The sequence below is a fragment of the Coenobita brevimanus genome, chromosome 55, assembly GCF_032717465.1.
Source record: "Coenobita brevimanus isolate Jiangsu-jjx chromosome 55, ASM3271746v2, whole genome shotgun sequence".
Taxonomy (NCBI): domain Eukaryota; kingdom Metazoa; phylum Arthropoda; class Malacostraca; order Decapoda; family Coenobitidae; genus Coenobita; species Coenobita brevimanus.
Window position 1 is genome coordinate 35,598,478 of NC_137008.1, and position 72,089 is coordinate 35,670,566.

The window sequence follows — 72,089 nt, forward strand, 5'->3', positions numbered from 1 at the left end:
GCATAGATGCGTGGAGAGATGAAGGCAAATTGTCCCAGAATCCACTGGTCCCTCAAGCTGAATTCCTTACACCCGTCCCCAAACTAGAGCTTGTTCGGTTTACCAAATCTTGTCCTCACTGACTTGTACCACACATGGAGCAGCCCTCCTGACTCCACACCAAGCTCGGCTGTCTTCTCCCAAAGCTTGTTTTTCAATTCAGTGCCTTTATACTTCTTTTTGCCCTTATCAGACAATTCTGGATGGGTCTGAAGCCAGTCCACAAGCTCCTCCTCCTGTTCATCACTCAGATTCAGAGTAGCAGTCTTCTTCCTTCTCTTCTTCAAGATAGAAAAGTCATCACATGTTTCAGTTCCCTTCCATGGGGACATATATGTGTCAGAAAGCATTTCCTCTTCCTCAGGACCACTGCCTTCAAGACTGGGATCACCAAGCTCACTTCCAGAAAGAGTAGCAGGAGTTGGGGCGGGAGGAGGGGTGGGTGTCTTCTTACCCCTGGCAGTCTTCTTCAAAGCTTTACCTCAGCAGCCTCCCTTGGATCCTCCTTTTGGCATTGTGGGAGAAGAAACTGGAAGATGAGGCAAGGAAACTCGAAGCAGACAGGAGAGACGGAGATGTGACACGAAGGAAATGTTCTCAGTGACTGGCGACGCGCCACGTTCGTTCGTTCGTTGAAAGATTTCCTGCACCTATAATGCAGGCCGGGCCATACATTGGTCCGGTCAGTGGGGTGTGGGCTGACTTAAAAACAGTAAAGGGGGAAGACAGGGCCTGGGGACTCCCCAGCACACACGCCTTGTCTTCTGGCTGGCTTTGTTGTGTGTGTGACGCGCCACGGAAATGCGCGGTAATTATAACCTCCGAACAGTTCGTACTGCATCGTTCTGACACATTCCAATTCTTTCCAGTTCGTTCTAGTTCGTTGCGCTTCCGTTCTCCGTCTACCTGTTCCGCTGCGTTTCGTAACAGTTCGTTGTACGTCTTCGCCTATATCGTTTTATTCCTGCTCACACGTCGCACTACAGCATTTTGGTTCTTTCTACGTCGACTTTACTCTTGCTGAGTCGAGTTTATTCTACTACATTCGTTGTTAAATAGAGTTGATTCGCAAATATTGTCCTGTTGATTCGTTCCTCAATCAGATTTGGCAATCCCGGTGGCATTTTTTATATTATTCGCTAAGGAAAAAAAAAAAAAAAAAAAAAGCCACAGTGGGACTGGTGTCTAACTTGGTTAACTCCAGCAGCAGGAAATCTAGGACTAGTTTTGACAATGCCTTGATCTGCCCTTGGATCTTATGTTCGAGGGATTTTTGTTTTTGCACCATTTTCTTTTAAATGAACAATTTTGTAGGCTGCGATCTCTCTCTCTCTCTCTCTCTCTCTCTCTCTCTCTCTCTCTCTCTCTCTCTGTTGCATAAGAATATTACAATTATTTCATCAAAAGGTTTACCTTGTGTCCAGTCAATACACATATCATTAACATCCATCCATCATCTATATAGGCTAGGCAAGTTGGTCCTGACATTTAAGATGAGAGTGACATCTCTTATAACTTTCGCATATTTTCTGGTTATGTCCATTAATACTTAATATCGACATGGTTTTAATCAGTAACATACAACTGGACGATTAAGTACATATTGCTAAAAAAAAAAAAAGTTACAAAATCTTCAGCCAGTAAGAGTACGATGCAAAATTCGAGGGTATGGGAGATCCGCAAAACGAAGATTGGGAATGTTTTTACTAAATCAAATTATTTCCTTAATTTGATCTAAGAACCAGCTTTATATCAGCCATTCATTTACAGCTGCTAGAAAGGCTGGACTATGCCTACAGGACTAACGCTGCCTTACGTGATCTTCCAGTATGAGTCACACCCCTCCAAATTGTAGAGAAATCGCGTTGTTGTACGTCCATTACTATTAAAAAGTGAAAACTGTATTGAACTGTAAATACAAGAAGCCAGCTCCGGCATGTTCACTTAAGATAGTGTCATAGTTGGCCATACTGCTATTTCTGTTAAACCAACAGCTACTGTCAAGCCCTTTACTCATAAGAAATAATGATTCGCAAGGAATGTCAGAAGTCGTGGACAAAGCCTTCTCTATGAGCGAGACCAAACGAAAAAATATCTTCGTTCGCCAAAAGAACCGCGGCCAATTTAGCGTTGCCGACAATACCAGGCGCTAATGTTGTGATAAAGGAGAGAGTGACAGCACCGACCGACCTCTGGGCTACGGTAATCCTGTCGGGATTGTAGTTGTCTCGTTTGCTCCGGCCTGCTTTGTGTGGTTGTCGGGGACGGGTGGGAGGAGTCTGGTAGGGTAGCTTCCGTGTTCATAAGCTAAGTTCGGCCATCCTTCTCTTTCGACCCCACTGGAACCAATTTGTGAGCGGCACGCAGGAAGGGATTACGATAATGTCAGATGGTGTTAACGGGCTGCCAGGGACCCCGCCAATCACGACCCAAGACACCTCCTGACATCAGCCTCGGCAAGTGGCCTGAGCAAACGAAGGTGAACAGGCTCTGGGGGGAGGTGGCATATCCAGCTGGGCCTAAGAGAGTAGGGAGGGTGACACTTGTACAGCTGAATTCACTAGTCCGTGGTACAGTGGATGGCACAGCCAGTAGGATAGGTCAGCAACTGCGAGCTTCTGTAAATCATAGTGTATTTCCTTAAACGGTCCCAAATAGCCTGTTAAGAGAAGTCAGACTCTGTTTACAATTGGATGACAACTTAAACCTCTGTACTAAACACTTTTGTTCTCAACTGAATCAGTCATCACACAAGAACCTCCAGTATTTATCTGGACGCCACAACTCCCTATTTTGTTTCTGATATTGTAAAGCATCCCATACTTACTTTTACAATCAACAGTGAATCTGATTAGAGCCACTTGGTAAGTAAACCACTTCATTCCGATAACGTTTTCTTTATTACTACCATCTCCAGGAGACTGTTAAAGTTAGGAAAGACTCTTCAGGCTGAAGGGGTTTGATATAGGCTTCCCCATTCACTGCAAGGTGTCGTCCCTAAGCTGATGTCATATATCGGTAACATGAATAATGAAAAAGTCGCCACATTCAGGGGGGTTAGGAAACTAACCTAAAATCACAAACTTGTGGTCATCCAGGCACTGGTCGCAGGTTCCCAAGAGTGACTGCCTTCGACCCAAAATGGCGGAACTGTCCCTCGTCGTATCGGTCTACAGACAACACTGACGGCTGCTACAATTATATTATGAGGGGTCTTTTTGCCGTAACGCTGACAGCCGGAACGTAGCCCACTGGCTCGCCCTGTCCGGACCTCTGCACCTCACATCAACACCGACTTAGGTCCAGTCTTATAAGTATTTTCCAGGACACCATAATAATAATAAAAAAAAATATTGATTATTACACACACACACACACACACACACACACACACACACAAACACACACACACACACACACACACACACACACACACACACACACACACACACACACACACACACACACACACACACACACACACACACACACACACACACACACACACACACACACCAAAGGAACTTAAAATAATACAGTTCTTTTTTTTAGTACATGTCAGTGCATTTAGTCTGTATTTTTAAAAAATCAAACTATTCTAACCGTAAATTTGGTACCACTCCATGTTACTATTTTTTTTTATCGTATATATAGACAATTTTCAATATAAAACTAATTACGCTACATACGATCATCACAAAACATGACCAGTAGAATAAAATGACACCTCGTAACAAGACGCAGGTGGTGGTGGGCATGGCTCTTAAGCTGACTATAAAAAAAAAAGAAAAAAAAAAAAAGATACACAGCGTGTTTACAATGAGTCTGTTACCTTTGCCTTATTAAGTTATTTATAATGACCCAGAAAAAAGTCCCCTGCATGTGATCCATCGAAGTCTTTAGCATTTTTTAAAATGAGGCATTGAAAAAATATATGTCTTTTAAACTGATGTCACAGTATCTGTCAGAGTTGTTGTACTTCTAAAACACACCTCATCTCTGGCCAGTACATGACTGCAATCTCCTAGGATATTCAGTAATGCGTCGCTAGCCCAGAAAAGAAATATGTTAGAAGGCTGTATTTGGTATGGTAAATGAAGTGCATTGAGATAGTTACGTGTAATTTTCATTTCTATATTCTAACGAGGTTTCTTATACAGTATGTATGATTCATAAATGTAAAAAAGTCGTTATATGCATAATATATTCATATGCAAGTTGTTGTATGAATGTTTGTTATGGAATACTCACACTAAGACATAACACGCGTTCACGATAACTAGTACATTGAGTCTCTCTCTCTCTCTCTCTCTCTCTCTCTCATATATATATATATATGTGTGTGTGTGTGTGTGTGTGTGTGTGTGTGTGTGTGTGTGTGTGTGTGTGTGTGTGTACTATAAACAGGCAAACAGGTAAATGAATAAATCGGTATCTTCTGATAAATTAATTTTCATTAGGTACAAAAAGTTATGACGTTTTCGCTTGAGTGTTATAACCTTACTGAACTAAACCTGTTTACTAGCGCTCTCACACACACACACACACACACACACACACACACACACACACACACACACAAACCTAGCCAGCGACAGTTTAATCGGATCCAGCAACATGAACACTAAGACCTCTGACATGTTATTTGTCCGTGTCCACTGGTGCGGCCACGACTTGACAACTCAGCTGGGGCCGCGGCGAAGGCTGTGGGGGTTGAGGGGGTTGAGTTAGGTTGAGGGATTAGGTTGGGCTGAATGGTGGAACTGGGTTGAGGGGTTAGGTTGGGTTGAATGGTGGAACTGGGTTGAGGGGTTAGATTGGGTTGAATGGTGGAACTGAGTTGAGGGGCTGAGCTGGAATCATGTGTTTACATGAGCTCAGATGAGATGAGAGGATGAACTGTGTTGACGAGGTTAGAATGCACTGAAATGGGCTTGTGTGAGCTGAAGATGGAGAACTGGGATGAAAATGTGTCTCCGCTTTACTGAGGAATGCTTGTTTGCCTCAGAAATTTGCATTGGGTAAAAAAGGGTCGGCTAAGGTTAGGGAGGTGTGTTGATTCTGTTGGGAGTTTAGGGAGATATGTTGGAGTGGGAGAGGTTGGTTTGGGGTTTTGTTGGGTTGACAGGGTTGGCACAGTAAGGGAGATATTTTGGGTTGAGATGAGATGGGTAAGGTAGGTTGATTTACAGTTGATGTGGGTTGAGTGTTAGGTTGAAAGGAGATGGTTGAAGGAATAGTGTTGAACAAGCGCTTTATGGCCTTATCGGACCGCTGAACATTTGCACAAATTAAAGCCATTTCTGGACCGTGCTTCAATTTTCTAGTAACCATCGATTTATGCGTCGACGCAGGAAACTCCAGAGAAAATCCGCGACATAATCCGCATAGCGTAAAACCGATGGGAGCAATTAGGGGTCAAAATACCCCTTTAGAAATATTCAATCGCCATGAAACTGAAGCCGATCCATCTTTGACCTAACTGCGACCATCCTGCCAAATTTCATCGAAATTCTTCTTCCAGTTTCGCCTGTGCAACACACACACACACACACACACACACACACACACACACACACACACACACACACACACACGAATGCCCAGAATCTATATATACGAGAAGCGGTGCCAAGGAAGAGCCAACACGTCCCCGGCAGTCATTTTAGTGCTGACGTATAAACACAACAGGATATCTAGTCAAATATGTCAGATATCTAATTTAGGTAAACCGGGCGAAAATTGAAGAATTTATGCCCATTTGAAATTTTAGGCCCGACCCACCTGACACTGACTCCCCTACCACTAACTGGGGGGTGACCCCCCTAATGTAATGAGGCATGTTATAGGATGCAGGTTTGAAAGATGCACCTTTAGGTTTTGGTTTCATGTCGATATGACGAATTTGAAAGGAATTATGGCAAGAAAACTATTTTTTATATATTTTGGGGGCCTACAGCCTGGGCCTTGGCCCAATTTGGCCTAGAATTTAATTAGGTGATCAGGTCATAGCCCATCATCCCTGTAATTTTTGTCAAAATCGCACGAGTGGTTTTCGAGTCAAGTTGTTAACGGACAGACAAACCGAGTTAAAATATATACCCGTCCCCGAGGCCCTCCACCCCTGGGGCAGGGACGGGTAATAACAAAGCCACGTTGTTTGTTTGTTTGTCCTTCAGTCACGCCCAAACAAAGGGCCAGAGACCCTCAGACCCATATATATTCTGAATCAGGGCGACCCAAGGTTACCCAGGGTTTTAGGGGGGTCAAAATTCAGATCCGGGTCATTTGAGGTCACCGGCAGAGTGTTCGCTTTTTTGGATCGGGCAACGCCGGGAACCCCTGAAGTCCAGTTTTTTTAATGGTGGCGCACTTGACCTCCAGTTCGAACATCAGCTATGTGAGGTTGACCTCCAAGGTCATTTGAGGTCACCGGTAATAGTAAGCAAGTGCGCACAAATACTGCGCGTTAGTCTGCGAAAGCTGAAATGGAAAGTTCCTGGACATCTTATAATCCCTCTTCAAAGGCATAAGAGGTACATGGTCATTCTGGAGTTGAAGGAAAAATTGAACTAGAACAATTAGGAGTAGGATGTTCGCCTTTTTGGCCCAGGCAACGCCGGATACCCCTGCTAGTAATATATGTTAGTTGAGAGCGAATGGTTGAGGAAGTTGTGCTGGCCGGATTGAAAGGCTGTACGGAGGGGAGAGGTGCCTTTGCTTGGGAGTAGTGTGTTTGAGCTGAAGGAGGTGTGGTGCTGAGGGTGATAAGCTAGACTGAGGGCGCTACATTGAACTGAAGGAGTGTGCTAAATTTTGTGGATGCATTAAGTAAATGAAAATGCCGTAAATGAAAGATAGTCACTCATTTTTAATGTCCCGATTCTGGGCATCGACTAGGCAGTCCCTGTCCTAAGGCTGCCTACGTGTCGCACATCTTTACATACCATCACCTCAGCTCTAATCTATGCTGGATAGTGGAATCATACCAGAGCTGTCTCATCCAGGGGTAGTTTGATGGCATTAGTGTGTGTGTGTGTGTGTGTGTGTGTGTGTGTGTGTGTGTGTGTGTGTGTGTGTGTGTGTGTGTGTGTGTGTGTGTGTGTGTGTTTGAGTGTGATCTGTTGGGATGAAAAAATGGTTGTGCTGAGGTTGGTGCTGGGTTGGAGGAGCTGGTTGAGGTAGAAGGGAAAGATTGGGGCGAGGTTGTGCACTGGGATAAGAGCACTGAAATAACTGAACTAATCTATTCAAATGGCGTTTTTTGTATTTTGTTCTGGGTATCGTCAAACGAGTTTTATCAGCCTGAGAGAAACTCTCTGACAGAAGAGGTTAAGGAAGATGCGTTGAATGAACCGAGTTGAGTTGAGCTGAGTGGAATGCTTTGATCTAAGCTGTGGAGTATGCTGAAGGTAGTTTTAGTCTGGAGGCTCAGAGAGGGTCAAAAAAAAGATTTGCGGATTGAGGGAGTGCGAGGGGTGAAGATGGTTGAGACTTCAACCCTTTTAAAAGGTAGGGCTTCACATAGGTATATTATTCTGTCTACCGCCTGTCGATTCCTTTCAAATGAGAGAAACCACTGCCCTTCAAAATGTAGAAAATAAAAGGTGTGGTGAGCTGAAAGTGTTGTACTGTGTTGAGTGCCATACGTTCGGTTGACTGGGCAGTGTGGGGCTGAAAGGGTGCGCGGTGGTGAAAGAGAAGGCTTGGATTGAGGGGTAAGTTTCATAGAAGCGGTTCCCGTAGATTAACGAGGATGCATTAGTTTGAGACTGGTGTGCTTTAGACTGAAGATTAAGTGTTGCATTAGACTGATGATTGGTTTGGTTTAAAGCATATTTGAGGATTTAAAAGGATAACGTTGGTTGAGAGAGGAAACTTGGGTTGACGGATAGCAGCAAGTGTAGAGGAGTGAGTTTAATTAAGAAGGGTGTTGAGAGTGATGTGTTAGGCTGAGAAATGGTGCGTTGGACTGATAAGTAGATGGAACTGAGAAGAGAGCTTCACTGAACTGTTGCATTGTGTAGACAAAGTTGGTTGAATTAAAATCTTGAATCTAGTGTCATCCTTTTTATCATGTTGCTGCTATCTTCAGGCAATTTTGTCTAGCTTAGACGAGACTCTTCTTACTGTAGGGGTTAGATATATCTCTCATTTACCCCTTCACTACTAGAGTTCCTTCATAAATGAGTAAAAATTCATCTAGTAGTAGCAGCAGCTTAAAAAATGTATCGTAAACTGTAGGGTTAAGGAGTATGCGATGAGCTGTGGGTGGTACGTTAGTTTTAGGTAAAATACTGGACGGAAATAGTGGATTACGTTTAAAATTATCAGCTGGGATGAGTGGATCGGAGGGTTATGGACAGTAAAAAGACTCTAGAAATGTGTGTTGAACAGACAGGATGTTTTGAGTTAAGAAGAGTATGCCGGTTTGGGAGAACTGTGTTTGGATAAGGCTAGTGGACTAAAAAATGCGCTACGGGGATGTATTGGGTTGAAGAGGATGCGAGGGCTTATTCTGGATGAGGGATTAGTTGAATTAACGATGCTTTTGAGTAGGCGAGGTGGGCGGGTTATCTGAGGTGTGCTGTAGGCTAAAGAGACTGGTGATTGGGTTGAGAGTGTGGGTTTGGATACTGTTGGATACCTTTGGTTGAACGTGATGGGCTAGGCTGATAGGGATGTGCTGTAGATTAGAACGGGGATAGATTGATTTGATGAGGTAAAGGTAGTTGAAGATGCGTTTGGCTGAAGGGATGGATTGGGATGAAAGAGGTGCATTAGTGAGAATGAGTTGGACTGTTTTGATAAAGAAACCGGTATGTGAAGTTTGAGAGTGAATGAGGTGGGGTTGGTGTGTTGGATTTAGCTGGTAGACCGAGTTATCTATAAGCATAAAACTGGATAACACAGGTCACTGCAGTAAGTGGTGCTTGAAGATGTAATTGTGGGGGGAGGGAGCAGGAAAAGTTGTTCTTTCCACAACAAACAAACAAACAAACAAACAGCCTAGTAACTTCAATTCAGTCGGTAGAGAGGTGGCTTGCGGTCCTACCGGACCCAGGTTCAAATCCCAGCTGGTGCAGGGAACAGTTTAAGGATTTGAATTACATTACGGCAAACTTTACCGATCTACCAGAAGACCCGCCGACATGTCGTAAAAATACCCTCGCTAATACCAATACACCGGTCCTGTATGAGACAGCCCTAGCATGTATTCAATATGGACGGTGGGTGTTAGCGCCGAAGTGATGACATGTAGAGGTATATGGTATGTAGGAGGACTGCTGGGCCTTGGGAGCTGGCTGAGAAGCCTATGCCCTGAGTCGAGCACATAAAATATATATATATATATATATATATATATATATATATATATATATATATATATATATATATATATATATATATATATATATATATATATATATATTCCTGGACACATTGCTGATAGAATGAAGTGTTGGAAAGTGCTTAATTAAGAAAATTTATCAGGATTTCAAAGAAGGGTATGTGTTGGCAGACGACAGATTGAAATTTGACCTTGTTGAAAGTGTGATATTGGGGAAGGCGGTGGCTGAATCGTGGAGAGGCGGCCTGCAGTCCTAATGGACCCAGGATCGAATCCCAGCTGGGGCAGGGAACAGTTTAAGGATTTGAATTTAATAAAAGCAGAACTGATCTGCCAGAATACCCGCCGACATGTCGTAAACACACCCCACTAATGCCAGTAAACCAGTCCTGTATGAGACAGCCCTAGCGTGCATTCAGTGTGGACGGCGAGTGTTAACGCCGAAGTGGTGACATGTGGAGGTGTGTAGGACTACTGTGCCTTTGCCCAGAGTTGGACACATTAAAAAAAAAAAATACTTTGGCTTTTTTTTTCTCGAGGGATAAGTGAAAACGGGCCTAATAATGAAAAAATCTTATTGTAGGTTATTATTGGCAGAGATGTGTTATCGGGCATTAGCAGCAGCGAGTGGTCGAGGAGTGAAGGGTGCAGGTGGTGGGCAGCCGGGGAGTCCTTTCATTACCAGCCTAACTTATGGCGTGAGTCATTGCCTCTTTCTCGAAGCGACTCGTTCCTGCCGACTTAGCTCCCCGCACACGCACGGCGGCAGTAAAGTTTTGTGGTGATGGAGGCGGCTGCAAGGACCGGAGGGCGCCAGAGGTACAAAGAGCCATGGGCGGCGGACTGACGAAGACAGACAGCGCCGGCACCACGCCGCCTCGCCCTGCCCTCCGCTACACAGATCACCCAGACAAGTTTCAGGTGCAAATTGTCGCACTTGTCTGGGAAGGAGTTCTGTGACACGTGCAGTAAGTGCGGCTGTCACAGTGAGGGTCGGGACAGAGTTCGGCTTAACTACTTAATTGGTAAAACACCGTCTTTCTCCAAGTACCCAATTGCTGGGAGCGAGGCCAGGAAGCGAAGATGACATTTGTGAATGAATCTCCTTGTAAAAAACGGTGCGGTGGCCATTGAAGTGAAGGGAGGTGAGAAAGGCATGATCGATGCAATTCAGCTGTTAAACTTGAGAGTGAACACGACAGGAACATGACACCGACGCCTGTTAGTCTGTAATGAGGGAGGGTCGGTGGCGGCGGGGAAGAGTGAGGCCGAACCAGCGTACTACACATACATCTTGGCTATAGACATTATTATTATCACTGTACAGCATTCTTTCTTTTTGTTTCCATAACCGTTCTTCCTTACAATATCTAGTTTAAACAGTAGCAAGGTTAATGTTTATGGCAGAGTAATATTTTTCTCAGTCATGAAACAAAAGCAGGACTGGAAGCGACCAAGTGAAGACAGAACCATCATCATATTCACCCTTAAACAAAGCAAGCTGGGTGTTGAGGGCGGCAGCCATACCCAGCTGGCAACCATGCCTAAAATTATGCCATCATTCACTCCTCGTCCCGTTTTTACGCAGCCCGCACTTCATGACATGTGTGAGTGCCGCCTCTCCTTTCCCCGCTGCCTCCCCTCGCCGCATATTATCCTTCTCCCTATTCTCCCCTTCCTGTTCCCTGGCTTTACTCTCGTTTATCCCCGATTACATCCCATTAAACTGCCTCCTAGAACTACCGTGGTCCTGAGGGTTGCAGGAATACGGGAGTGGCGAGAGAGCATGAGTTGGGGAGAGGAAGTGCCGTGTGTGCGCCTCTCCGCCTCGCCGCCTCTGACACATGCCGACAAATTAACGCGCGAAACAGACGACGTACGAGGAGCGCATCTGGTCTCTCTCTCTCTTTCTTTTTTTTTTTTTTCCTTCCTTCCCTCCTCTCCCACTAGTGTCAAGCTGCAGTTAAATCTACATGTGGTTAACAGGACGGTGAAGGAGTTACAGCCATAAATTTGGGAGTTAGTCACTGAGTCGCCTGAGAACATTAGCCTCTCTTTATACGAAATAAATAAATAAAAAAAAAGTGAGTAATTGACTCACACATGTCCAAGTCATGGCTGCTGCTTAGAGTTAGGTAATTTATCCTCATTGCCATTAACTGTGGCTTATATATATTAATGATGTCTCCAAAGAGGCAGAAATGTGCTGACGTTTAGTATCTCTTACTATAAGGATGTGGAATATTAGTGTGGTAGTGAGGGTGAGGATGATGGTGATTATCATGACTGAGAGATCTGTGGTAGTATTTGTTATTATTTCTTTTCATATATTAAGAGGAAACATGAAGTAAAGGAAGTACAGCACTCCCATTCCTAATCCGAAACTTAGAGTGTAAATAAAAAGCTCTGTGCAGTTTGATACAAAACAAATTGAAGCATCATCACTTAGATGAGCTGCAGTTTTTTTTTTCTTTTTATTTTATAAATTCTTTTAAAACTGAGTCACAGTTACGCTTTCAAAGAATACGTATTTCATTTTCTGTACAGAAATTATTTACATAATATATATGAATAATTTTAGCTTCTATATATCTTTGAGGTGATGATATCCCTTCCCCCGCCTGATTCACCAAACTGATATATCTCCTTCTATAGCCAGCCGTCAGGGCAAAACTGAGACGAAAAAAAAAAAAAAAAATCTTCAGTTTCATAGAATTTCAAAACGTCCATCTTGTATGACAGGCTAGCCTCTCAACCAGAGAAGGAGGATAACACCATGAATGAGTAAATCATTAGCTCCCGACCAAACTCCTCAACACCAGGGAATGATTCATCGGCACCACTTCCTTCACTGCCGAATCCAGCAACCTGTCACTGGTTATCACAAGCATCCTTATATCCCCCCTCCTCCCCCCTCCAAAAAAGTCCATTGAATTTAACTAAGAAAATTAATTACATCTATTTTTTATGCAAAAACCAAAATAGCCAAAGGCTGCAAGTCTTCAGAAAGTTGTATGTTCTTTCCAGGAAAAACTGAACTGGTGGTACAGACTGTGGACATTTCCATACTAGGCTGTGAGTAACTGTTGATAGTATTACACTTGCGCTCGCGAAACAAGAACTTGTGTTATATTTTGCTTGGTGTGTGTGTGTGTGTGTGTGTGTGTGTGTGAACCAAATATATTATAATCAAACTTGTGGAAAGGTCGAGGGACAGTCAATACACCCACCGTCTCTGAGAATAATAGGTCAGAGGATAAGGTCGCAGGACTATGTAAAAGTTTGTCCTAACAAGGTTAACTGAAAAATTCTGTCCAATATGACCAAACTTGGTGGGAGTGATGAGGGTAAGGCAATAACTTAGTGGTTGAATTTTAAGAATAATCAGTCCAAGATTGTCACAGGGCAAGGTCATCTTACATAGTTTTGATCTAGCTTGGACCAATCTTAGTGAATGGCTTAAACTAACCGCAGCCACATCAGCCTAACCTTACTTTACTCATGATACTACTTTAAACTCATTTCACGAATTCCCTAGGGATTTCATGAAATAACTGCTTACACAAACTTCCTCTTATATATATATATATATATATATATATATATATATATATATATATATATATATATATATATATATATATATATATATATATATATATACAACGGCTGTTTCCCGAAGAAAGGGAGGTATCCAAGACAGGAACACACACTCCAAATTTATTCATCCACTCAAATACATTCAATTGCATCCTAGCCCCAAGGGGAGAAGGGACAGATCCTCACCGCACCACACCGCACGAGGGTCAACTGTGCAATGCAGTCAGTGACATCCGCAACAGTGCCTGACAGCAGAGCTAGTTTACCCCTGCCACATCAATTATAAATATATATATATATATATATATATATATATATATATATATATATATATATATATATATATATATATATATATATATATATACTGTGTGTGTGTGTGTGTGTGTGTGTGTGTGTGTGTGTGTGTTTATGTGTGTATACGTATGTATAAGTAGGTACATATATATATAGTTATGTAGTTGGTATTCATGTTGTGCCTGGAAAAATGAAAATGGGGAACGAATGATAAGGATGTGCGTTGAGCGAAAGATAGTGATTGGAAATACCCTTTTTGAGAAGAAAGATATTCATAAGTATACATGGGTGAGACAGGAGGGTGGAAGGGTTGTTGATAGAGCATTGATGGACTATGTGACTGTGTCCAGGAATGTAATAGGAAGATTGTTGGATGTGAGATTTTGAGAGGGGAGGGTGGAGGTATGTCTGACCACTACCTGGTGCAGGGAAAGTTGAGAGTAGGTAAGAGATGGGTGAAAGCTAGGAGAGTTAGGTGTGGCAGGGAGGTTTTGAAAGTCAGTGAGTTGGATAAAAGAGAGAAAATTATAGAGTATCGGGAGAAATTGAAAGATGAGTGGTACGCAGTGAAAGATCAGGAAAATTGCAGTGTGGAGGAGGAATGGCAGTTGTTTAAGAGTGCTGTGGTGGGGCATGCAGAAGAAGTGTGTGGTGTGAGACAGGTGGGTGGTGGTGTAAGAAAAGGAAGTGAATGGTGGTGTGAGGAAGTAAGTATGGCTGTGGCTGAGAAGAGACGTGCATATAAAGTGTGGCTGCAGAGGATGGATGAGGTGTCATATAAGAGGTAAGAGACAGAAAAGAGGACTAGGGCGAGGACTGTCCGTGATGCTAAAGTGGCAGCAGATGAGAGGTGGGGTAGGCGGTTGACTGAGAATTTTCAACAGAATAAGAAAATGTTTTGGAAGGAGGAGAAAAGGGTGCAAAAGGGAGAGTCTGAGAAGGAAAAGCGAGTAAAAGCAGAAGATGGAAGGATGTTAACTAAGATTAATGCAGTAAGGAAGAGATGGGCAGAATATTTTGAAAGGTTGTTAAATGTAGAGGAGGAAAGGGAGGCTGAGATTGTGGCAGAAGGAAGGGTGAAAGGAATCAATGTGTTGGGAGCGTTGAAAGATTCTTTGATCACGATCGAGGAGGTGCAGGCGGCAGTAAAGGAGATGAAAGCAGGGAAAGCTGCAGGTATAGATCTGTGTGCTGTGGAATGCCTGAAAGGTGGCGGAGCGACTATCAGTGGTTAGTAAGATTGATGAATATGTGTTTTGTGAGAGGTATGGTGCCAGATGACTGGGCAAGTGCTTGTGTGGTTCCACTGTATAAAGGTAAGGGTGATAAGTATGAATGTACTATAAGCTTTAAGGGTATAAGTCTGTTGACTGTCGTAGGTAAGGTGTATGGCTGAGTGTTAATTAAGAGAGTTAGAGAGGGTATAGAAGGAGTGATTGGTGATGAGCAGTGTGGCTTTAGGAGAAGGAGGGGATGCGTGGATCAGGTGTTTGCTGTGAGACAGATGTGTGAAAAGTATTTGGCGAAAGGTAAGGATGTGTTTTGGGCGTTCATGGATTTAGAGAAAGTGTATGATAGAATGGATAGGAATGCTTCGTGGACTGTTTTGAGATTGTATGGATTTGATGGTAGGTTGCTAAAAAGAATATGTTTTTTATGTAAAAAGTACAGCGTGTGTAAGAGTGGAAGATACAGTGAGTGATTGGTTTCCCATGAGAGTGGGGCTGCGACAGGGATGTGTGATGTCGCCTTGGTTGTTTAAAATTTATGTGGATAGTGTTGTAAGGGAGGTAAATGCAAGAATGTTAGGTGGAGGTTTGAGTCTGGTGAATGGTGATGGTAGGCTGTGGAATCGGAATCAGCTTCTGTTTGTGGATGATACTATAGTGGTGGCTGATTCGAAGGAGAGATTGAAACAGTTGATAGAGGAGCTTGGAAGGGTGCGTGAAAGGAGGATATTGGTAGTAAAAGAGAAAAAAAGTAAAGTGATGAAGTGTATGATGTTGGTAGACGGTAGGAGGATGAATATAGTTTTGAATGTTGAGTTGTTTGATGAGGAATGAAAAAAGTGTTTAGATGTCGTTCGCTTAGTATGGATGTATAGAGAAGGCTGTATGAGGGCGTAGTGGTGCCGACTGCGTTATATAGGGCTGAAACATGGACTATGGGTGTAGCAGAGAGGAAAAGTTTGAATGTAATGGAGAGGAGGTGTCTGAGAAGTATGTGTGGAGTGACACATAAGGATCGAGTGAGAAATGATGAAGTGCAAAGAAGAACTGGAGTTATGTGGGAGATGGCTGATCCAGTTGACCAGAGAGTGTTGTTATGGTTTGGGCATATGGAGAGAATGGATGATGAGCAACTGGTGAAGAAGTTAATTGGATCGGAAGTGAGAGGTGTAAGCTGAGAGGAAGACCACAAATAGGATGAAGACAGTGTGAAGAGAGCGTTGGATGTGAGAGAAATGTCTACTGAGCAGGGAAGAGTAGCAGGGCGTGATAGGAATGACTGGAGAGAAATTGTGAATAAATAAATGGTGACGTGGCTCCGACGGGACATTCTCCCACATTTTGTCTCATCAGCTAATCGGGTCAGGTATGGTTAAGGGGATGGGCCCATTATGATGTGACAGGGGTAAACCAGCTCTGCTGTCAGGCCCTGCTGCGGATGTCTCTGATTGCACTGAGCAGTTGAACCTCGTGTAATGTGGTGCGGCGAGGAGCTATCCCTTCTCCCCTTGGAGCTAGGACACAAATGAATGTGTACGTGTGGATGAGTAACTTGGGAGTGTCTCGTCCTATCTCCGCTACCTCCCTTTCTTTGGGGGAAGCAGCCTAGGTATATAGATAGATGTGTATGCATATGTATATATGTATGTAAATATATGCATATATATATATATATATATATATATATATATATATATATATATATATATATATATATATATATATATATATATATATCTATATATATTGCCAGACGCCTCAATCCCGTTTGGGGTGGCCACAAACAAATCGCCTCCAAGTCGCCCTGTCCCCCGCCATTTCACTCCCCTGCTCCCAACTCACCCCCCCTTCTCTCATATACCTCTCCACCCCATCCCTCCATCTCATCCTCGGCCTCCCCCTCCCTCTTTCCCCTTCCACCTCACTCACATACACTCTCTTCGTCAGTCTTTCACTCTCCATCCTCTCCACATGGCCAAACCACCTCAGTGTGTTCCTCATAACGCTTCCTATCACATACACATCAACACCACAACGCTCCTTTATATCCTCATTCGTCAGCCTGTCTCTCCATGTGACTCCACAGGCTCCTCTTAAATAACTCATTTTCACTGCTCTCACTCTTGACTTGTGTCCTTCCAACAACGTCCAAGCTTCACTTCCGTACGTTAGAGTTGGTATCACAATACTGTCATGTAGTAACTTTTTCACTTCCATGCTCACTTCCCTGTTTCTTATCACTGCTTTCAAAGAACCAGCAACCTTTCTTCCCTGCCGTACCCTTTCAAGCACTTCACCCTCCAAACCTCCATCCTTACTCATCACACTACCCAAGTACTTAAACGTACTCACATTTTCCAATTCCTCACCATCCAACATCGCTGTACATTCACTGACTTCACCTCTCTCAAAGACCATCACTTTACTCTTCCCTACATTCACCTTTAGATTCCGTTTCTTACACACTCTCTCAAACTCATCCACCAAGCCTTGCAGCTCCCCTTCGTCTTCACTCAACAACACAGTATCATCTGCAAACAACAGTACAAGGAGTTCCCAAACACTATCCTCTCTCACCAGGGCCACTCTAACATCCACTACCCTACCTTGTACCTCTTTTATTACCCCATCCATGTACAGATTGAACAACCATGGAGACATGACACATCCCTGTTTCAACCCAACTTTCAAAGAGAAAAATTCACTTAGTTCACCATCCACACGCACTGCAGCCTTCACACCATCGTACATACTCTTCACAGCATTCAACAACTTCCCATCTACTCCATATATTCTTAACACTTTCCACAATCCTAGTCTATCCACCCTGTCATATGCTTTCTCCAAATCCATGAAAGCCGCATACAATTTCTTTCCCTTCTCTAGAAACTTTTCCACTAAAGATCTGAGAATGAATATCTGATCTACACAACCTCTTCCCTTCCTAAAGCCTCCCTGTTCTTCTCCAACTAATTTCTCTGTTCTTTCTCTAACTCTGTCAATAAGTATCCTACCATACACTTTTCCTATTATACTAAGACAAATGCCCCTATGATTACCACACACTTCTTTTTCCCATTTTCCTTTGTACAAGGGAATAATTATACCTGACTTCCAATCCTCCGGGACTCTACCTTCCTCCCAGGCCAATCTGCACATCTTCCACATCCATTCTACTACTATCTCTCCCCCATGCTTCAGCATTTCACCACACACTCCATCAATTCCTGGGGCTTTCCCTGATTTAACTTTCTTCATTGCTTCCACAACTTCTATCCTATTGATTTCTTCCTGTCTTCTCACCTCCCTCCTTCTCCCAGCCATTCCCCAGCCACTTATACTTGCATTACTTCCATCCTCTATGTTCAACAATTCCTTAAAGTGTTCTTTCCATCTGCTCACTTTTTCTCCCTTCTCCACTAGTAATCTACCATTTTTATCTTTCACTCCCCTGCTAACTTCACTTCCACCCTGTCTTACTCTTTTCACCTCTCTCCAGAACATTTTCTTACAGTCCCTCCACTTTACACTCAAATTCCTTCCAAATTCCTCATCCACTCTCTTCTTACTAATCTTTTCACCTCTCTCTTTCTTTCTACATATAACTCTCTCTTCCGCCTCTCAACCTCTTCCACGCCCCTGTTTCTCATCCATTCATTGTATGCTTTCTTCTTTTGTGTCACAGCCTGTTTCACCTCTTCAGTCCACCACGCTGTTCCTTGCACCCCCCTCCGTCTTCTCTTCCTTCCACACACCACATCACATGCTGCACATATTTCTTCTGTAAATATTCTACACACACCTTCCACGTCCCTCATCTGCTCCAATTCATATTTGCCCAATCGTTCCTCCACTTCTCTCTTATACTCTGCCTTTTTCTCATCCTCTTGTAACCTTTCCACTCTCCTTGCAACTACTCCTTCCTCTCGTCTTTCCCTTCTTCTATTCCTCCATCTTACTTGAACTTTAATTCTGGCCACCACCAAGTAGTGGTCAGAAAGTCCACTCCCCCAACCTCTATAAACTCTTGCATCCAATATACATCTTCGCATCCTTTCATCCACACACACATAACCAATCATTGCCTTCCTTTCATTCAGTTCACCACCCACCCTTCTCATCACTCGCCATGTATACCTGTGGATCATTTTATGTCTGAAGACGGTATTGGCTATCACCAACCCCCTCCCAGCACAAATGTCCACTAACGCACTCCCATTCTCATCTATCTCAGCAGGCACACCCCACTCACCAACTATTCCATCCACCTTCGCATTCCCAACTTTACCATTCATATCACCAATCAAAAACACTCTCTCATTCCTTCCAAACTTTTCCATGCACACTTCTACATTTGTCCAGAACTCTTCTCTCACTCTTCTAGCACGATCTTGCGTTGGCGCATACACACACACAATCGCCCATATTTGTATTCCAACTTTCAACTTTACCCATACAATCCTTGATCCAACTGATCCATACTGTCCTATGCTCCTCTTCCATCTTTTACTCACAACTATACATACTCCTTCCTTTGCCCTCTCATTCTCACCTACTCCTGCTCATATACCCCAACCATACTCCCATTCTCTCACACTTTCTCCTCTCCATTTTGTTTCAGTTATTCCACATACATCCACTTTCGCATCCTCAAGCACCTGGACAATCTCTCTCTCTTTCACCTCATCATTCGCTCCCCTTACATTCCACGTTCCTATAACCATGTCCTTTGTCCGGTCCTTGGTCGTCATCGTTTGGTCAGTCCTTGTCCGAGGCTTATTGTTTGTTTTTTTAGTTGTTTTCCGGGGAGGGGCACTAACCCTCCGCCAACCCTTTTAGTCGCCTTTTACGACAAGCAGGGATACTGGGGGAGTATTCTTGAAAAAAAACCCTACCCCCAGGGGGAATATATATATATATATATATATATATATATATATATATATATATATATATATATATATATATCATAATCATCATCATCGGCTGTTGAATGTCGCTGCGGGACTAGCCTATCCCGACCGAAGTGGGGACGATACAGCCTATGCATCTCTACCAAGTGGCTTGGTCTGTCTTGTAGAGATTGTATGTAGGGTGAGAAGTGCTTGTACGTGTGACTATAATGATGGAATGGCTTTGGATATTTGTGTAGTCTGTGTACCAAGTGTAATCATCCCGTGCAAGCCAACTGGGTGCAAGCACACTTCACAGTATGCGGCACTGGTTCAACCACAGCACCCTTTATGTCTACCAAAGCAGTATGTGGCTGAGAGAACACTGACAAGTTTTCGTATCCTAATGAGGAACGAACCCTGGTTCTCACATGTACGAAAAAGCACACTTTACCACTGTACCACAGAGGCTCATATATATATATATATATATATATATATATATATATATATATATATATATATATATATATATATATATATATATATATATATATATATATATATAATTTCCTGTGACACCCCACGGGATGCATGGGGCCTCAATGAACTCTTTCCACCAATATTTGTCTCTTGCCATCTCCTTCAGGTCCCACCAACACTCCTCTCATGCTTCTCTTTTCATTGTCCTCAACCAGGTTTCCCTCGGCCTACCTCTACCTCTTCTCCCTCTAGCAGTCCACTCTGGCACATCCTGTATTAAACTACTTTCTTTTCTGTATATGTGCCCCAGCCACTTCCAGCAAGACAGTCTCACATATTCATTAACTGGTTCCACTCTCGTAATATCCCTTACTCTTGCAATTGTAACTCTGTCTTGCCACTTTACCCCAAGAATCCTTCTCAGTATTTTATTCTCAAATCCTAATACTTTCTGAACTGTTGCAATTGTACTGTACCATGACTCATGTCCATAAATTTGGTATAACCATGGACTTGTAAATTTTCACCTTAGTATGTACCGAAAGCGTATTATTATTCGAAACAGATTTCAACATTCCAACTGCTCGCCAAGCCTGTCTAATCCTGTCCTCAATTTCATTTTTAATGATCCATTAGATGATACAATCGTTCCCAGATATTTAAAGTTTTCTACATTCTTCACCACATTATTCCCAATTACACAATCGATTTGGTTCTCCACGTTCATATTAATAATTTCAATCTTTCCACAATTTATTACCAATCCCACTTTTTCTCCTTCCTCCATCAGACAATCAAGCACCCTCTGCATCCCGTAAATACTTTCACAAATCAGTACAATATCATCAGCATAGTCCAAATCCATCAGCTTCTTATTTTCTTTCCAGTTTATATATATATATATATATATATATATATATATATATATATATATATATATATATATATATATATATATATATATGTGTGTGTGTGTGTGTGTGTGTGTGTGTGTTTAGATAGATGGATAGATAGATATAGATATGTTTATAAGTACAAATACCGGTATATATATATATATATATATATATATATATATATATATATATATATATATATATATATATATATATATACACATAAGTATATAAATACTCGTTTATATACAAATATACATTTACATATTTATGCGCATGTTTATGTGTATATGTACTGTATGTATAAGTATATATTTATGTATATATATATATGTATATGTGTATGCAGATGTATATACATGGATTTGTATGTATGTATGTAACACACACACACACACACACACACACACACACACACACACACACATACATACGGTATATTATATATATATATATATATATATATATATATATATATATATATATATATATATATATATATATATATATATATATATATATAGTAGGCAAAAATATTTATGTATATGTGTAAGCAGATGTATATACATGGATTTGAATGTATGTGTGTAACACACACACACATACCTACATACGGTGTATATATATATATATATATATATATATATATATATATATATATATATATATATATATATTTATATATATATATATATATATATATGGAGCCTCTGCTGTACAGTGGTAGAGTGTGCGTTTCGTACACGAGTGAACCAGGGTTCGTGCCCCGCCAGGGTAATAAACTTTGGGAGTGTTCACCCGGCCACGTACTACATTGGCGGACACAAGGGGTGCTGTGGTTGAACCAGTGTTGCATACTATAAAGTATGTTTGCACCCAGTCGGCTTGCGCGGGCCGATTACACTTGGATCACAGACTACACACACATCCAAAACCACTACAATTACACTTACAAAAACTTCTCACCCTACATACAATCTCTACCAGACAGCCTAAGCCACTTGGTAGAGGTACATTGGCTGTATCGTCTCGATTTCGGTCGGGATAGGCCGGTCCTGCAGTGGATACTCAAAAGGCTGATGATGATATATATATATATATATATATATATATATATATATATATATGTTCATTTTTCTTAAGGAATTTAGTAAGGGGGCAGCGATCTGTGAATACTCTTGTAATAATCGCCGACAGTAGCCACCCATTCCAAGGAGACTCTCTACATCATCAGTACTGGTAGATTATGGTAAATTACAAACTGCCTTACCTTTCTCATCTGAGGTATGAATTTCCTCAGTGTCAACCACATGTCCAAAAAATTTAATTATCTTATGCAGAAAGTTACATTTACTGAGCTTAACCTTTAGCCCTGCTATTTGTCAGCTTTATCATATTTGTTTTTCCCATAGGTTCACCACAACATCTCTGTAGGTCTGCAAAAGATTATTATTAATTTTTTTTTTAATACTGAGGAAAGTCGCCTGCTTTTACCTGAAAGGGAAGACCAGCTGAAGAAGTCGTAGCAGAATCCGTGGAGTTGTCAATAGTATATACACCAGGTAAATCATCATCATTATCCTTAGAACTTACAAAGAATGGTATGTCCTGGCACCCTTTACGACCGATGGGTACACCAGGAAATCTTCAATCTTTGAACTACTTTTGAGCTTTAGTGGGGCATTGGTGACATTTAGTAGGTAAAGATAACACAAATTATCCTCCAGCACGGAACACAGTACTGACGCATGTTAAACCATTCACACATCTCAGGTAAAGTTAATACGTAACTCCTTTTGCACCTACAACACGGACAATGACTCTCGCGAATTCATGCGGCAACAAAACTTTGCACCATTCTGTCACTGCTCGTTTCATCTCCGCGTGTTGCAAAATGTCATTCAGGCTCTTTGAGGTAGTTAAACAAGATGAAGATAAGTCAACCATTGTGTCGCTGTTAGAGGGAGTGTCATGAGATACTGGTGCTAAATTATCCTCATTCCTCTCTACTGGTGGCTGTAAAGTAAGAGTTACTATATACTGTACTGTGCCACCGAATTTACCTGTGAAAGGACAGGGTATAGGCAATTCATACCTGATACATAGTCCCTTTACTGTAATACTAACACAAACAGGTATCAGTTCAATAGAATTTTGAGCAATGATTTCAGTACCAGCTAAATCACCTGCAGGATACCTGACTTTGTAACATAAACCTCAACTGTGAAAGATTATATCAATTCATCAAGTTCCATTTCAGAAGTTATGTTCCCTTCACATAAAATTCTGAGCCGTCAACACAACAGAGAAAATGTCAGGCAGTTCAAGGATCCAGCCCGGTTTGATCTTTCTTTTAATACTCTCTAGGGAGGATTCAGATATTAAGTTTTCCAAAGACCCAGAGTTTATAAAAAATGATGTAGGGACTCCTTCACAATGACCTATGATAACTGCACCAAATTGAGTCAGAGGACCATTCTGGCATACGGGGAGCTCAGAATTTTGTGTCGTTATGGAGGATTCTGTTGATTTTGGCGTGGGGTTTCCCCCGATTGTATATTGGCAAGGGCACGACATTCGCTGGTGGAATGATGATGACTTTTGTGATAAGTACAATACTTATTTCTGAATGATCTTAAAGGAGATCTACTATCATGCTTGTGTCCTCATTCATCTCCTAGTCTCTTGTAGCAATGAGCTATGCGATGACATGATCGTTTGCTGTACCAACAAACCGTCTTAGTTCTGTTTTTAGATCTGGCACGGTCATGAGAGAAGCTGCTTTGCGACGAAGTCTTGCATGTGACATGGCTGTTGAACGTGGTGTGACGTTTTGTCTGTTGAGTGAACGTGAAACATATCCTTAACCTCAAGAGTGAAACGGTGGTGTTGGGCTAGTAACTGGTTGAACTGTACGAACTGTATGAGTAGGTATGATACCAAGTTTCTCCTCTATCTGCACAGCTTCATGGTTATGTCATCCGTAGGAGAAAACTGAATATCTAATGTAGCATCTAATTCATCCTTGCTAACACGATGTCAGTGGTTTTTCTCATATCATCAGTTTCTGGCCACGGACTGTTTCGCAATACCTCCAAAATTCCCGTTCCTGTAGCGGCTGATACCGCAGCAACAGCGTATATTGTTCGGGATGAACGAACTTATCCTGTCTCATATCTTCCAGTAGTCTGCAGATGCTCATCAAACATCTTGCTTTCGTGCAGTTACAAAAAAGAAAAATCTGCGAATTTGTTACAGCATTCATCAAAGAATGTAAACTTTTCCAAGAATGTAGGCTACTTCTTTTGAGGGATCCCACTCTGGAGCAACCATCATCTAATCTGCTCCTAAGATGGGCGATTGTAGCCCTCTCTGTTGAAAGTCCTTTGCTTGTAACTGGAGACTGGACATCATTATTGAAATTATACACTTCAACAACAGGATTCATACCCGTAAATTTAGGACGAAATGCATCTTCTAAGATGATCGCTTGGGGGACAGGAGAGGTTGCAGATTGCGGTCTTATTTTAAAAAGTAGATGTAGGAAAAGGTTGCTGAGAAATGTGTGATGTATTGGGGATGGAATATGAATGGAACTTAGCTGCCTGAACTATTTCTCGTGAATAAGTCTTTCCGCTTCCCAAACGAGAAAGATTGTCGTGTGAACTTTCAATCTGAGTCGGTTATATTTCATCTCCGGTAGTATGTGTATCATCTTCAGATAAATTAATCTTCTTAAATGAAGGAAGTGTCACTGGGAAATGAACTGGAGTAAAAAAAAAAAGTAAGTACAGAGAAAATATTCAGTTCGCGAATACAACTGAAGAGATATTTTTATTAAAATAAATTATTATGTACAACAACGGTTAACTATGGAGGGTTTTTATATATAATATTTGCAAATGAGGTGTTCATGTGGATGAACATAGAAAAGAAAATCGTAAGTATGAAAAATAATCTGGGGAAGTTGTTTTAAGACCAGTAATTTAATCGTATAGGAAAGGAAAAGAAATAATATATAAAGATTACTGGTCCGGAGATATTAGAAGAAACTTTTCGCTGAATGTTTAACTCACCACCTATTTATACAGCATATGGTGTCAAATATAGATGTGAGGCGTTGGGTATGGCATGAGGTAATACTGATAGCTGGTACGAGACGAAGAGGGCGAGTTGCAAGTCACCGGATCAATGTGGGTTTAAAAAAAAAACAGAATCGTGGTCATTATGAAGACCCAGGCAGGCTTGGTGACAGGCAGGCAGGCTTGGTGACAGGCAGGCCTGGTGACAGGCAGGCCTGGTGACAGGCAGGCCTGGTGACAGGCAAGCCTGGTGACAGACAGGCAAGCTTGGTGATAGACAGGCTCGATGACTGACAGGCTTGATAGCTGACGGCTCGATGACAGTCAGGTTCACTGACAGCCAGGTTTGGCGACAGACGGGAGACAGTCAACATACAGGCTATTAGATTACTGGCGTTGACGGTAGACAGATTTGAGAGAAGGTATGTTCTTGACCTTGCTGCCACCAAAATGTGAGATGAAAGTCCGTAGATGTACCAGGATTTCAGGTTATTCTTAAAGATTCCGTATTACTACTGGATGCTTTTCTGGGAGAGGGTTGTGTTGCACTCCCGGAGTCTAGCAGATCTCTGTTTCTCTTAAAATCATTTGTGGGTAAGGTAAGAATATGTCCTTTGTATGTTACCCAATGCCATGACTACGCTAAGTTAAGAAGTTGTCAGCTGTGAACACATCAAACAGCAGATTTGGCTAGAGGCAGCGGCCATCATCAATTCATGACATTCTGGCTGCGTCTGAGTCATGACGAATAAAGGGGCTATCACACGGCACTTCATACGAGGTTTGCCGAGGATACGATGGTAAATCGGAACGGTAACGTGGTAAAATTGCCGACGATACCACGGGCATTTGGAATTCATCTGGATGGATTCCTGCCGAGGATACGACGGGCAAAACAGTGTGACCAAAACCCAGGCGACTCGACAGAGAATATATCATACTACAGCATTGAACATTTAGCCTAACCCTGAATACTTATTAATATTTTAGAATAAATATCAATCTTTTTGAAACCCTTATAAAGAGTTAATATTTCCTATACCGAGGAAACTGTGATGTCGGTAAAATAATCACGTGTTTACAACTGAGGACACCACTGCAGCTAGATGTACTGCTACGAGGCGTACGGCTACCAGTCATTTTAACCAAAAGCCATTTTAACCGATTGGACTCCAGGATAATGTGATGTGATGTATACTTCTCATCGGCGTGTGTACCTATTTGTAAACAAAGTTGCTTCTACTTATTCTCTACCGAGTCAGCAACAGCGATCACTTTCCACAGTCGCAAGATGGGGCTCTGGCAACAGTGTGAGAAGCATGTCCTTTGCCGAGGATACGAAGAACGTGTGTGATAGAGTCCAAGTTTTGTTCCACTTAAATCTTCCTCGGCCGTTCCTGATAGGAGGTAACGTGTGATACCCCCTTAAGCGACAAACATCCGCTTACAAACAGGTAATTATCTTGTTCAAAGTTGCTGTAAAGTAGATTTAACTCACACACACACACACACACACACATATATATATATATATATATATATATATATATATATATATATATATATATATATATATATATATATATATATATATATATATATATATATATATACATACACACATACAAACATATATATATATATATATATATATATATATATATATATATATATATATATATATAATAAAGCTCTGTATGTGTGTCTGTTTAAGCGTTTGTTCGTTTCTTTAATGGGGACAGTAGTAGATATCAACCTAACTGTTTTTAAATTAGGTCAGGGTAAGATCAGGGATTGTCAGAATAATATCAAGAAAATATTTTGGCAATCGCGTACGACGCAACAGAACAAAATTGTCAGAAATCATGACACACGCTAATGTCTGTCTGCACTTTTGTCCCTTCCTTTCTCGAGAACAGTAATAGATATCGACTTTTTTTTTGGGGGGGGGGCGGGATAAATATAAGGAGTGTCTGAAAAATAACAAAAATGGCGATCGTGCTGGAAATTGTTGGAAATTGTACCACGTGAAAATAGGCAAAAACCATATTTTCTACTTATTGGACGAAATTGGTCGTTGTGGGTTCAATAATGGAAGGGAAACAATGGTATTTGAAAAAAAAAAAAAAAAAATGGGTGGAAAGGCTATTAGTTAGTTCCGCAGAATTTTGCAGGCAAGCACTAGTATAAATAATAATGTCAAGTTGTGTATGTGTCTGTCTGTCTGTGCGTTTGTTCGTTTCTTTCACAAGAACGGTAATAGATATCGACCTAATTCTTTTTGCATAAGGTTGGGGTAAATCCAGAGAGTCATAAAAATTCCAAAAAAAATAAAAAGGCGATCGCACGCGACGCGACGGCGCGAAATTTCGGAAATCGCTACATGAAAAAATGTGAAAATATTTTTTTTCGACTTTTTGGTCAGAATTGGTCATTGTGGGCTCGATAACGATATAGAAACAATGATAATGGTATTTGCATCATTTTCTGAAGGAAGGGCTATTAATCATACAAATTTTTGAAGGACAAGCATCTATACGAATATATTAGGTTGGTCCAAAAATACAAATGACAGAATAGCATGACAAACACAAGTTACTTCTGCTCCCTTTTATTAATCAAACGAACCTGCAAAATTTCAGTTCTCTAGCTTAACACTTAGAGGTCACTACAGTTTTCACTTTTTGTTACTATCACATTATTGCACTGCACCATAGACGACGTGAACACTGAACATAAAAACAGAAACTTTTCTTTCACTAATGTTAAAATAAACAGGAAGCACATACTCAGAAAAGTCATTTCAGCACAGTAAACCCTGATATTTTTAAGTGAAAGTGCAACTCAGTGAAAGTCTTCTTTGAACAGCATGGAATGTCATGCTGATGCTGCCTCACGACGGTCAGGATGTACAATCTCATGAACATGATGCCGACATGCTGGCCAGAGCAGCTCTCGATTCAGACCTTGCTGTATCTTCATATATGCTCCCTCAGACAGGTCAGTGTTTGATGCAGCAGTGTCAAACACTGTTCTCCTGATGTTCTCTTCAAAGCCGTGCTCTTGAAGAAGGCTCAGACAGGCATCTGCTTGAGCAGTCACAGTGCTACTGGTAACGTTTAGGACACCAAGCAGGATTTCTTGATCTTCGCCAGTCACCAGGACAGTGGCATGGTCAACTCTCTCAGTTCAGGTTAGGCTAAGCAGCAGCTTCGTGTCCCAGTATGAGTCAGTGGACCGTTGGCAGTACGTCATGTTTTTTGGCTTCAGCTGCTGTCATTTCAAGGTGGCGACGGTTAGAGCTTCTGGAGAACTTCAGTTCCTTCAAGTTTTGATCCGTTGCTTTTGCTAAGGCTTCCATTGCAAACATTGCTGTCCTGTCTTGATAAGTTTACTTTATTCAATGTCGGAGTCACCACAGGAGAAAGAAAAGCCTGGGCAGTCTCCTTGACCCTCTTTGGTGTACTTGCTGTTCGACAGAGGTTGAGGGAAAACTCCAGGTCTCTAACATCTGCATCTGATGATGAAGAAGAATGGGAATCAGTCTTCGTCGAATCAACTGTCTGAACCACAGCTTCCTTGTCTCTATCAGATTTTTCCTTTCTCTTTTGCTCTGTCTCCATTAGCCTGTGTTTCACCAAACATTATTTCTGAAGCGGCTGGTAGACTCCTGCCATTGTCGATTGCATGCGATCTTCCTGCTGACTGATTAGGAAAGCCCGGTCTTCCTCGTTGGTGATCTGCATCTGAGCATCTTGCTTGGAAATGTCAAATAGTTTTTCAAGGTCTCCAAAAAAGAGGTCTTCCTTCATTCGACATGGCTCCGAGTCCTTCAGTCAATTTTTCTTCAGTTTTGCATACTCCTCGTCTACTCCCAGAGGCTTTTTCTTGCAGTTGCAGACGGTCAAAGTCGGAACATTGGCTGAACTCCAGAAACAAAGAACTATGTCATTCACTGAAGACAAACTGAGCGCTTGAGCCTTAGGGAACGTCCACACGTGTGCTTAAACAAGTGTTGGCAACATGTAAGCAACACAGTAACGAACACGCTGCAAACATGTTGGAAGCAGCAGCGTTTAGATAAGGTTGACAACATCATGATGAAGTCTCAGCTGCCTCGCAAGGACACACTTATCGTATCACCTCTGCTGCCAGTGTTCGAAACTGCACTGAAACATGCTTGCATACATCAGTCCAAATGCTGCTGCAAACATGTTCCCGAACATGTTGCAAGCTGTGTTGCCAACGTATGTTTGTGCACACGTGTGGACGCGCACTTAGATGGTAGTCGACAACAAGTGATCGTCTCTTCAGGATGACCGATCAACCAGACAGAATCACTGCTTCGTGTAGTGGCTGTAGCCATATTACCTGCAAACAGTAACTCAACTTGAAAAAGGGGAAAGCATGCAAAGTAAGCTGTACAAAACTCTACACACACACACACACACACACACACACACACACACACACACACACGCACACACATTTTGTCCTCATGAGTGAGCAGTGAAATATGCACACTGCACAACAAGCCGACTGAGGGCGAGGCCGCCTGCAGGTATTTATAGACTCATGGCCAACCTTTGTAGAACATTCCATAATTTTGTCGAATCGTCTAGAACCCTCTAAAGCATTCATTTATATCCTAGAACCGTTTCTAATCGTCTAGACCCTTCCAGAACATTTTACAATCTACATTTCTCTCGAACTGCCCATACCCTCGTTTCACGTTTTGAGTGACCTCTAAACGTTGTCAGGTCGGCCTCATTTTTTTTCCATATTTCTAAGGCAGTGAACTGGATCAAGGGTATCTTGTGTCTGAATCAATATACGCTATGTGAAATTTCATTGTATGACTATGAACCACCCTAATACATATATATACTGTATATATATGTAGTGCTGCCTACTTCTTCCTTAGCCTTTATCATTCTTTTTCTGTGCCTGTCCTCCTTTCTTCCTGTTTCTCCCATCTTTCATGTCATTTCTTATTGCTTTTCTTTCCTTTACAGGTGGCTTTACATTGAGTGACAAGCCAAATGGTTTCCTGTAAGCCAAGAAACCATTTACAACGCTGGGTGCTAACCATATAACCAAATCATACGTACCCCCTACGTGTCAGCAAGTGGGTTGGTGGAGGGTTAGTGCCCCTCCCCGTAAAACAAATAACTCAAAGTCAAATGGCCACCCCTTACGGGATTATGACGTCTGGCAATATATATATATATATATATATATATATATATATATATATATATATATACATATATATATATATATATATATATATATATATATATATATATATATATATATAAACATCATTAGCCGTTTGTGTATCCACTGCAGGACCGGCCTACGATACAGCCAATGTATCTCTACCAAGTGGCTTAGGCTGTCTGGTAGAGATTGTATGTAGGGTGAGAAGTGCTTGTAAGTGTAATTGTAGTGGCTTTGGATGTGTGTGTAGTCTGTGAACCAAGTGTAATCGGCCCGCGCAAGCCGACTGGGTGCAAGCATACTTTATAGTATGCAACACTGGTTCAACCACAGCACCCCTTGTGTCCGCCAATGCAGTAGGTGGCTGGGTGAACACTCCCAAAGTTTATTACCCTGGCGGGACGCGAACCCTGGTTCACCCGTGGACGAAACGCACACTCTACAACTGTACGACAGAGGCTCCTTATATATATATATATATATATATATATATATATATATATATATACATATATATATATATATATATATATATATATATATATATATATATATATATGTATATATATATATATATATATATATATATATATATATATATATATACTGTACATATTATATTCTTCATGATCTGAGAGGAAAAAACAGTTAGTCAGATTTTTACATTATTCAGCTATGAACGCGTTTAAGTGGAAATTTGAAGCCGGGTATATATCCAGCTGCCATTATTATTGCGCTGCGGTCTACTACATGCCTAGGCAGATTGTTCCATATGTTGACAACTGTACTGAAGAATGTGTTTTGCATGATTAGGCTAAGTATTTTGCCGATTGTTTATAACCATTACCTCTAGTGTAATTTAACTGGCCTATTATAAAGTAGTTATCGGTGACCATATCGCAATATCCTTAAAAAAAAAAAAAAAAGATTCAGATCCTGGTTGTGTGTACTTTGATATGTTAAATAGTTTTTGCTGTTTTAAATGTTCTGCATCAGATTTATTCTATAATCTGGGTATCAGTGTTGTTACTCATTGCTGAACTCTAATTTCCCAAGATCTTTTTTTCAATACGGTGATCAACACTGACTGCTGCTGCAGATGCGGGCATACTAAGGAACTGTGTAAGGTGAAAACGATATTCTTCGATTTGAATTCAAATGTTTTGCATGAAAATCCTACTACAGGTACTTTATTACTTTTATTTTTTCTTTGCACTGTTGTCGTGATTTCAAATAATTTATTATCTTTTCTAAAGTTTTCTCTTTGTTCACACTCTGAAATTGGGTATTAATGATACCGTGCTTAAATTTTTGTTGCACTTAGTAATATTAAAATCCATTTGCTACCTCTGAGTCCAGTTAAATAATTTATCAAGATCTCTTTGTATCATCAGTCTGTGTTTGGCCGTATCTTCTCTGTTACCAGTCTTTGGATCATCAGCAAATATGAAGATTTTACAAAACAAGCTTTAATCAGTATTCCATCTATCTCTGTCTATATACCTAGGCTGCTTCCTCCAAGGAAAGGGAGGTAGCCGAGACAGGAAGACACACTCCCCATTTACTCATCCACTCAGACACATTCATTGGCATCTTTGCCCCAAAGGGGAGAAGGGACAGATCCTCACCGCACCACACCACACTAGAGTCAACTGCGCAGTGCAATCAGTGACATCCGCGGCAGGACCCGACAGCAGAGCTGGTTTACCCCTGCCACATCATAATAGACCCATCCCCTTACCCGCACCTGACCTGATCAGCTGATCAAACAAAATGTGGGAGAATATCCCTTCAGGGCTGTGTCATCATTTATTTATTCACAATTCCTCTCCATTCAATTCTCTCATGCACAGTCACTTTCCATCCATCCCATTCGTGGTCTTCCTCTCAGCCTTTCACCTCGCACATCTGATCTAGTTATCTTTTTCACCAATCGCTCATCATCCATTCTCTCCATATGCCCAAGCCATCGCAACACCCTCTGCTCAGCTCGATCAGCCATCTCCCGAACAACTGCAGTTCTCCTTCGCACTTCATCATTTCTCACTCGATCCATATGCGTCACTCCACACATACTCCTCAGACACCTTATGTCCATTATATTCAAACTTTTCCTCTCTGCTACACCCATATTCTTGTTTCATCAATATTGCCAGTTTAAACTACAGACTGTTGATCCTCTCTCTCTCTCTCTCTCTCTCTCTCTCTCTCTCTTCAGATATAGTAAAACTCCCATGGCTTCATGTCGTTTATAATGAATTCATACCAATGGACATAATGCTCGAAGGAAGGTCTCAAAACATTTTCCACTAGATAATATAGAAATCAAAGTGTTATTTGTCTGCTTGGCACCCATCGTATCCGAGGTTACCACCTTAGGAATTTTTTACACATTGTGATACAATGACGACCACCATTAGCATTTTAAGAACTGGTTGATGGCAATTTATATAAGTTTAATTGTCCAGTATCTTCAACACCCCATGAACAATGCATGTAACGTATAAAGAGTATGCATCATAGTATTGTTATAATAATAACCACATCAATGACACGTGAATGTAGTAGTGCATGGCTTATGAAACTAAGAATTGTATATCACCAGTCTGAGGAAGGTGCTAATATCACTGAGGGGGTGATCGGTGGACATATTCGCTACTTTCAGGGTAGGCTTTTACCTCAGATGGTTCTCGATTTGCATATATTGTGAGGAATGTGTTGCTTACGAAACTGCTTCATCTTGCACAATTTGAGCATCAAATGAACAGTGTCCTTATTCAGCGTGGCTTCGGGTTCTTTCGTAACACTTCTTAGATAGCGATTTGTTCTGCACATAACACATCATCATCATTTTTAATTTTTATGAAAATTATAATGATATTTAAACACTAAGTAATGTAAAAGGCAGTAATGATAGGCAAAACAAATCACTTTTAGTATGCGGTGCTATGAAGCCTCCGATGCCACTACGAATACGGGCCTAATGCTCAACAGATCAGGGATACGAACCACGCACGTTAGCTCAAGAGTTTATTTTCAGATCTCTCATCCAGTGTGTCAAATTTTATCAAGCTAAAAAAGTCCCGGTAATTTTTTAGGTGGGTATACATTGCCTCCGATACCATAGACATTTTCTCAAGAAATTGTTTATGAGGAACATTATCGAATAATTCCTGGAAACAGAGAGATTACATCAGCTGATTTAGTTTCATGGTACAGTCTCCAACAAAAATCGAGCGATCGGCTTGACGAGCACGCTAGTATATGTGGCACCGCTGCACCCCCAGTTTCAACTTTCAACCCCTCCCCTCCCCCCTCCCTCGTTCCAATTCATTCGTCTACCCTCCACCCTCCCCACATTCAAGGGCAATAGAGTAAGGCCTACTCGCATTGTCTCAATCACTCTTCCATCATCCATTTATCTTGGGAAATAATGGTTTTGTTATGATAACGAATTTACACATTAGGTAGTGTTTTACTCCATAGTATGGTTATTTATACACCACGATCCGAACGCAGGGTGATATAGTAATATATTCGTAATATAGTGAGGTCTGTAATCAAACAATTTATCATTTTGACGGTTGTATCCAGTCAGTGTGTAACATTAAACAGTCGGGAGCTGTAAGTAGATGTTTGTAGTGATCGGTGGTGTGCTCCTTCCCTTACTCAACATAGTCACTCTGAGTGACTATGTTGAGTAAGGAAATTCACAGTTACTTTACAGACTCTTATAGGTCATTACTATTAGTTACTACTAATACCCCATGTGTGATAATAGCAGAGTGCTGCCGATAAGTAAAACACAGGATCAGTAATATCTTGGTTATTGATGTCTTAATACATGATATCGGATAACGTTGGGCAACAGGGACTGGATGACAGCTTGTCTGGTGGTTAAACCGCCTAAGCTGGTCAAGCCGAGGCCATGACGTGGTTGCTGGCATTACCAAAGGTCAGTCAATATTTAGACGCCATTCACTGCTGCTGACAGTATTACAAGTATCAAGGTCAATTTCATACACAGGACAGCCAACAGTAGAGTGAGTCGCGTGGTGTGCTGACCCCGCTCACACCATACAACCAGGGCCGGATTACCAGATATAGGCAAAGTGGGCAACTGCCTAACGGGCCACGGCCTGTCACAGGCCATCCAGACTTCCAGAGCGGAATAAATATACGCTTTGGGCATCCAGATAAGTGCCATCACCCATTAGGCCACCAAAAATGGCCACTGTCGGCTAGGTCATGCCAATACTTCATTGGAAATAACGGGAAAAAAAGAGATGTATATGTTGCAGGACAACAGTAAGCATTGCCTACCAAGCCACAGCAGGGTTAGTCCGGCGCTGCATACAACCAACCCCCTCCACCCCTTGTGTCAGCACTGCCACTCACTCCAGCAGAGACCCGCCACCACCTGATAACAATGTTAGGCATATAACCTTGCCTTATATAGTTATAACTGCAATAGGATGTAATTTGCGATTCACACGTTTATAACACGTACTTTGAAAAAGGTAACCAATAACTAAATTGCACGAATGGATGAACTGCATAGTAACAAAAACTTGTCGCGATTGCGGCTTACGCTAATCAACATTATCGTGCCATACAACAGGTAATTCAGTTTATTAATTATCAGCGAGAACGTTTTCAACAAAGGTTTGACGAGTTATAGTTCACACTGGTCAGTGTTACTTGTAGCAACGTAATAGACTTAGTGGTCAGGTTAACCTTATGATTATTTGCTCATCAACTTGTGTCCCATGTCTGTTACTACTTTCCTCTGTCTCTGTGTGGCCATGGTTTTTCCCATTAACTATCATCGGCCGAAACATCAATTGCCTCAGAGAGGGAAGGATGTTAAAATGGGCAAACGGTTTTGGTTACGCAAATATTTAATAAGGAAGACTAACTGACTACCGGTATATTTAAAAATACATTGTAAAACGATATGAAACAATGGGGTCAGACATTGGGTTTATGTGATACTGGAATGTTGTGGGTAACTTGGGGGGTGATAAGGTAACCCTGTCAACACCGAGTAGGGCCACCCACCACCTTTGCTATCGCCCTGTTCCAGTTGCCCTACAATAACATGTGGTATAGTGACAATAGTCAATGTTTTACTAGAGATCAGTGTTTTAGCCTGACTAAACCTGCAGAGTTAAAGGCTACGTTCAAACTAATGTATTATAATCCGCTATTGCACTGCATATCTAATTGAATAACATTTAGAATATAAGGTCTTACTGTGAATTGATCATTAAATGCTTATTTGCACTATCGTTACACTATAAATATCACTATTATATGGTGCAGTGGACAATATTGTAATGCACACTTCATGGCGATAATGAAGACGACTTCATGAGTTTTGGTGGAAAATACACACACACACACACACACACACACACACACACACACACTATCCACCCCGGGCAGAGCCGTCGACCCCTGGTCCATCTCCCTCTCCCCATGCCCCCACCACAATGTGTGATGGCCAGCTACCCCCCTGTCACGAATCAATTCGCGACATTTCCGTTTTGTGAGAAGCCACGAACTATTAGTGGAAAACTCACTGTGTATCGCTCAGCTAACCGTTTCTCCCTCCATTTCGGGGTATACTTTTCAAAACATTCGTCACTGTTTAAAAGTGACCGATTTAATGCACGTCACTAAGTGCGCTACTGAGCGATACAATTGTTTCTTTATCGTTCGCCTCTGCTCGCCTAAACCGTTAGCCACGCCTTCTTCTGGTAGCTTGTGCGTCCTGCCTATACATTATTTGAATTCAGTCTTGTGTTTGCTGTGACGGAGAAAGGTTCTGTGCTCAGAAGTGGAGAGGTCAGCTAGCACCCCAAGCTCCACTAGCACAGTTAATCCCAGTACTCCCACCCCCCACTCCTCGGGTGATACATAGTATTCATCGACTGGTATTTCCTTTGTGTATTTCCTAGTTTTAAGAGTTTAGTTAAGGTGTTTTTCCTAGGCGTAAGTATTTAGCTATTGCGTGAGTGAGTGAGTGCGTCTCATTTAATTGATTTGAATTGTAACGTTAAATTTATTTTTTGTGATTAATAAATTTAACAGTTCCTTTCTTGAGCTTAATGTAAGTAAACTCTTGTTTCATTTCTCCATAATTAAGCTTATTTCCCATATAGCTCCTAGCTTGCATAAACGTTTGCTTTCATAACTGGTACTTAGACCAGTCTTGTATTAACTTAAAATCCGTTGTGCCAGGAGTTAATGCATCAGCAAGAACCTGATGTTATTATTATTAGTATTAGTTATTTATTGTCAGGGGTGATGTAACTTTCTCCAGAGGCTAACAGTACAGTAATTCAGCAATTGTGAGTAATTAGTCTCTGCTGTGTACTGTTGAGAAAGTTTATAAATTCTCGTTCTTGAGAATCTTAGCAAGTCAGCGTAAAGTAATCGTTGCTTGATGTAGCAAGACAATCATTGTCTCTGCTCTTCAATATTCTTGAATATTATTATCAATTTAAATAATATTTAACCATTTATTTCAAAATTACCGTGTTATTATAAAAACCCCGTGACAATTGGCGACCTCGCCAGGATATTAACTCCTAGCTCTAAAGCTATTCACGAGATAGTGCTCACTCATTCATATTTAGGTATTTATCATTAAAGTTTATAGGCACAAGCTTACTGGTGTTTACCCTTAATTTAGCAAGTGAATTTTGCTTTATTAATCAATAGAGTACTTAACTCTAGTTTATTCTTGGTAACGCCACACGATTTTATTCGCTCCTGGGAAGTCGCCGTACCCATTGTGTTTATTATTGAGTCTTTCCAGTCATTTACATTTTTTATTTATTCTTTGCCAGTTAACTGGATAAGACTGGTCACCACTAGCTTGTGTCTGTACTCTTTACTTGTGTTTATTAGTATTCGTCGCTAAGCAGTCAGTACTCAATTTCGGTTTTGCTTAATAAATTAGTGCCATGGCTACTACTGTATTTTTACAGGAAGCCAAAGAAATGGGTCTTTCGGACCCAACCGAAATTAAAGAGTATATACTCTCACGGCATAATCAGGAGCAGCAGCGCGAGAATGATGCCCGTGAAGAGCGTAAGATTCAGCGCGAATGCGAGCGAGAACAGCGCGAATACGAGCGAGAACAGCGTGAGGAACGTGAAAGAGAGCGTGCTTATGAACAAGAGCAGCGTGAGAAAGAGCGCGAATACGAGCGGGAACAACGGGAATACGAGCGGGAACAACGAGAACACGAACGTGCCGAGCGAGAAGCACGAGAAAAACATGAACTTGAAGTGCTGAAGCTCAAGCGAGATTCCTTGGCTTCAGACACGTCTGCTGCAGTTGGTCCAAGCTCCACGAGCTTTCTCCCTGCACATGTCCTGGCGACCCCACGCATCAAGCTTCCTTCATACAAGGAAAGCGAGCGAATCGAGCCGTACATAGCTCGTTTTGAGGACATGGCAGACATGTATCAACTGGATGAGGCAGCTATGCGGCTTCAGTTTCTTAGTTTATTTGAGGGCCCCGCCCTCGATATTCTCCACAGAATTCGTGGAGACAATCTCACATATGAGATGATGAAAGCTGCACTCATTAAGGCGTATGGTCTCACAGTAGACGACGCCAAAGTTCAGTTCATGCGAGCTTGTCTCCAAGACAAGGAGACAGCTGTTCAGTTCCTTGATCGTCTCACAGCTTACTTAAATGAGTGGATGGAGAAAGATGAAACTCCTTCAACGCGTGAGGGGATAATTGACCTTATGCTGCGTACACAGCTAGAGAGGTCGTGGCCTGCTGAGCTCATAGCACAGCTTAAGATCTGCCAGATAAAAGATGCCAGCCAAATGGCAGAGAAGGCTGACGCATTCTTTACTGCATACGGGTATCAAGCTCGTAAGCAAAACACCTGGAGCAGAAAAGATACTGCCAAGTCTGGGAAGCCGTCTCAGACTGAATCCCAGCACCAAGGCCGTTCTCAGAGTAATGGTCAAGGTCCAAAACCGCAGTGGAAGGACCAGGGGCAAAACACTCAGAAACCTGAGTGGAAGAGGTACAACAAGTACCCTAACCAGCAGCAGTATCAGCCACGTGACCGAACGTCGGGACAAACTTTTTCACCGCCAGCTCAAAAGAGGCAGGAAGCGAATGCAGCCTTCATTCCTCAGCAGCAGCCTGGTGGTCACGTCCCTACCAGTGTGGGTATTTCCCCACAGTTCACTAGTCCCACAGTGACAGTGAACCCCCCTCCACAGATGGCCAATGTTCCATCTCCACAGGGAGTGAGTACGACCCCTCAAATTTATAACTCACAAGGCACAATGTTTGCCACATCAATTCAGCAGCCTCATGAGTGGCTAGCTGCTTCCTCCACAGGCCCCACCACAGGTGACAGTACCTTCCTTGTTCAGCCAGGGTTTGTGGGAGGCATTCCTGTGAAGGTCCTGAGAGACAATGGTTCCTCAGGTTGCTCTGTTAAGCAGAGTTTAGTTCGGCCTGAGCAGTATACAGGTCGACAGATCCATGCAAAGCTTATTGATGGATCAGTGAGATTGTTCCCTGAGGCATGTATCCAGGTGGCATCTCCATTTTATACTGGTACGACACTTGCGGTTGTCATGCCAGAGCCTCTATTTGACTTTATAGTAGGCAACATTAATGGAGTCAAGGATAGTTGCTCCGATGACGCTACTCAGACTTCGGCTGCTGCGGTAACACGAGCCATGACTGAGGCTCCAGACTGTGTCACCCCAGTGATCATTGAATCGCCGCAAGATCTGATGTGTAGTCAACTTGTTGTGCAAGAACAACATTCTGACCCGACACTTGCTACCGTGCGGAACAAACAAAAGGGTCGAGTGATTAAGTATTCACGGGGAGGTCGAGCCAAGTTCCTTCGTAAGCAAGGACGGCTCTACCGTGAGTCACGAACACCCGAGGGCGAGGTTCGACTGCAGTTTGTCGTTCCCGCCAAGTACCGCCTAGCAGTGTTACAATGGGGGTCATTGTTCAGCCTCAGGAGGTCACATGGGCAAAAGGAAGACCCAGGGCCGTATCCGAGCTGACTTTTTCTGGCCAGGGATGGGACGGGACATAGATAGTTTTGTCCGTTCCTGCAGTGTGTGCCAAAGTATCACCACTAATCAGGGACATGCCCTTCCTGTGCCATTTGTAACCACACCTGTACTCTCTGAGACAGTTGAGAGACAGGGTAGTGGTGAAGTGGGTGCAGACCTGACGTCTCGCCCATTGGCCCCACAGGACACATTATGTCCAGGGCCTGTATACACATATTATGTACCGTAAATTAAGGGGAAAGTTGAGAGGCGACTTGAGGCTATGGAAGACCCAAGTTTGCATAAGGATTCTCAGCTTCCTGGTACTAATATAAGTACTGTAGGTTAAGGGGGAAGTTCGAGAGAGAATTCCGCAGAGGCGACTTGAGGCTATGGAAGACCCAAGTTTGCACAAGGATTCTCAGCTTCCCAATACTAATTAAGTATTGTACCGTAGGTTAAGGGGAAGTTTGAGAGAGAACTCCGCAGAGGCGACTTGAGGCTATGGAAGACCCAAGTTTGCACAAGGATTCTCAGCTTCCTGGTACTAATAGAAGTACCGTAAGTTAAGGGGGAAGTTGAGAGGCGACTTGAGGCTATGGAAGACCCAAGTTTGCATAAGGATTCTCAGCTTCCCGGTACTAATATACTGTAAGTACTGTAGGTTAAGGGGGAAGTTCGAGAACTCCGCGAGGCGACTTGAGGCTATGGAAGACCCAAGTTTGCACAAGGATTCTCAGCTTCCCGGTACTAATTAAGTATTGTACTGTAGGTTAAGGGGAAGTTTGAGAGAGAATTCTGCAGAGGCGACTTGAGGCTATGGAAGACCCGAGTTTGCACAGGGATTCTCAACTTGCCGACCATAATCGTGTGCTATAATTAATGGCGACCTCGAGTGTACATCGTAGCACTGACTGCTAGGCAGAGAGAGTATTGTAACATGATAAAATTTTGTCTCATTGACACTTTTGATGCTCCACCTCAATTGGTTTTGCAGGTTCAGCAATGGGTGTAGCAGTTTTGCTGTGCGGACCAGCTGATCGTCTGCCGCACGCTGCCGCCTCTTCTCCTCTGCCTTCGTCGTCGTCATATTATTATTATTGTGTCATTTTACACATAGGTACAGTTACACTACAACTGTCACACCTACACCGTGTATTACATACACCACGCTACACAACAATTAGTTGTCAGTGTAAATGTAGCGAATTTTCGCTCAGTTTGACCTGAGTACAGGATTTTCACCGTCGTCACGGAGTTTTTCCCTCAAGCTTGCTTCTATTAACGTAAATACGAGGTTTTTTCGCTCACTGGCGACTGCGACTTTCTCCTGTAGCAGGATAGCACACACACCACAGTGTGAATCTTGTGCGAATGACTTAGGATGTATACATATATATATATATCCACAAATTTTTTCCCATAAGAAAAAATTTAATTTTGTAGGGGCGTAATGTCACGAATCAATTCACGACATTTCCGTTTTGTGAGAAGCCACGAACTATTAGTGGAAAACTCACTGTGTATCGCTCAGCTAACCGTTTCTCCCTCCATTTCGGGGTATACTTTTCAAAACATTCGTCACTGTTTAAAAGTGACCGATTTAATGCACGTCACTAAGTGCGCTACTGAGCGATACAATTGTTTCTTTATCGTTCGCCTCTGCTCGCCTAAACCGTTAGCCACGCCTTCTTCTGGTAGCTTGTGCGTCCTGCCTATACATTATTTGAATTCAGTCTTGTGTTTGCTGTGACGGAGAAAGGTTCTGTGCTCAGAAGTGGAGAGGTCAGCTAGCACCCCAAGCTCCACTAGCACAGTTAATCCCAGTACTCCCACCCCCCACTCCTCGGGTGATACATAGTATTCATCGACTGGTATTTCCTTTGTGTATTTCCTAGTTTTAAGAGTTTAGTTAAGGTGTTTTTCCTAGGCGTAAGTATTTAGCTATTGCGTGAGTGAGTGAGTGCGTCTCATTTAATTGATTTGAATTGTAACGTTAAATTTATTTTTTGTGATTAATAAATTTAACAGTTCCTTTCTTGAGCTTAATGTAAGTAAACTCTTGTTTCATTTCTCCATAATTAAGCTTATTTCCCATATAGCTCCTAGCTTGCATAAACGTTTGCTTTCATAACTGGTACTTAGACCAGTCTTGTATTAACTTAAAATCCGTTGTGCCAGGAGTTAATGCATCAGCAAGAACCTGATGTTATTATTATTAGTATTAGTTATTTATTGTCAGGGGTGATGTAACTTTCTCCAGAGGCTAACAGTACAGTAATTCAGCAATTGTGAGTAATTAGTCTCTGCTGTGTACTGTTGAGAAAGTTTATAAATTCTCGTTCTTGAGAATCTTAGCAAGTCAGCGTAAAGTAATCGTTGCTTGATGTAGCAAGACAATCATTGTCTCTGCTCTTCAATATTCTTGAATATTATTATCAATTTAAATAATATTTAACCATTTATTTCAAAATTACCGTGTTATTATAAAAACCCCGTGACACCCCCCCCACACACACACACCACCGATCACTACAAACATCTACTTACAGCATCCGACTGTTTAATTTTACACACTGACTGGATACAACCGTCAAAATGATAAATTGTTTGATTACAGACCTCACTATATTACGAATATATTACTATATCACCCTGCGTTCGGATCGTGGTGTATAAATAACCATATTATGGAGTAAAACACTACCTAATGTGTAAATTCGTTATCATAACAAAACCATTATTTCCCAAGATAAATGGATGATGGAAGAGTGATTGAGACAATGCGAGTAGGCCTTACTCTATTGCCCTTGAATGTGGGGAGGGTGGAGGGTAGACGAATGAATTGGAACGAGGGAGAGGGGAGGGAAGGGGTTCAAACTGTGGGTGCGGCGGTGCCACATATACCAACCTGCTCATCGAACCGGTCGCTCGATTTTTGCTGGAGACTGTACATACCAATTTTATCAATGACAAATTCAAGGACACTAGTAAGACATTATCAGTTGTTCTAGAATCCGTGCTGTGAGTTTTTAATGAGATTATCTTGTTTTAAATGCTCGGCTGTTTAGTTTCTAATTATGGTTTCCAACATCTTGCATATTACTGATGTCAAGCTAATTGGACAATAGCTTCCAGGTTGTGATTTACTGTATTATATATATATATATATATATATATATATATATATATATATGTGTGTGTGTGTGTGTGTGTGTGTGTGTGTGTGTGTGTGTGAGTGAGTGTAGAGAGTGAGAGAGAGAGAGAGAGAGAGAGAGAGAGAGAGAGAGAGAGAGAGAGATGGATAGACAGATAAATATGTAAACAGATGAATGGAGTTATATTTGCTAGTTTTCAGCCATGTGGTACAGTGTCAGTTCTTACGTATGTAGAAAGAGAGAGAGAGAGAGAGAGAGAGAGAGAGAGAGAGAGAGAGAGAGAGAGAGAGAGAAAGAAATAGGAGTTACATGTACTTTTCTCCAGGTCACTGAATCTGGCACCATCAGTGATGTTGTCAACACCTGTAGCATTGATGAAGGTCCTCAGTACTGGATATACCTATTAGTATTGCCTTTATATATTGGTTCTCAAGGTACAACACAGAGGTTTACCTAGTGCGGAAGATTTACCTCAACACTACAGGCGTTGAGGACATCAGTAATGGTGCCAGACTCGGTGAAATAGAGTATAGTTGCCAGTCATATGGTACAATGCCATTTCTTATTAATATACAACGTATTCAAGTTAAAGGTTTTGATAGCTCACTTTTTACTGCCTTTAAAACTCTTGAAGATATTCTGTCTACCTGGCTGTTTTGTTGACCATCAGTTTATTGATCGCAAACAGTACATTTGTCACTAACTGTTCTATCTTTATTTACAGGAATGGAGGAAGACGAAGGAATCGAACGTGAATGTCTACCTTCAATACTGATACAAAAACAGTGCATAGAATTTCACGTATCTTGGTTTCATCGTATGTATGCTCTCCATTGGCTGAAACTGGTGGGCCAATTTTTGGTGACAAAATGAACATCTTATTGCTGATGTAACAAAAACATTCTTCTGAGTTTGATTTACTGATGCTAGCAATATGCAATTAATTAACATTTTAGCCTTTTGACGATTTTGATGCTATTTTTATCCCCGTTATTTGTGGCTTTGTAATTTTGATGAACAAATTTCTTTGGTGAAGGACAGGTTTTAATGTTACTGTTACAACATTATGGCTTAGAATTGTTCACTGGTCCTCTATTATGCATAGGTACATATACCATGACAGCTTTATTAAGCTTTTCTGAAAACAGTGTCCATACGTCATGGACATTCGCTATCTGAATAATCAGTTCCCAGTCATTACTACCTATAATGACTATCATTTTCCGAAAGACATCCCTCGTATAGGCTGGAACTGTCTCGTAATTAGAATTTACACTAATGTTGCTGAAAAAACAGTGATCAGTTGTACCAAAATCATCTCCCACGAGAACATTATCAACTAAGTTTTCTGATGCTGCCAATATGAGATCGAAGAAACTTCCTCCATGTGTTGGTTGCTCTACAGACTGATAGAGCTAATTTTCAAGCAAGAGTGTGTATAAGTCAAACCGTGTGTGAGAAGATAAGAGTTCACTCCACTGAGTTATGGGTATGTTAAAACCTCCAAAAAATTGCAGTATTTTGGGTGCACCAGACATCCACAGCTTGTTCTTATAATTCATTGTTAATTTGCCAGTAATGACATGGCAGTGTCATCTTTCCACGTGATTCATTTCTTAGCTGAACTTAAACTATGTTAGTATTATCGATGCAAGGTTTTGGATACTAGATGGAGATTCGATGTAAGTCATCTGGTGGAGGTTGGTGATAGGGTACGTGGGAAGTTGGGCGGATGGGTGAGGTGAGCAGAGTGAGTGAGGTGAGCAGGCAGGCAGGATAGGTGAGTGGGATGGACAGGATGAGTGGAGTGAGTGGGCAGGAGGGCAAAGTGGGTGAGTGGGGTGGGGTGGGCAGCGTTGGTTGGTTGGGTGGGTGTAACTGGATGAGGTGGGGTGGGTGTGGGTGGGGAATGGAGTGGTGCGAGAGGGCAAGCAGGTAGGGTGGGCAGATGGGTGGGTGGCAGCAGTGGATGTGTGTTCAGTGAGAAAATAGGTCCAAGGGTGAATAGATCCACACTAAGGATAGGACTAGGTTGGAAAAAATTTCCTTTGGGAAATGGGCCCAAGTCCAAAATGGGTCCACTGGGTAAGAATAGGTCCATTGGGGAAATATATCAATGGGAAAAACAAAAGTCCATGTGCGGAGAATTAGGTCATGACTAAAATAGATTCGAGGGGTAGGATAGGTTATGGGGAAATAAAGTCCATGGGAAACATTGCTCCATGCAAGGAAAGTATCGGGGGATTCACTACGCGGGTCCAGAATAATTGCAATATTTTCATCACTGATAAACATATTTAATTGAAATTTGATACTTTATTTCGTTATAATTTGTTCACATTTACATCATATTTTGAAAGTGGTCTCTCAGTATTTAAACATGATTGAAAGTGATGTTCTAAACTGGGTAATTTTCGGTGCAATTTACCCAGTAGAATGGCTGCTTTCTCCCTCAGAATGTTTTCTTTTAACTAAGCAACGGTGCCAGGTTTGTTTTCAAATTCTTTTTCTTTATGGTGGTCTCACAGTCAGTAGTAGTATTTTAGGCTAGAATCAAAAGGATTTAAAATATACGGTTACTTATCGAGTACGACGTGATCACCGGATCAGTGCAATTCATCAACTAAAGGTCTCTCATGGCCACAGTGGTGGAAAAACAATATTTCTTTTCCGGTATATATCTCTTTAAGATCAAATAACAGAAATTCCTCAACTGCAAGATATGACTGACATAGGCTGAAGTTTGTATATACACAGTTTATACATGTATGTATATTAATAATAAGTATAGTAAAGTTTTTCCAGGTCACTAAGGAAAACAGATATATGACGGAAAATAGTTCCGTGGTGAAAATACGTCCAGGGAGAAGTAGGTCAATGAGAAAATGGGTTCATGATGGAAAATGGGTCAATAGAAAGAATAAGTTCGTTGGCAGTAATAGGTCCATATGGAAAATACCTTCGTGAGATAAGACTGGTCTTGGGGAAAAGAGGTTCATGTGGAAACTAGGTCCATAGGAAGACTAGGTTGTTAGGGAAAACAGGTCCGTATGGGATATATCTTCATGAGCAAACATAGGTCCATTTAGTGCCTGTCCTTAGGCACATGAAGCCCTAGGCGAATGTCGTGGTGTTCCCCCCCCTCCCACCCGAGAATTTCAGTGCTTTTAGGCTTGCATGCATTTAGGCTTGGAAGACATGCAAACCTCTTGTGGAAATTGCTTCTGTTACTGTCTTACCTAAAGAATGCTAGATCTACAGGAAGTTACTTGAATATTCATATACTTGGCGGAAATTGACGCCCCCTAGTCGATGCCGCGCTAGGTGGTCGCCTAGTTCTCCTAGTGGTAGGACCGACCCAGGGTCCATTGCAAAAACTGGTCCATCGAGTAAGATAGATCCCATGGGGAAAACAGCCTAAGAGGTAAAATAGGTTAATGGGAGAGAATGGGTTCAAGGGCTAAAGCAAGTTCAGGAGGGAAAATTCGACTGTGCATGAGCAGGCCTCTGGGGGATATTAGATGATTTGGAGGCTGACTCTTACGGGGCAAAGCCAGAGATGGGTCTGTTTGCTACTTTTTAAGAGTTGTATCACCCAAAATGCCGTAATTATTATTACTACCGTGGTGAAACTGTGTATCAAACTACAGCCCATTAGACCAGAGTTTCAAACCAGAGTAGTAGATTTACAAATACCTTTACAATCACTTTTCCAAAGCAGAAATCCAAGGACATAACACGAGCTCTGATGATCTTGCTTTACTTCTCACAAGGGTCTGTTAACGTCATGGTGTCAGGTGTGGTGCACAAAGGTTAAACCGAGAAGTTCGAAACTCTAGTTCAGTAGCGTCGTCCGGGATTCCGAATTTAGGCCTACTTTGCGTTGCGGAGGAGACGCTCCAAGGCCTACGGCGCTCGGCTGCCATGACATCTCAGTTTGTACTCTGTCCTGTGTGTGTGAGGTATGTTCGTGTAGCTCCCGTTTTTTTCTCATCTGCGCTAGCCAATTGCCCGGTATTCCGTACAACGCTATTAAAAATAGGACCTTGTGAGTGTGCCTACGAAACATATCCTGTAATGTGTCGAATTTTTTCCCAAGAAAAATAGATTTTTTCAGGATTCAGACAAACTAACTGTATTTAAAAATAGGACCTTGTGAGTGTGCCTACGAAACTTATCCTGTAATGTGTCGAATTTTTTTCCAGGAAAAATAGATTTTTTCAGGATTCAGAAAAACTAACTGTAGTTTAATATGGCGTCGGTCAAGGGGAAGTACGATTTGGACAAAAGTGGTGATCTAAGGGAAGTGATGCTTCTGCTTGACAATGATGTCGATGAACTGCAACAGAAAACACAGCCTATTTTGTTCAGCATGGCGCACAGCAACCTGTGCGGCATAAGGACTAGGGAGGCTGGAGCATATCGGGGGACGTCTGGACTTCATGTGTGGCACAAGTCATCACCATCAGGCAACACTGTGGCTGGCAGTGGTGAAAAGATTACAAGGATGTAGCATTTTTTGTCATTTTTACACATTTTTTGTTTTATTTTTTTTATAATGTTTTACTTAAATACATTTAGTTCATAGTTCCTAGAGTTAAGATTAGCATCTAATTTAAGTGAAAATTTTTTTTAAACTGTACCATTCCTATATGTATATTTCTACCCCCAAAGTTTGTCCGGGATTCCGGACATCGCCAGTAAGCACGTGATGCAGACAACGCTGCTATTCCAGGGGTGGCCTGATGCCCGAAAAGAACGAAGGTTGAAATCCAGATTGAGGTAGAGAACTGGTCAACCATTTTAATTTCAATAAAACAGACATTTCACATCTTCAAAATGACTCACCGACTAGTCATAAAACACCCCAACTCAGTTTCTCATATCTGTCTCAGATGAAACACACTAACATGTATTCAGTATGGACTGTGGTTATTAGCGCCGGATTGGTGACGTGAAGGAGTGTGGCAATATAAAGAACTGATAGGCTTCAGGGAACAGACGAAGAAGTAATCTATTTTCTGAAAAACCCGCTGATTAGCTAAAATAATAATAATAATAATAATAATAATAATAATAATAATAAGCACGTCAAAAAAAATCATGTACTAAAACCGAAAATGAAGGACGGTTAATAAAACGAACCTCGAATTTATCTTGTCATCCGCAATGATTATACTGTTACCAACTTGCACATAAATGATCAGCCAGAGAAAGTAACTCATAGAGTACTCCTAAGATATGACAAGCTGGAGTTATAGGTTAGAGAAAGGAACTGAGATGTGAGAGAGAGAAATGGATGAATGGAAAAGTTAAAGCGAGGGTCGTTGGTTAAAGCAGAAAATGTTAATGAGTGAGAGTGCATGTGTGTGTACTAGAGCAGTGGTGCATAACCCTTTCGAATTCGTGTCCTCTCTGGCGGTTCACCGAAATCCCCCCCCCCTTTTTTTTATTCCATGAAATGACAAAGAATCTCTACCTGAATGAAACATGAGAAATAAGAATTAAACATGAGAATAAAGAATTATGTGTTTAGATCGTTTATTTCGTAAGTGAAACAAGATATATAAGCAACACATTTAGTGGTTCTTGGCTGCTAATCTGCAGTGTGATGCCGCGTGTCGTGCAGGACTCCGAACAGATCTCAACACTCAGTTTGCTTCTGTATTTAGTCATAACAATGATCAACAATAATTATGCTGCCTCAACACGGATACAAGGATCCGAACATCATCAGCTTATGAAAATCACCACATGATCACAGATACTTCTACACGAGATATTCTGAACTCATCCACATGGTCATAGCCACAGTCATATGGTACTGGTCATTAGATGCACCACATGGACAGAAACATTATTACAAGGTCATGGTCATAAAACCATCATATAACAAAACACCATATGGTCACAGACACCACCACTTGGTCATTAACACCACAACATGGTAATAAACACCACCACATGATCATAAACACCCCCACTACATCATACACACAATCACATAGTCATTAACACCACCGCATGGCCATGAACACCATCGCTTGGTCATAAACACTATTACATAAGGTCATAGAGTAGTGGTCATAAACCTCACCTCATGGCCATAAACATCATTACATTGTTAGTAACACCACCACATGTTTACTAACATCACCACATGGTTATTATCACCAACATCAGAAACACCAACACATGATCAAAAGTACTACCACATGGTCAAAAACACCACCAAATGGTCATTGTCATAAGCATCTCCACATGATCATCGTCATAAACACTACCATATAATCATAAACATCGCCACATGGTCAGCACCACCATCACACGGTCGTGATTGTACTCGTAAATATCACCATTTAGCCATAAACACCTCCAACCGTCATAAACACCACCACATGCTCACGGCCGTGAACGCTACCATATAGCCATAAACACTATCACATTGTCGTTAATGCCATCACATCGTCAAGGACATAAACATCACGAGCTGATGGTCATAAACAGTTTTACATGGTCGTAAACACCACTCTCCCGAAATTGTTCCACTTATAATACAGACAAGATACGTAAAATCCATCCTAGACAATTCACCTACCAACAAAGCTCCAGGCCCAGATGGAATTCCGTCATTTGTTTTAAAAAAAAGTGTTCCCCTGAACTTGCCTCTGTTCTAGCTAAATTATTCAGACTATGCATACGTATGTCTTCATTCCCAAATTCATGGAAAGAAGCCAATATCCACCCAATTCCAAAGAAAGGAAGTTCCGCTGACCCCTTTGATTACAGACCAATAGCTGTCACATCTTCTCTTCGTGAAGTATTTGAAACTTTTATTAATTCATTATTATTGTCAAACATCTTGAATCCAACAACTTAATTAGTGATAGACAATATGGTTTTCGCCACGAAAGATCCACCATTGACATACTCAATCTCCTAACTCTTACCATCCATCAATCAATTGATCTACATGGAGAAACTCATGCAGTATCCCTAAACATTTCTAAAGCTTAAGACAGAGTATGGCACCGCTCCCTGCTGTCAAAACTCCATTGCTATGGACTAACGTCTTTTGTTCCTTTGATTTATTCATATCTTAGTGACAGGAAAATAAGAGTAAAAGTAGATGATGTATATTCCAATTAACACCGGTGTGCCACAGGGATCAGTTCTGGCGCCAACCCTATTCTTGGTTCATATTAATGATCTCTTATCTGTCACCCACAATCCCATCCACTCATATGCAGATGACTCAACACTACATAGTTCATTCACACCCAGACACCCATTTACAAAGTCTAATATCTCTACCTCTCAACTCAGTACAGCCATCTCCATAAATCAAGACCTATCTACGATCAGAGAATGGGGACAAAACAACCTTGTCTCATTTAATGCTAGTAAAACTAAAAATATATACAATTTACTAATAGACAGATATTGCCAGATTCGTATATTACCTTCAGTGCTACTAATACTCCCATCTCCAAAAGTATTGAAATTCTCGGCGTCTCAATTAACAATGCCCTCAGCTGGACCTCTCATATTAGATCACTCACTAAAACCGCCTCAAAGAAACTTGGATTATTGTACAGAGTCCGTAACTTCTTCACTGACGAGCAGAGCTATAATTAATAAGAATCATGTGCGCTCTCAGCTTGAATATTGCTCACCCTTGTGGAATGGATGTGGAGAGGTTGCATTAAAACAACAGGACAAAATTCAGAACAAAGCTGTTTGAATTATTAACAACTCTCCCATTACAAAGAAACTACCTCCGCTACAAGTAAGAAGGAACGTTGCCTCCCTTGCATTATTTTAGATATTTTTATGGCAAATGCTTAGACGAAGTTGCATCCATGGTGCCACCTCACCATGCCTTCCTTCATGCTACACGGGCATCTGGCAGTGCTCATGACTGGAATGTTATTCAGCCATATTGCAGAACTGCCTATCAGAATTCTTTCATTCCCCGAACTGCATCTCTCTGGAACTCGCTTCCTCAGAGTTGTTTCCCTCGAAACTTCAACCAGCAGCTATTCAAATCTAACTGTTACAGATATTTTATGAACAGAGAACACCAGTAGTCTGGAGTATGGATTATTTTTTTTTATATTCATTTTTTTTTCTTCCTCTGTTCTGTTATTTGAAAAAAAAAAATACATGATCGTAAATACGATCATATTGCCCTTATCATAAAGTCACTTGATGATGATTATAAACACCATTATTGATCATATAACCGCAGCATCGTAAAAAATACTCAACATAACTAAACATTAGTAACGAACCCGTTAGTTCTCGTTATTGTTCGATTCTTTGTAAAACATTTCACATGAAGACAAAAGTATTTAACATGATTGCACGAGGCAGGAACCTGTCACATGAAGGCATGATGGGCGATTGGTATGGAAAAAACAAACTTACGTACTGATTACGATTGGAAATAAACTTTTTAGTGGTTACACTGTCATTTACGAAGGTGTGATCCATCCTTTGAAATGACTTCACGGGATCCTTATCTTTCTATCCAGATGGCCACACCAGAGGGAGAAAAACAGGGAGATTTCCAGGCAACAGAGGGAAAGAAATCAAATTCCAACATAAGTCATTCTGTCAGCTTATAGTCAGACACCTTAATCCCGTTAGGGGTGGCCACAAACAAATAACCTCCATGTCGCCCTGTCTCCTGCCATCTGGCTACTCTCCCTCCAACCCGCACACCACTCTCTCGTATATTTCTTCATTCCATCCCCCCATCTCCTCATTGGTCTGTCTCTCGACCTTAGGCTTGCCAACTATCTGAACTACAAATCCGGGAGATCGTATACAAACACCGCAATATAGAGATGCATCGTAAGTGCAGCTGCAATTTCTCGTTTCTTCTTAGTGTACTGTGACTGAAATAACGTGATCACTTGCTGATCACTTCAGGCTGGTTTATATACTTTATATACTAAGGTAAAACAAACTTTTTACTGTAAAAATTAAACGGGAATAAATAAACTAATTCCTGAAATAAACTTTTATTTGAAGGTGTAAGAGTAGACGAAAACAAACTATAGAAAATCAGTGTCAAAGGACAGCTTTCTTAGCCCTCTCGCACACAGTAAGTTTTCTGTAAGTGACTTGATCAGAGAAAATGCCACAAGGGCAGGCTGGACTCGTGCACAAAGGAAAACATTTCCATGTATTATATTTGCCCCAGAAATTGGTGATAATGGTATAAATTGTATACCATCAACTTCCCTGATATATATACTGTATGATAAGCTAATAAAAAAGCACAAAATTGATGTGTAAAGTTGTGGGAAAGTACCAAAATGATGTGAGAATACTGTTGTTCAACAGTGAAATTACCTGTCCAACACCCTAGCACTATATTTTGCCTGCAAGAAATAAGCACAATGATGCAGAATTTCATGAGTTTCACACAGTGTTGTCAGAATTCTGATATGACCAATAGTTTTTGAGTAAATGGCATAAAATCGCTCGTGCCCCTCCCTCCTCCAAACCAAAATCTGAGAGAATATTGAATATTTGAGACTGTTGGCCTGGAAATAGACACTGTCCCCTATGATGCACCAAATATTGATGTATTTCATGCTAAAACATAATTTTTGGTGAATATTTTTGTCCAGAATTGTCTAACTGGAATTCTTTCAGACCAACACTGGCAAGCACGTCATAATGCATCATCGGTTCCTCTTCAAACAAACACTGTTTGGACTCGTTTTGAGTCATTGTGCGTGAAGGGGCACTATGAACACCATGTCTACATTTTCAGGGGAGAAAGTATGTAAGATGGGTTTCATCATTCATGTTTCCTTAAAAAAAAAAAAAAATGATTAGAGTAGGCCTATTCCATCAGAACACCTCCGACTGCTATTGTCCGTGATACGTCACACCTGGCGGGAGTAAGTTGCGTTGCTGACGGCGGGACTGGACTAGGGTTCAGCAGCTGATCCGTCTCCACCACCTATCCTGTGCAGAACGTGTACACTTACCTCGTCCATTGCTGTTTGTTCTCTCACGTTTCGTGTTACACTACGTTTAGAAAATAATTACATGTTAATTAATGTGCTGCACTGTTACTGCATTTCACTGAAAACTGAATATATTTTCTAAGATTCCGGGAGATTAGGAATCCATTTCGGGAGACGAGAGATTATAAAGGAATCCAAGAGAATTCCGGCGCATCCTGGAGGGTTGGCAAGCCTACTGGACCTCCACGTCAATCACATAATCTCTCCTAGCCACTCATTCTCCATCCTCTCCACATGGCCAAACCATCCCGGAGCATTTCTCTAACGCATTCAGCCACATCCACATCACAACCCTAATGTTTTACTTTATATTTGCTTGTCTCCCTGTGGCTTCACATGCTTCTCCTTAGTAACTCATTTCCATTGCATTCCCATTACTTGTGTCTTTTCAGCAGGGTCCAAGATTCGTTTCCGTACGTTAGAGTGGAGATCACAGTATTGTCCTCAATCAGCCTCTTTACTTCCATGCTCCCTTCCCTATTCCATAACATTGCTTCCAGTAAACTATCAACCTTTCTTCCCTGGCGAACCCTTGGAAGCACTTTATCCCCTAAACCAGTGTTTCTAAAAGTGTGGTCCACGGACCCCCAGGGGTCCGTGGAACATTCCAAGGGGTCCGCAGGCTAATCTGAGTATCAGATACATCATATATAAAATGAATAATGTTATGACAGTTATGCGAAGTAAAATTTGAACATTTATGTTCAAATTGAGCCATTGATATATAATTCAGTAACAATTTTAGTATATTAGCCTATAGCCTACAAACACCTTTAAACTCAAGAGGTAAGGTAGGAGGGAAATCTACTCATAATTAAGGGTCCGCCACATGATTAGTTTTAATAAAAGGGGTCCACTGCACGAGAAAGTTTAAGAACCACTGCCCTAAACTATCATTCCAACTCATTACACAACCAAAGTACTTTAATGCACTCAAGTTCACCATCTCACTATCCCGCCTCGCTATGCATTCTGTGACTTCATTTCTCTCAAATTACACAACTTTACTCTTATCCACATTCACTTTTAGATTTTGTTTCTTACCTACCTTTCCAGACTCATTTACCAGGCCAGTGCAACTCACATTCATCTTCGTCAGAAAAAAAGACAAGAAATTTCCAAACCTTATCCTATCTCATTAAAGACACTTCAGTATCCACTGCCCTACCTTGTATAAAGTGAACAGCCAAGGAGACATGACAAATCCTTATTTCAGTCCAGCATTTAAAGAAAAAAAAAAAATCCTTACCCACACGCACTGCAGCCCAATAGCTCCCTCATGTCACAGAGATACCCTTTACAGTATTCAAAAACTTTCCTTTTTTAACCCATGGACTGCCGCAGGGGGGTTGCAAAACAGGCTCTTTGGTGCAACAGTATGGTAAATTGATTTAGAAACACAAAATTACTTCAAACGTACATCACTATCTTGGAAATTGTGTTACAGACCTACCCGTGTTGCACAACTCACTATAGCTACATAGTTATTGTGGTCAGAAAGTTCCCATTTGGAGAGAAACCGGCAACTATACGAGCGAGATTCACTCATGTCAAAGCCTCAGTGAGTTGCTAGGTAGTTCAATAAGCCATAACTAACGTTTGATTTGCTATTTTTGATAATTTATTTCATCTTTCTCTGTCTCTCTTCTCTTATCCACTGTCAGCTTTACATTCAGTGTTATAACGCTTTTTCGAGACAGTTTTAAGCCTTCCCCAGGTGTTAACACCGTGGTAAATGTATCAAGAAGTGCATAAATTTCGCTCATGGTAACCATTGTTATTTTCTGGACTCTACCTAGGGGCAGGGGGTGGATATGGGAGATGACATAAAGCCTGAAGGCCGGTTCACACGAACAAAATTGCGGCAGTTTTTTGCCGGAATTTGCTTCCCGGTAGAAATTCCGGCAACTTTTTTCGCCGATATGGAGAGACCGATATGTCGGTCTTTTTTTGCCGGAATCGGGAGAAAGATCCCGGGCCGATTAAAATGGAAGCACCGAACGAGGAAAAGCTCTGGGGACGAAGACGAATACGACATCTTGGCGTGTCTACAGATCACGCGTGGCCAACTGAAGTTTAAACATCATGTCTGCCGAAGTTACATGGTCCAGGGAGATGCTTGTAGCTCTGTGTGAGCTGATTCAGGAACACAGACATATTTGGGACCCAAGAGATCCACTGTACCTGAAAACGAAGATTCGGTGGCAGACTTTTATGAATGTGGCCCTTACTTTAAGGTCACAGTTTTCAGCCTTGAATTTGACTGGAGGTAAGCCTTCTCTTCATATATTTCTATAACAATTTATAATAGCCTCAATCGTCAGCTCACTCTACCTTACCAAAAATTATTGTAGCATGCTTTTACCTAACAAGAGGCACCTGGACACACATCCCCAAAATCCAAAGTTAGGTCTAGTCCTGTTCCATTTAAGCTAAGCCAGGTTAGGCGTGCAGAGTGGAATTACTTTAAGAATTAAGCCTACAAAGCTATATAAGGGTTATTTTGAAGTTCATGCCAGTCTATGGGCTTTCCATTAAATGTTTACCCACTGGTTTTAATGTGATTCCAGTGATCCAGACCTTCACTCCAACGATTAATATACAGTTTCTGATTGAGGCCTAGGCCTGTACCTCACTAAAAAATATTTTACAATGGAAAAAAGCTTCATAAAATAAATGTACTAAAATAACCATTGAAAATTAACCTAACTAAAGCGGTAAATTTTTACAAGTGGACAGTACACCCTCCAGGTAGTGCAATATAATTTTCTGGCAGTTTTTGATGCGATTCGAATGTTTCTGACCTTCATTTTTGTCGGTAATGCCCCTCACCGAACACAATAAAACTAACCAAACCAAACCCAACATACCTAACCTATCTTAGGGGAGTAATAATCAATTTCCGAATGGGGTAATGGGGGTTATTTGTGATCCTTAGGGACTATACTATACGATAATGGTGCTAAAATTCCAAAACTGCATATTGTCCACTTGTAAAATAATATCACCAAACCTAACATAACATTGAAGGTGGTGGCCTTAAACTTCATCACTGTCCCATAAGAGAGGTGATAATTCTTACAAATTTGTTTCATTCCCATTACAGATCATGTACGGCAGAAATTCAAGTACTTGAAGTCATATTCTATGAAAGAGTACAGCAGCCACCGGACTGCACTGAGTGGCTCTGAAGGCAAGGTGGAAGTGAAGTGGGAGTTGTTTCCCAACCTCCTGTTCCTCGCTGATGTGTGTGATTTCTCTTCAGAGCCCAGCTGGTCCATGCATAATCAGGAGAGGGTTAGTAATATAGTATCCATAGTCATACTGTCATAAGCATGTACCTACTTGCTTCAACAATTTACCATATTTTTCTTTATTGAAGCTGCTTCACATTGTCTTAACACTGATAGGGGTACAAGTATGCTGTAGGCTTATTCGGAATATGTTCGATTATTTCATATATGTTTATGTCCTTGTTCAGCCCCTAGACATTAGCTTGGAATACAAATTATTGAACTGCATATGCAGTACAGTATTGTTCTGAATCAGTCCCTATACATAGCTTGGACCAAAATTGTCTAATTTCATGTACAGAACTGTACAGTACAGTAATTTTTTTTTTTTCACACATGGAAATTATGTTATGATTTCCTTTATTTTCATAGGCTTTGTTATTTCCGTCTTGTCTGGTTATGGCTTTTCCTCATTGCCAATATTTGACATCTTTTTGTAGGTAAATGCTGTGCAAACTGTGGATGCGAACCCAAGTGCCAACGTTGTAAATGCTGACTCTGACAGCGAAGTCTCATCTTTCGTGTTGGATACGGTTGGTATAACTGGTATAACAGGCTTGGACCAAACTTTTTGAATTTCATATACTATACGGTAAACTTAGGTTGTGAATTAACACTTTTGCAGAGAAATTATGTTATGATTTGGAATACTGTACTTGGATAGGTTCTTTTATCATTTCGATTTGGTCAGGGTATTGCATAGGCTGATAACTAATATTTGACTCAACTAAATTGCCAACACTGTCAGTGTTGACTCAGTGAAATATTGTCTTTGCTGTTTGATATGGTTGGTATAATAGGCTTGGACCAAACGTTTTGAATCACATATACTATACAGTACAGTTATATTGTGAATTAACACTTTCACATAGAAATCATGATTTGCATTACTTTGACAGGCTCTTCATCATTTCCATTTTGTCAGGGTATTGCATAAGATCATTACTAATATTTGACATCTTTTTTTGGCAGGAAGATGTTGTGGCAACCATTGAGGTAAACCCAAGGGACAACACTGTTGTTGTTGAACCGGACAGTGAAATCTCCTCATGACTGTCAGCAATAAATGGAGCTCCGTCGCCTGCAGAATCGTGTCGATCAACAGCAACTGCAGCATCCTCACCAGCAGTCCCAAGAACCGAGTCTTCACCAGCACCATCAACTTCACAGTCTTCTTCGTCAAAGGAGCAAGGACTGCCAGTGCCTGAGAGCTCTGCACCCAGGTCATCTAATACTCCGGGCAAGCGGAAGTTAATCACACCCGGGTCATTGAGCACCTAAGGCAAGAACAACAAATCACAACAATTGTCACGTGCAATTGATTCATTAATCACTTTGGCCAACGAAACAAAAGCGCAAGAACCTCAGCAGCCAAAAAATATGAGTGACTCAGTATCAATATTAATCGACCGTTGTTTTCGTGACATTCCAGATGAACACCACTTAGCATATGCATTAGAGGTGATGCAGGCTGCTAAAGCTATGGAGAATTATAAATAACGAACTTTTGTTATAGATGCAATGCATTAATCTGCATCATCATCCAATCATGTGTTGCCCCATGGCATTACATGAGCAATAAACCCCACCATTCCCTTGGATAAAAACCTGCACAAGCTCATTCCGATTGCCCATAATTACCCCCTGAACCATCAAGTGCCATAATTTTGTTATATGGTTACCATCCAACATAGTAAATTGTTTCTTGGTGGACAGGAAACCATTTGCCTTGCCACTCATTTGTCACTCATACACAGAAGGAAGAGGAATTGATGTGTAAATCATTCATTTTTCCATAATAAATTACATTGTATTATAAAATTTAAATATCCTTCATTCATTCTCTACAGTCGTCTGTTAAGGAATGTATGTGGAATACACAGAGTGGATATGATACGAAATGCTGTGATTCGTTAAAGGTGTGGAGTGAGGAAGTCAGTGGACACCAGAATCAAAGACAGTGTACCGAGATGGTAGGGTCATGTGGAAAGAATGGATAATAATGGAGTGGTGCAAAAGGTAGATCTGAGCGAATCTCAAGGAGCGAGGAGGCGCGGTAGGCCAAGGAGAAGGTCGAGAGATATGGTGGATGAGTGTGTGTGGAAGAGAGATTTGGAAGTTGGTGAGCCTCGGGAATTGACAAGAGATTGAGCTGGCTGGATGAATATTGTGAGGAAAAGTGCATGATCAGAGATTCGGCACCTCTTGTTAACATGCCACCATATGCAACCTGCATTAGTGTTTTGCCATGGAACCTGCCCTTCCTGGTTCAAATATAACTTCAACGTTTCTCTTACTTCTTTAGCATCGGCGGAATGGCTTCTGGCAACTATTGGAAGTCTTTCCGTTCCACCATGAGGATGCTGACGCCACTGCCCTTCCTGAAGCCTTCCCTTATCAATGATCTCTGTGTCAACTATTTCTTGAGGTGCATATGAATCTCTTGAGCTTATTCTCAAGTAGTTGTGTAAGGCTACAGCAGCAAGGGTTACATCCTTCGCTTTTGTTGGAGATGTTCTTATTGGAGTTCTGAACACCTGGAAACGGGCTGAGAGAATCCCAAATGCGTTTTCAGATGTCCTCCTTGCACGGGAAAGACGGTAATTGAAAATCCTTGCCTCTACCGACTGATTCCTTCCTGGGTAAGGTTTCATTAAATATGTTTTTAAAGGAAAGGCATCATCTCCTACAATGACGTACGGGCACTGCTTGTCAGAAAAAGGAATGTTTTCTTGCTGAGGAATTTGTAGGACATTGCCTCTTGATTCCATTGCCTCCTTCGGAGAGCATCTGTCCCACACTCCTCCATCACTGGCCCTACCACATGCACCTACATCGACATAAATGAACTTGTAATCAGCATCCACTAAGGCTAACATTATGAAACTAAAATGACCCTTGTAGTCGTAGTACTCTGAACCTGAATTTGATGGTTTTTCAAGTAGAACTCTCTTCCCATCTAACGCTCCGATGCACATGGGAAAGTTCCACTGTGTAAAGTAATCATGTGCTAGGCTATCTTGCGCCATTCCTCCTCTGTGGTTGGCACCTTCAAATAGGTTGGCTTCAGCACTGTGTAGATGGCCCGGCATACCTCTGGGATGATGGCGCAGACAAGGTTCCTGCTGATCCGGAACTGCATCGCCAAGGACTTCTGTGGCTCACCTGAGAAAAATATAGGATAAAAAATTATTAGCATGGCGTGAATACCTAACCTAACCTTACTTTACCTGTTGGAACCTTCCTTACCTGTAGTCAATTCTGATCTTTGCTAACTGGCAATATTTGTTTATGGACATTGCACAAGCAGCAGTTAAACAAAAAATGATAATGTAGGTACTGTGGTTCAAAAGCACACACACACAAACTGACAGAAAACTATTTGTTCAGTAACAACTGTATTCTAAATGAAGCAATTATTAAAGAACTGAAGGTCAAAATAACATCAAGTATCACCAGGAAAGCCATGGTCTGAATTTCAAAACAAAATTGGTCCTAAAAGTAATTTTAACCAGGAAATATAACCAAACCTATTGAACTGAACCTAACCCTCGCTGAGACAGAACAAAAATCTGTAAAGAATTAAGCTCATACTGTGGAGGGTGGCCATAAACTTCACTATGTTTTTAATTTTTTAATTTCCATCATAACTGGAGGTCATAAGTGAATGAATCATATCAACAACAGTATGAAAAACCTGAAATGTATGGTAAAATTGTGGGTGGGCATCAACTTAACTGCAACACATACACTTACCTGTAGCTAAATATCTCAGAGTGATCATCAGACGTTCTCCAGCAGTCACAGCTTCCCTCATCTGCGTATTTTGTTTTTCAATGAAGGGTGTCACAAGCCCCAGCAAGTGGTGGTACTGGGTCTTAAGACGGATCCACTCATTTAAAGTCTGGGGATCCTCCAAGCTGACCTCCCTCACCAACCTGTAATCCACACTCTCTTCTTTTCTCCTAGACAGCCACGGACGAGTCTAGATGCGTGACGGCTCATCTTGAAGTAGAGAAAGTGCAAGTGCAAGGTCTGCACACTTCGTACGACTACGGCGGTCCATCTTTGTTTGTAAACACTGTTGCCGCGTTCCTGCCACTCAGTCCCCGTACGTGTGAACACCTTTCCGGTAGAATTGCCGAAAATCGGCATTTTTTTCCCGCAAATCGGCGAAAAAAAAGGGCCAAGATTTAGCTCGTGTGAACCGGCCTTAATGTTCCATAGAAACTGCATGACGCTACTCCAGTGGGAAACTCTGTGGTGTGTTGTTAAAAATCCTACTCATGTGAATAGAGCGCATGCCCCTGGAACTGCACTGGTATTGGTTAAGATGCACGCTATGGGGTAATACCTTCCATATTCCCTGTCTAGCCACTCTGTCGTGTGCTTCCTCCAGATCCATGAAGGCAGACACTTCTCCATTAAACATCTTTGAAGGAATATCTGATCTATAAAACCTCATCCCATCCTAAAACACCCTTGTTCTTTTCCAACTGATACTTTGGTTACTTCCCTTACTCTGCTGATAAGTATCTTACCATATTATTATTCCTATTACACTTAGAAGACAAAATATGTCCCTACGACTGCTGGACACTGCTTTTTCCCTCTTTCCTTTGTATAAGAGAACAGTAATACCTGATTCCCAAACCTCTGGGACGCTATCCTCCTCCCAGACCAATTTGCACATCTGTATCCATTCTATTACTAACTTTCCCCCATATTCCGACATTTCGCCACAACTTTATCAGTTTCTTGGTCTTTCCCCATATTTGCTTTTTTCATTGCTACTAATACTTCCATCCCACTAATCTCCTTCTCCCTGCTTGCCTCTTTCCTTCTTCCAGCCAGTCACCAACCACTTATACATGCGCTACTTACGATGTTGTATGTGTACAACAATTCCTTTAAAAGTTCCCTCCCTCTGCTCACTTTTTTTCCTTCCCCACCAGCTCTCTATCACTTTTGTCTTTCACTCCCCTGCTGCTTCACGTATCACTCTATCTTACCTTACTGAATTCCTTCTAAAGCAGCTTATTACATTCTCTCCACTTTACACTCATATTTCTTCCAAACTCCTCATCCACTCTTTTCTTCCTCTCTCTTACTAGTCTTTTCACCTCTCTCCTTATCTCCATATATAGTTTAACTCTCTTTTCTGTCTCTCCACATCATCCATTTCGCTGCTTCCCATCCAATCACTGTGTGCATTCTTCTATGTGGCAGCTCGTTCCACTTCATTTCACCATGCTGTTTCTTGCACCCCCTGTGCATCTCGTCTTCACTCCACATACTACCACACATGCTGCACTGATTCATCTGTGAATGTCCTACACATGCCTTCCACGTGCTTCATTTTCTCCATAACATATCTACCTATTCCCTCCTCCACTTCCCTCTTGCGTACCACATAATCCTCCTGCCGTCTTTCTGCTGTCTTTGCAGAAACTGCTTCCTCCCGTGCTTTATTCATCCAGTGCTTTTGCACTTGTCTTGGCCATTACTATGTAGTGATCACGTAGTCCACTCCTCTAACTTCTGCACACGCTCGTGTCCAACACAGATAAAGTCATTCACTCATCCACCTACAGATAATCAATCTTCGTCTTCTGTTCATCGAACTCACCGCCCAACCTCCTTATCACCCGCCATATATACCCATCATTTTGTGCCTAAAGAAAGTATCAATCCTTGCCTTCTGCTCATTGCATTTACCACCCAATCTTATCACTCGCCACGCATACTTATTTTGTGCCTGAAGAAGGTACTGGCTATTGCCAAGCCCAAGGTAATGGCTATCATCTGAGTTCTGCCATTCCCATCCACTTCAGCAGGCATGCCCCACAAATCAGCCACCCCATCTACCATGATATTTCCTATTTATCTAATCATGTCTTAAAAAAAAAAAAATCGCACTCCTCTCAAACTTTTCCACGCACGTTTCCACTTTCAGCCAAATCTCATCTCCTCTGGGGCATATACACAAGTGTTCACCAACGCTTGTATTCCCACTTTCATTCTTACCCATCAAATCCAAGACCCAACTGATCCATGCTCACATATACTCTCCTTCTATCTCTTGCATATAGCAGTACATACATCTTCCTTTTCCATATCATTCTCATTTACTCCAGCACATACACCCAATCCATACTCCCACACTCTCACACTCTCCGCACCATTTGGTATCTGTCGGCCCACATGTGTAAACTTTCACATCCTCAGGCACATAGACAATCTCCTTTTCTTTCACATCTCTCACATTCCGAGTATTCATCCTCACTGTGTCCTTTGTCAACTTAGGCCCATCTGGTTTCGAGGCAGGATGGTTTCATTTTTGGCAAATCACCTTATACCGTTGCGCAAGAGTCAGTGTGTGTGTGTGTGTGTGTGTGTGTAATTCACCGGGTCGGTCAGGATCACTTGATGGTCGTGATCGTCAGCTTTTACCCTCCCGGAAGGGAGCTGAGAGCTCATATAGTCCGATCTAAGGGCAAGGCTGTGACCTTCACACACGCACACACCCGTCCCCTTGCTCAAGGGGGACAGTAACCACCCACTTCGTCAGTGAAACTTTTCGCAACCCGAGCGAGGCGCGAACTCCCGTCCACCAGTTGGCAAGCGAGAACGTTACCACTGTGTGTGTGTGTGTGTGTGTGTGTGTGTGTGTGTGTGTGTGTGTGTGTGTGTGTGTGTACTTTTGTGTATACTGTGCGTGTATGTATAGTGCGTGCGTGTCACTGGGCGTGTGTGTGTATGCATCGATGCTGTGTACGCCAGCATCTATGCACATTCACTCGCTCATGCCGTTGCCTATTTAGTGCATACACATTTGTAAAGTCTTAGTAAATTCTGTTTGCTCTCTCGATGCAGGTGTGACTACAATTGTTTTTAATATCAGTGACTTCCAGTGGAGCTTAAACTGGCGACATAAAGATTTCATTCACCAGCGATATTTATAACGTTTGGAGTATGGAGGAGAGATTAATTTGCCTAGCTCATTTCTGTATATTTTTCGTCTGGCCTCCACCTGCGTGTTGACCCGTGCACACAGCCGGGGGGTATATACGGCAGAGAATTTTGAATGGAGAGAGAGTTTTTGTGGGACTGGCGTCGGGAGAGGGAGTGTTTGGGCTAGAGATCAGAGAGGGAGGAGAAGCAGTATTTTGTGTGTTGTATATATTGCTGAACATCTTTTCACTTCATATCAGCATCCAATTGCAAGTATTATTGTTACTGTATTATTATTACTGTGGCAATGAGTGCAGTTTAGTTATCTCTTTTTGAATGATTTTAATTCTTTTGTCTTGGCAAGTTTGTTCGAAGACTTTAGTGTAATTATTCAGGGTATTATCAGGTGGACTGTTTTTCTCATTCTTTTGTGTTTCATTGTCTCATTGTAAAATATTGTAAATAGTGTTAGCTTGTATTATATTAGGTATTTTTCATTGTGTTTATTTTGCCCTTGCTTACGTCAGGTAATTTTATTTACTTTCGGACCTGTGTTGCGAGAGTGTAGTGTTTTTTTTTTAAATTGTTTTTCATCACTTAACAATATGTTCATTTCCCTTTTCACTTTGTTTTTCTTAGTTTCTACACAGTCAGATTTAGTTATCTTGTTGCCTACTTCCATCTCCCAACAGTGTGTGTGTGTGTGTGTGTGTGTGTGTGTGTGTGTGTGTGTGTGTGTGTGTGTGTGTGTGTGCCATAACTCCTTCTTATTTGATGGGTACGAATAAAACTTTCCAGGTGATTCGTCTGGCCACTCTGAAAGTCTCACTATACAACTATCCAGTCAGCCCCTTCACCAAATAAAAAATTCCAAGTAATAGTGAAAGCAAGGCATATATGGCTTCTATATTTTAGTACAAGTTGTACAATGGACTCCCATCCGACTGATTTTTAGGAGGGGTCAGCCCTATTCCCCCCCCCCCCCACAAAAAAAGGAAAGCAGGGCAGATATGGCTTTTAAGTTTTAGTACAAGTTATACTGTACAATGGACTCTCATCCATAACCCAATATTTGATGGGTGGGATCCCAACCAATGATTCTAAGGGGGTATTATCCCCAAAATTAAAACTACGGTATTAGGAATAGAGGAAAGTGAGCACATGTTTTTCATCAAAACCTCTTAGGTCAGTTCGTCTGGTTCCTGGATAATGTCATCCACTACGTAAAATTTTGCATCATTCATTTTTTGGGGGGTCAGCCCCCTCCAAAACTTGTAAAGGGTACAAAATAAAAGAAGGAGGGGGATGAAGGTGGATGGAAACCTGATGACAGGGAGAGCTGGAGCTCCCGTTTCATCAGCCCTTGGGACTAGGTCCCGACCATCCCCCTTTGCTGAACCTTTTCAGTGTCTCAGTAACACAGAGAGTACTGTAGGCCAGCATGCTCTCCAATACAAGTTTCTCAAACTATCAACACCAAACTACATGCACAGTACACACTTCACTTCCTTTCCCAAAATTAATAAATCATGGCAGCACTACACGTGGCCTCGGAATCCCCCGGGGGGGGGACCATAAATGCCACCACCTTCCGCCCCTCTCCCGGTGGCGACTCGAGCTGCCTGGAACTACTATTTGACTCTCTTCTTCTTCGTTTCTGCAACAGTCGCGGCCTTTCCTCTAACTTTCGCTCTGTTGAGCACCACCTCTCCTCTAAACCTCACCTTCTTTTTCTAACTGAGACTCAGCTCTCTGAGGCAACTGACAACAAACCCTTTTCTGTATCCTCCTACTTTCTCTATACTCATTTCAAAGCCAAATATGAATGTTGCATATATGTACGCAACATCCTATCTTGTTCTCGTGTTCCTGAACTTGATTCTTCTGAACTCTCTACACTCTGGCTTCGGCTTTCCTGTCATTCTCTGACTAAATATATCTGCGCTGTTTACTTATCTCCTAATTCTACTATCAAAAATTCTTTGACTATCTTACCTCTACAATGGAACACATTCTGTTCATTTCTCCTTTCTCTGAAATCTCCATTCTAGGAGATATCAATGTTCACCACCACCTTTGGCTCTCCTCTCCTTTCACTGATCCACCTGGTGAACTAGCCTACACCTTGTCTATCCTTAATGACCTAGAGCAGCTTGTACAGCACCCTACCTGTATCCCTGACCGCCTTGGAGAGAGCTCCAACATACTTGACCTTATCCTTACTACCAATCCTTCTGCTTACAGTGTTAATCTTTTCTCTCCGTTGGGCTCCTCTGATCACAACCTTATCACCTTAAACTGTCCTATCACTCCAGTACGGCCTGTGAACCCTCCAAAAAAACGTCGTCTGTGGCACTTTGGAGCTGAGGATTGGGAGGCCCGCAGGCACTACTTTGATTTTCCCTGGAACGATTATTGTTTCCCTGGCCGGGAGCCATCTGAGTGTGCTTTGCACATTACAGAGGTTATTCTCTCGGGCATGGAAACATACATTCCTTTCTCATATTGTCTGACTAATGTAAGAAAGCCTTGGTTTAATCATGCTTGTTCTAATGCTATCCGCAACAAGGAGAGGGCCTATAAAAGGTACCGGAGCCAACCCACCCCTGAATTACATCTTTTATACGTTTCTGCCCGGAATCATGATAAGTCTGTTCTTCGCTCTGCTAAAAATAATTTCATCCATACTAAATGCTCTCAACTCTCCAACTCGAATTCTTCCCGCTCCTTCTGGCACCTCGCCAAAAACCTTTCTAACAACTTTACCTCATTATCCCTCCCTCCCTCCTCTCTTCTACTCTCATGGCTTTGTAGCTGTTTCTTCTACTGATAAAGCAGATCTCTTCACTCAGACTTTCTCCTCCAATTCCACCTTAGACGATTCTGGTGCTGTTCCTCCATCACTCCCCCCCTCTGACTTCCTCATGGCTGACATTAAAATTTCTTCAGCTGATGTATTTTCTGCCATTGCTGGCCTCTGTACTAATAAGGCACATGGGCCTGATGGAGTCCCTCCTGTTGTTCTCAAGAACTGTGCTTCTGTGCTTACACCCTGCCTAGGCAAACTCTTTCGCCTTTGTCTATCAACTTGTACCTTTCTTTCTTGCTGGAAGTTTGCTCTCATTCAGCCAGTCCCAAAGAAGGGTGACCATTCCTAACCCTCTAACTATCGTCCAATTGCTTTAACATCCTGTATCTCAAAAGTTTTCAAGTCAATTCTTAATAAAAAAAATTTTAAAGCATCTTTCCTGTCACAACATTCTTTCTGATCGTCAGCATGGGTTCTGTCAGGGACTCTCCACTGGCGATCTTCTCACCTACCTTTCAGACTCCTGGTCATCCTCCTTTCGGGACTTTGGCCAGAGCTTTGCCATTGCACTTGACATCTCTAAGGCTTTCGATCGAGTCTGGCATAAATCTTTAATTTCCAAACTGCCCTCTTACAGTTTCTATCCTCCTATCTGTGCCTTCATCACTAGCTTCCTTTCTGGTCGTTCTATCGCCGCTGTTGTAGAAGACCATCGTTCTTCTCCTAGATCTATCAACAGTGGTGTTCCTCAGGGCTCTGTCCTATCACCAACTCTCTTCCTTTTATTCATCAATGACCTTCTAAGCTGTACATCTAACCCTATCCACTCTTATGCTGATGACTGCACCCTTCACCTTTCCATTCGGTTCCTGCAACGTCCATCTCAGCAGTTACTTCAACAAACAAGGGATGAGGCTATAGCACACCTAATGTCTGACTTGGCTCGTATCTCCGACTGGGGTAAAAATAACCTGGTTGTTTTTAATGCATCTAAGACTCAGTTTTTACACCTATCAACCCGACAAAATCTTCCACAGGTATACCCACTAATGTTTAATAATATTCAGCTTAATCCTGCATCATCCTTGAACATGCTTGGGGTTTCATTTACTCGGGACTTATCTTGGAAAGATCATATTACATCTCTTGAAAAATCTGCTTCCAAGAGATTAGGAGTGCTAAGCCGACTACGTTCCTTCTTTACCCCTGCACAATTGTTGACTCTATACACGGGTTTTATCCACCCCTGTGTGGAGTACAACTCTCATGAGTGGGGAGGCTCCCCACATACAGCTCTTCTCAATAGGGTGGAGTCAAAGGCATTTTGTCTCATTAACTCTCCTCCTCTTATTGACTCCCTTCAACCTCTGTCTCTTCGTCACACTGTTGCATCTTTATCTCTTTTCTATCGCTACTTCAATGGTCACTGCTCCTCTGAACTGTCTGCATGCATTCCTCCACCTTTATGATGGGCGCATAGCACCCGTCTAGCAGCAAACGCTCATCCCTTTTCTGTCCAACTCTCTATTGCAAGAGTTAACCGTTACTCCCAGTCCTTCATTTATGCAACAGGTCAGCTCTGGAACTGTCTCCCTCTGTCTGTATTTCCTGCTTCCTTTGATCTCCAGTCTTTCAAACGCAGTGTGTCCAGGCATCTCGAAATGAATGGATCTTGCATTTGGCTCTGTCATGTATTTTGTTTTTCTCTTGGAAGAAACAACAATTGTGGGCTCGTGGCCTTTGGTTCCTTCTTCCTCGCATTAAAAAAAAAACATGTTATAGAATGGGTTCCCATCTGCTACTGACAGTACTATACTACTACCACTACTACTGGACTACTACTACTTCTACTACTACTATTACTTATAATAATAATAATAATAATAATAATAACAATAACTAATGGACACTCAGTTGAGGCATCCTTTGACAAGGACAATGCAATTTCCAAACCATTTTTCAAAATGGGTTAGGGTTTCTTATCACTGATTAGGGTTTCGCAAAAGGTGTTTTTCGGATCCAGAATCTGTTATGCGATCCAGATCGGTCCCAAAAGTCAATCGAATGTTCCCTGGGACATGGGCTATCTACCCACCAAATTTTGTCCCAGTCTCTCTTTTAATTTTGAAGTAAGCCTGCTAACAGACAGACAAACAAAGAAACAAAGCAGGGGTCAAAGCATACTCTCCTTGTCGGAAAGAATAATAATAACAATACCACTCACTGAGTGTATCTTAGGATATCACCCCTTCACATTTTGCGACCATAGCGATCATGTGACTTTTACGTCGGGATATTGACTTCTCTTATAACGTAGTAATATTATTTTGCAGTTCTTTCAAATCGGCTTACATATTGCACGACTGGATATGCAGTTCCCATGTTTTCTTTGAATTGACAGAAAGAAACTGCACATCTACTTAGTTATTTGACGAGGTGGGACACAAGTTCTGTGCCAACCCACTTTGTTGTTTTGTAGGGAACACGTGTGATATGGTCCAACGTAGTAAATGATTTCTTGGCTTACTGGAAGACATTTGGCTTGTCTCTCTGTGTTAAATCACTTAAGAGTAGCCCTACATCAAGTGAGTGGATGATAGGCGGTTCCAACCACCAAAAAAATACAAGAATACAAAGAAAACACAGACACAAACAAAAAAAACAAAAAAAAGGAAAGAAAATGGCTTCCTAGAACAGCACAGTGACAAAATATATAGAGCAAATAGAGGTCAGAGATTAGTCGTTACACACACACACACACACACACACACACAAACACACACACACACACACACACACACACACACACACGTCGAAGTAAACATGATACCCGCCCGTCCCTCAAAGCTGCTCACGGCCTGCTAGGAAAGGGCGCTCCCAGGTAGAAAACAACTGCATTAGGGTATAAGAGATTGAGGGAATGTGAATGGTGGAAGAGAGTTAGAGGAGCATGGATGTGTGGCAGGCTATTGATAGGATCAAAAGTAAAAAGTTGGATTGGACAGCGCATACAGGGAACCACAGGGGACCAAAAAAATAAAGGCAGCTGGATGACTGGAAAAGTTTCAGCATGGTGTCAAGGAGTGTAGTAACGGGAAGGCGTTGGCGCGAGAGTAGGTAAGAAGAGTCTATGAATGAGGTAATGGAGGCGTGTGGGTGAGATAGAAGGTCGTTTGTGTGGGTGAGCTGAGTGAGTAGCTTTCTAGATGTGGGTGGATGTAAAATAGAATGAAAGTGTTAGAGCAGAAACGGCTGGGAGATATGTAAGGAGTAAAAAAAAATGTAGAAACACAAGGAGGAGTAGGCGGAAAGGATTTTAGCTGGCAGTCAAAGAGTGGTGATGGACGAAAACGCATACGAGAGAGAGAGAGAGAGAGAGAGAGAGAGAGAGAGAGAGAGAGAGAGAGTAAAAGAAGGACGTGGGATTACAAATTTTTGGGTTACATTGATGAGCCTGTGTCAGGAGGGAGACTAGTCGTAGGTTGGAGAGTGGCAGTGAATGGGAGGGTGGGAGAGAAAGGGAGAGTGGCAGTGAATGGGGGAGTGGCAGTGAGTGGGAGAGTGGCAGTGAGTGGGAGAGTGGCAGTGGATGGGAGAGTGGCAGTGGATGGGAGAGTGGCAGTGAATGGGGGAGTGGCAGTGAGTGGGAGAGTGGCAGTGAGTGGGAGAGTGGCAGTGAATGGGGGAGTGGCAGTGAATGGGAGAGTGGCAGTGAGTGGGAGAGTGGCAGTGAATGGAAGAGTGGCAGTGAATGGAAGAGTGGCAGTGAATGGGAGAGTGGCAGTGAATGGGGGAGTGGCAGTGAATGGGAGAGTGGCAGTGAGTGGGAGAGTGGCAGTGAGTGGGAGTGGCAGTGAATGGGAGTGGCAGTGAATGGAAGAGTGGCAGTGAATGGGAGGGGCAGTGAATGAGGGAGTGGCAGTGAATGGGGGAGTGGCAGTGAATGGGAGAGTGGCAGTGAATGGGAGAGTGGCAGTGAATGGGAGAGTGGCAGTGAATGGGGGAGTGGCAGTGAATGGGAGAGTGGCAGTGAATGGGAGAGTGGCAGTGAATGGGAGAGTGGCAGTGAATGGGAGAGTGGCAGTGAATGGGAGAGTGGCAGTGAATGGGAGAGTGGCAGTAAATGGGAGTGTAAATGGGTGTGAGAATAACAATGTATAGGGATGTAAGTGGGAGTATTAGTGAGTGGGATTATTAGTGAGTGGGAGTTGTAATGAGTGGTGGTGTCAGTGAATGGGAGTGTCAGTGAGTGACGTTTAGTGAGTGGCAGTGTTAGTGTGTGGGTGTGTCAGTGAGTGGGTGTGTCAGTGAGTGATACTGGTAGTGAGTGGGTGTCAGTGAGTGGTACTGTTAGAGAGTGGGTGTCAGTGAGTGGGAGTGTTAGTGAACGCAAGCGTTAGTGCAGATGTGTCAATGAGTGGGAGTGATAATGAGTGAGTTTGTCTGTGAGTGGGTGTTTCAGTGAGTTGGAGTGTCAGTGAGTGAGTGTCAGTGAGTGGGTGTGTCAGTGGGTGGGTGTATCTGTGAGTGAGTGTATCTGTGACAGGGAGTGTCAGTGAGTGGGTGTGTCAGTGAGTGGGTGTGTCAGTGGGTGGGTGTATCTGTGAGTGGGAGTGTCTGTGACTGGTAGTGTTAGTGGGTGGGGATGGTAGAGAGCGCTGGTGTTAGCAGGTGTTAGTGTCTGGGGTTGTTAGTGAGTTGGGTGGTCAGTGAGTGGAAGTGTTATACTAGTGAGTGGATGTGTTAGTGAGAGGCAGGGCAGTAAGTGGCAGTGTTAGTGATTGGTAATGACTGTTAGCGGATGGCAGAGTTAGTGAGTGTTCCTAAGTGTTAGTGTAAATGAGTGGAAGTGTTAATGAATGTTCGTATTAGTGAGTGGGGGTGTTGGTGTTAGTGAGTGGAAGTGTTAGTAAAAGTGTTAGTGAGTGGGACTGGTAGTGAGTGGGAGCGGTAGCGAGTGTTAGGATTAGTGGTAATGAGTGTTAGTGAGTAGGGGTGTTAGTGAGTAGGAGTGTTAGTGACTGCGGGTGTTGGTGAATGGGGGTGTAAGTTAGTGGGAAAGTTAGTACATAGGAATGTTGCTAAGTGGGAGAGTGTCAGTAGACTGAGTATTCCATAGCTGGTGTGTCACAGAGAGTGTCCACTGACGGAAGAAATGTCTGTGAGAGGAAAGTGGGAGTTGGTGGACTGCATTAACGAAGAGGAGAACGTCCATTGCGTGTGTATTAAAAAGTAAGAGTATATCCTGGGAGAGACTGGAGCGACAGGGAGATCTAGAAGGAGTGACAGAGAAAAGGAGGTGAAGTGGAAAGGAGAAGTGACAGGGGAAAGGAGGAAGATTACGTGGGGAAAGAAGGAGAGGTGCCAAGGGAAGGGACGAGTGGTGACAGAGAATGGGAGAGGGATCACTGGGGAAGGGAGGAGGGGTGACAGGGGAAGAGAGGCGGGATGTCAGGCGGAAGAAAGGAGGGATGACAGGGGAAAAAGGAATAATGGTGACAGGGATAAAGTAGGTGACAGGGGAAAAGCAGGAGAGGTGACAGTGGAAAGTTAGGAGCGTTTACAGGGAGGAAAGGAGGAAGATTGACGGGGTAGGGGAGCGAAAGGTGTTGGAGTAAGCAGCGAGGGCAGGTAGAGGCAGGTAACTTGCCACACCCGACCATTACTAGTATCATAGACCAGCTCACCCTACTATTGTCCTCTGCCTCGCTACTCGTTACATGGCCCGACTCTAATTGGACCACCGACAAAATTGAGCGCAAAACAAAACCCCCCTGAAGCGAAGAACAGAGACACACATTGATTTAATTACGGTGCAAGCGGTCATTCTTTCTCATGGGATTGTAGGCTGTAAGGCTGTGTGGTTCCTAGCGCTGTCTTCCCTCAGCGACACTTCAGTCCCGGAGGAAGGAAGTGCTGTGAAGGGTCATGGCGGGAGCGAGCATTACACGGTTATTGAGGCGGTGATCAGGTGTTAAGTCATGCAGATTTAGTTATTACGTTCCTGCCGCCTCACCGTCTCCACTCCCCCTCTCTCCTCACACAAGTACGGAGCTCGGTGTCACGCATGTCCTCTCCCACACCACCACATCTGCATGGAAAACATAGGAGCTCACGACGATATTAATGTACGTGAAGCTTTGTACCATCATGCTCACAATGCACGTATGGATTCCTACTCATATGCTGACAGTTTTGTTTATGTTCTTACTGCAGCAAAATTTAATGATTTTTTTGCTGGATCACATTGCAGTATTTCGCTTACCTGTTGGAAGTACAAAGGCAGATGAATCTACCCTCACAGTCTCCGTTCATGCTATATTCTCTTATTTCTTTCCTGTCCATTTCCTCCACTCTTTGCTCATAGAGGCATTCTTAACAGATTTTTGTTGGGAGGAGTTGTGATTCGGCTGGCCTGCACCATCCCTTTCGTGATAACCGTCCCAGGAAACCACTCCGTCAAGGAATGAGGAATTGTTCTTCACTTCTACTTTCTACGTAGCTTATCTCTCATATTGGTGTATAGTGTACTCTCCGGGTGATTAATTTTTGTAGTAAGAGGTATGAAATCGTGGGATAAGCGAACTGTTCACACACAGAAATTGGAATTAAATCATCCTTTTGGTAATGACATACCCAGCGGGAGGCCCTCGGGAGGTGGGCTGGAAACG